Source organism: Lycium ferocissimum, chromosome 9 (assembly GCF_029784015.1).
Source record: "Lycium ferocissimum isolate CSIRO_LF1 chromosome 9, AGI_CSIRO_Lferr_CH_V1, whole genome shotgun sequence".
Classification (NCBI taxonomy): Eukaryota; Viridiplantae; Streptophyta; class Magnoliopsida; order Solanales; family Solanaceae; genus Lycium; species Lycium ferocissimum.
In genome coordinates, this window is record NC_081350.1 from 67,890,830 (window position 1) to 67,962,918 (window position 72,089).

At 38.2% G+C, this 72,089-nt stretch overlaps 1 protein-coding gene and 1 non-coding gene across 4 annotated transcripts; one reads left to right on the top strand and one right to left on the bottom strand.

The window, feature by feature from the left end:
- Positions 1-18,250: 18,250 nt before the first annotated feature.
- LOC132031511 (mitogen-activated protein kinase homolog NTF4) lies at positions 18,251-39,371 on the bottom strand. 3 transcript variants are annotated; one of them, XR_009408296.1, is made up of 8 exons: positions 38,929-39,371; positions 37,891-38,020; positions 37,264-37,401; positions 32,351-32,683; positions 31,665-31,845; positions 28,295-28,578; positions 25,266-28,135; positions 18,620-18,822 (listed from the first exon to the last, which is right to left on the bottom strand). XR_009408296.1 is itself a non-coding variant. In XM_059421506.1 (6 exons), the coding sequence occupies exons 1-6, from the start codon at positions 39,144-39,146 to the stop codon at positions 18,647-18,649; spliced, it is 1,176 nt and encodes a 391-aa protein (XP_059277489.1). In that variant the 5' UTR covers positions 39,147-39,367; the 3' UTR covers positions 18,251-18,646. The 3 variants fall into 3 exon arrangements, 1 of the variants encoding a protein (XP_059277489.1); XR_009408295.1 differs by having other exon boundaries at positions 25,266-28,578; XM_059421506.1 differs by lacking the exons at positions 25,266-28,135; positions 28,295-28,578 and having other exon boundaries at positions 18,251-18,822; positions 38,929-39,367.
- Positions 39,372-40,961: 1,590 nt separating this feature from the next.
- On the top strand, positions 40,962-41,068 carry LOC132032232 (small nucleolar RNA R71). The gene has a single exon (XR_009408379.1). It is a non-coding gene; the product is annotated as a small nucleolar RNA R71 (small nucleolar RNA).
- Positions 41,069-72,089: the final 31,021 nt, after the last annotated feature.

Here is a 72,089-nt window from a genome sequence, read left to right on the forward strand (position 1 = left end):
ATTCTCGAGCATCAATTGGCTCACTTTTGACTCGAGGGGACTGTTGACATGCTTCTCGAGGTGTCGAGACTGGATTCGGGCAACTTTGGAAAAAATATAGACTTGAAGTGAAAAAGGGTTGACCCGAGGTTGACTTTTGGGTAAACAGACCTTTTGCGGAATTCTATCAATTTCGAGAGGTCCGGATGGTTGTTTAGAACTGGTATGTATATTTGGTTCAGTTCCTAATACATTCGGGCGCATTTCGAGACTTGGATGGGAATTGGGAATTAAGGCATCGGTGGTTGACTCGGTCAACGAGACCTCCGTTGGGAATTCCGAGGCCACAGGCACGTTCGTAGTGTGTTTTGATGTGGGACTAGGTATCTGGAATGAGAGCAGATGGTCTCGGGAGTTAGTCAAAAAATCGGATCGAAAAGAAAAACTTAGGCCAAGTTCTAGTGCCTGGTGCCCGCTTTGGCGGCACCAGCACCGTAGCAGCGGCACCATTGGAGCGGTAGCCCTGCTGCTGCAGCGGTCCTAGCCATTTAGGCTTAACCGTTGATGCGGTCAGGTGGCCGCTGGGGCGGTCACAGTACTGCTATAGCGGGTGACGGGCAGTTAAATCCATTAAATGAGTCCTAAATGAGTCTTGGACCCTCATTATTTCATATCTCGATATTGGAGCTTCGGGATACTATTCTTGGAGTCAAATTGAGGAAATTTTTGGAGGTAAAACTTTGTCTAATCCTTTACTCCTCTTTAATCACAAACATCTTAGATTTTTCCCTTCCCTTTTCAATCCCTTAGAAATGAAATTTGAAGGAGGGTTTTGGGAGACTTTTCCCTAGGATTATAATTGATAAATTGATGATGTTGATGTTAAAATATGATGAATCTAAGCTTAGTAACCTCATATATTCCACTTTTAACGTTGAATTTCGGATTTGGAGAATTAGGGTTCATACCCAATTTGGGGGTTTTTACTTGAAATCAGATTTAAACAAGTTCTTGAGCTAATTCAACAATTAATGGTTTTTTTTTTTAATTCAAAGCAACCAGCATGAGACTGGTTGTGTTTTATTCATAAGAAAAATCTGTACAGAAGCAAAAAAAAAAAAAAGCAACAAAGGCCAAAAATGCCTCACAATAGACTAGAAACATTAATCTAAACACTAATAGTGACTTAATTACTGCTGTTAATCCAGTCTTGGTCTGATGCCATTTCAAATCTCCTCAAAGCTCTCACCAGGTGGTTATGGAATCATTATACCAACAGAAGAATCCTTCAAACATGGATTAGGCTGTGTTAGTCAATCTCAGTGTCAAGTGTAGTTTCTGAATACTTCTTTGTCTGTCCAGGGGTTTGTGAAAATCAGCTATCATACCATATTCTAGGCTACTAATGAAGTTCTTCCAATAGGCTGAACTGAAAGTTGACACCACACATTAGATAGAACTACACTAGCAACTAAGTTTACAGATATGAGCTGATGACAATAATTTCCAGCCTGATTGTGACGATGTTGTATGCATGATATCAGTAATCATGCATTTTCTACATCATTTATAGTTCAGTCTAGTTCTCTAACATGTTGTTTCTTGAATCTGAAGCTAGGCATATTATGTTTATCAGCATTTAGAATTCCTTTAGCCTCTGATGGAAGTTCCTGAAAATTTGCTACGTGGAAAGTACCTGCAAAATGAACAGCCATGTTAGTTAAAAAAAATCAGCCAATTTGTTGCCTTCTCTGAGTACATGGACAATCTGTATGGTTCCTTTATTTCTCCAATCCTGAATCAAATGCACCATCATACAAATCCTCCAAGGTATCTCCCATTCATCATTCAAAACTTTTGTATTCAAAACTTTTGTTATCAAGAGTGAGTCTATTTCCACTATCAGAGGAAACAAATGATTTGCAACATAATACTGTACCCCCTCAAGAATTGCTCTTGCCTCAGCAACAATACATGATGCTTCTGGTATAATGCTTGCCCAAGTATGCACTATGTTTCCTTCACTATTCCTGATACAAAATGCTGATGAACTTTAACCTGTGCTGCTCTTGTATGCCCTATCTGTATTGCACTTATACCAACCATTAGGAGGACAATTCCATGCTACTGCTTTGCTTGTTACTAGTGGTTTATACTTCTCCAAAAACTTAACCAAAAGAGGCCAACTGTGATGGATATCTAACCATGAGAACTTGAACTTTGCCAGCTGCCATAAATTCCTGTTGATATCAAACATCACCTTATTTCTTGACATTACCCCTCCATGAATAATAGTGTTCCTTCTTTTCCATATCTGCCACATTATGATTGCAGGAGCAGCCTGATAGATAAGTTTCAAATGAGCTCCATATTTTGCTATCCACCTTTTAGAAACTGTTTGATTAATCTGCACAAATGGTCCTTGTACTTCAACTGCTGAGGAAAAAATCTGCTAGATATCTGATGCAAACTCACCTGTTAGGAACACGTGAGTCATTGTCTCATGTTGGGGAAAGGTACAACATCTGCATATTGACACCATATTTATGCCAATTCTTGCCAAGACATCATCAACTGGAAGTTTGTAGTGCCAGACCCTTCATAGGAAGAAAGAAATCTTGTATGGTAAGCCCTTGGTCCACATCATTTTAAAACACCAGCTATCCTATTTCTTCTATCTAATAGCCTCTCAAACACTACTCACTGTGAATTTTCCTGTGCTTGTCAATAACTACCAAGCCTTGTCACTTGTCATCTCCTTTTCATTGATAATTAACTCAGACCTTATATGTTCAACAATATCTGCAGGTAGTGTGTGATGCAGCAGATCAAAGTTCCATGTTCCATGAGTCATAACTTCATTCACTTCTTCAATATCTTCATTGAGTTGAAAACCAGCAGGAATCAGCTTAATCAAAGGACCTATCCTAGTCCAGTTATTAAACCAGAAGCTAGATGAGCCATTTCTAGGATCCCACCAAATGGCATGTTCAATATCATCCCTGGCTTCTAGCATTTTCTTCCAGAGCTGAGATCCTCCCTTCCACCCTACCAGAGTTGGAATTTTCCTTTTGCAATATTTGTTCCACATAAATGTGGACCATCAAGTGCAGCTAGTCCTGAGCCTCCACCATAGCTTAGCAAAGAGTTCTTTTGAAACATCAAATAGAGATCTGAATCCCATTCCACCTTCATGTCTTGGATAGCACATATTTAACCAAGAGGACCAATGTCTATTCCTTTTATCTTCCTTGTTACTCCAATAAAACTTGGCAAATATCCTGTGTAGCTCTTGAATAGTATACCTTGTAGGGACCATTGCAGGCAACAAATACATTGGCATACTTTGAAGAACACTGTTGATGAGCACAACTTTACCTCCAAAAGACATCAACTTGACTTTCCAATTCTAGAGCTTGTCTTTCACCTTCTTTAACAGATCATTGTAATATGCTTTCTTCTTTCTGCTATGAAATATTGGGCATCCTAGATACTTGAATGGAAACTCACCTCTTGTAAAACCAGTGATTTGTGTCATTGTTACACCCCAGAAAATTTCGCGTTACTAAGGCTGTAGACGGCTTAATGTGATCTCAAGGAGGAGCAAACATTACAAGTATAAAGGATAAAATTCTACTGTATTAGCATGAGGATAGCATAAGTATGGTATTTGGAATTCGTACAGTATGATTGGAATGATACGTTAAAAGATATATAGCCCTCGTAATCGTAAGCTGAGGTGGGGTCCACATGTCGAGATTTTATAAAAGACATATGACAAATTATATGAATAATATATGTGAAGTTAATCACAACTCAAGAAGGATCCTTGAGCCAAATCCAAGTGGAAGCCCTCCAAAAAGATGTTTTTAAGTTACGTTTTCGGGTGATCTGACTTCGGGAGGCCATAACCCTATCATTAGTTGGGAATTTGGGAAAACTCCAAAAATTAAAGTTGTAGATAATTAAAATACCTTTCCAACCATAGGTCGTGGGCCTGCATGTGACATAGGGATAAAAAGTTATTAACATTTTAAGACAGTAAGGTAATGCTGGGCAGTGGGCTTGGCCCAACCCGACTCAAGGTCGGTGGGAACCGACCCAAGACCCATATATAAGGGCTAAAGTCATGAAAATTCATTCATTTATACATCAAGAAGTGAAAAAACTTTTAGAGAGGGAGAGAGGAGAGTTAGAGAGAGAAAGTGGAGAATCGATCAAGTTCGAGGCCCCGAATCCCGAGGCTCGTGAAGGATAAAGTGTAGTACGGGTTGTCGTCGTCATTTTAAGCTAAAATTTGAACTTGGGGGATGTTGGTTTCGTGGAGGCTGCTCATATAAGGTATTTGTAAGATGTTAATGATGTTCTTACCATGATCATTGATGGATTTGACGGGTTAGAATAGAGAAAATGACGCTGAAAATTCGGTTATAATTTTTGGATATCAAATGACTTGGGTGCTGTTTTGGTATGATTAAATGGATAGAATTAGTTGGATATTGATATAAAATGATTGTTGATATTGTTGTTGATGTTGTTGATAAGTTGGTGTTCTTGAATTTGGGAGAATAAAGTGAATGTAGATATCGTATACAAAGCGTATACTGGGCTGTTTTGGTGTATATCTTTGGGAGTTGATGTTTTGAGTTTAAAGAGGCTTATATGAGATTGTTGTTGTTGTTGTTGGTTACTGATTGCGTTGTTAAATTGAATTGGAATTAGAGGGAAACAAAGATTTCAGGGAAAATGCTGCCCGAATTTACGGAAGTTAATTACGAGCTTAGAGAAGTATATGAACCTCTTTCAAGTTGTCTACGGTTTCCTTTACCTTGATTGTATATTGGCCAGTGTTTGGAAGCATAAGTTAAGCTAATCACGTAAGCGACAAGGTATGTAAGGCAAACCTTCCTTCCTTTTGGCATGATTCTTGTTGTTATCCATTCTATATGTACTCCATATGATTCCATTCATAGACGAGTAAGGTCTAAATATTTCTTGTGATGGCTTATTGATATTGTACTCCTATTCTGTTCCGAACGGAACACCCATAAGGTGCCAAGTTGAGTTGTGTATATGGTTTTACTAACGATTTCGAGGAAATGAGTTTTATACTAAAGAAAACATAAAGTTTGATTTTCAAAACCATTCCGAATGGGGTGCGAGATTTTACTACTTCATTTCATTTACGATTTATGTTTACATTCCATAGTATCATCCCTTTGTATTGACATGATCATTTATTCTTTGGGTAAGGCAATAAGATGAAATTGAGTAGAATATAGGTAGTAAGATTTTCATAACAATTCTACCCTCAAACCTCGGAAGTATGTCCTCCCGAGTCTAGTGAGATACAAATTTGATAACTTCTTATGAAAAACTAAGGCTAATAACCGGATTGTGATGAATTGATTAGTGACTTATGATATGAATTGAAATTGATACTTGTGGATTGAGTTTGTGTTGACACGATTGTGATATTAAACCGGAAGCGGCAAACTGCCGAAGGCGGGGCCAGCATTATTAAGCCGAAGCAACGGCTGCCCGAAGGGGCCATCATTATTAAGCCGGAAGCGGCTGCCCGAAGGGGCCATCATTATTATGCCGGAAGCGGCCGTCCGAAGGGACTATTGTGATACTAGCCGGAAGCGGCTGTCCGAAGGGACCATTCTATTAACATGTCGGAAGCGGCATGTGTGTTGGATTGCATTATTTACTTAAAGATTGTTTTGAGACTTCGTGTACACATTTTTGTTTCTTCCAGCGAAGGCTGCAGGTATTGAGTTAGATTGTGATTTCTTCTCTCCTAAATCAAATTATGATTATGATTTGTTACCACCTTGCATACTCAGTACATTGTCCGTACTGACGTCCTTTTGCCTGGGGACGCCGCGTTCATGCCCGCTGGTGATTGACCCCGCATTGTTTGGCGTGTTAAGTGTATAGCTAGAATGCTTGGACGCCGGGATTGGCAAGTTCCACCTCATTCGGAGCCGTGCCTTTGAGTCATGTTTAGATATGCATAATTATGGGTATGTCGGGGCCCCCGACTCGACTCATAATATTCAGTTCACTTCTTAGAGACTTCTGCAAACAGTGTCCTGTGGTATATTTGTCGAGATGTCGACAAAGTGATGTCAATTGAGTCATTTGTGGATTTTAAAAGAGTATGTATTTTAGATGATTTCAATTGGTTTAAAGTACTTATTTGATTGAAATTTTTCATAATCGTCATAAAGATAATGATTTCTATTTAGAAAAGTTTCATGTTTTTAAAAGTTTTTGAAATGACAGGTTTTGATAGAGCGAATGTCTAAGGGTTCGCTCGACTCTGATGAGAGTCGGGTGCCCGTCATGCCCTACCATTGTTAGGGTGTGACATGTCATATCTTGAACTAGACTCATTGCACAGGTTTTATACATGTAAAAACAACTCTTATCTCTATTCATTCTTGTCCTGAGACAGTCTCATAATTTAGCAAAACTTCCATTACTAATTTCAATGAGTATCTGTCTGTTGAGGTAAAGATTATGGTGTCATCTGCATATGCCAGATGATTTAGATCTGCACTCCATTTAGGCATGCCAAAACCTCTATACATAGGATCATCAAACAAGCTGTTCAAGGCCCTTGTAAGAACTTCTGCAGACAGTATAAATAGTGATGGAGATAGAGGGTCACCTTGTTTGACCCCTCTTGTTGAATGAAAAAATCCATGTGGCTGACCATTGATCATCACAGAATACCAATTGTTAGTTATAAGTCTCCAAATCATATCCACAAAACCTTCTGAAAAGCCCATCTTGTGAAGAATTCTGATAAAAAACAACCAAGACACCCTATCATAGGCCTTTGCCATATCTAACTTGATGATTACATTTACTGGTTTTCCTCTCTTCCGTATATCTGTGACTATTTCCTGAGTTAGAAGAACATTCTCAATAATGCTTCTCTCCTGCACAAGACCAGATTGATTTAGTGAAACAAGCCTTGGCAAGATGCCCTCCAATATACCATGAACCACCCTTGATATTACTTTATTGATAAAGTTACTCAAGCTAATTGGTCTAATGTCTGCATAAGTCTGAACATCTTGCTTTTTTGGTAAAAGAACCAAATTTGTATGAGTGATGGATTTAGGAAGAGTGTGACCTTCATAAAAGGCTTTAACCACATTAAGCACATCTGGACCAACAATATGCCAACAAGCCTGGAAAAAAAATGCTTGTTAATCCATCAGAACCATAAGCACTATCCCCATTCAAAGCAAAAACTGCTTGTTTGACTTCATCAGCATTAGGAACAGCAACTAATAATTCATTATCTTCCTCAAAAACCAAGGAAGGAACATGGTTAAGTAAGCTAAAATCTGCAGCTTCTTGCTCCTGAGAAAACTGTTTTTTGAAAAATTCTTCAGCCTCCACTGCCACTTGAACAACATCTTCTATCCAAACTTCATTTGAATTCTGAATTCTTTTAATTTGCAACCTCTTCCTTCTACCATTTACCAGATTATGGAAAAATCTAGTATTTCTATCCCCTTCAGCAAACCAAGTAACATTAGCCTTACGCTCTCGTAATTCTTCTTCAAAATGCAAATGCTTCTTTAGTTCAGCATGTGCTTGTTGTAGTACCATTCTATTCAAAGGAGAAGGATCCCCTTCAAAAAGTTCTTCTTTGATCCTCACAATTTCTTCTCTAATAATCAGCTGCTTGAAAATATCTCCATAAACTTCTTTGCTCCATGCAGACAGAATCTTCTTTATATGCTTCAGTTTCTGTTTAAACAGCATAAAAGGATTGCCATCCAGATTACTTGACCAATTATCCCTAACTATGCTCAAGAAGCCTTGATGCTCAGTCCAAAACTTCAGAAATCTGAATGGTCTAATATATGCCTGACTTTGTTCTCCCAATGTAATGAACAAAGGAGCATGGTCAGAACCTGTCCTTGTGAGATGTTCAACTTCTACCTGTGCAAACCATTGCTGAAATTGTTGATTAATGAAAACTCTATCCAACCTCTCAAAGATGCAGTCTGAACCTCCTCTACCATTCCACCAAGTAAAATGACTGCCTTTGAAACCGGTTTCCATCAATTCACAGGAATTTAAACAGAAAGCAAAATCTTCATAGTCTTGAGGTTGGATTGGAATCCCACCTATCTTCTCATCTTCATGTAAAACTACATTAAAATCCCCTCCAACAAGCCATGGAAGATTAATAGAGTCTGCCACCTAATAAATGTCATCCCATAAGTGCAACCTCTCTGATTCATTACATTTAGCATAGACTAGAGTAATAACCAAAGATTTATTCTAATCAAGAAGCACTAATTTTAAAGATATTTGCTGAGTTGTATCTGACAAAACTTGCACATCTACATTGGCCTCAATAAAATACCAAATTTTGCCAGTACTATTTGCACCGGCAATATTCATTCCCAGTTTCCTCTTATAGACTTCAACATTCCTAGCCTATTGGAAAGGTTCCATCAGAGCTATAAAAGTGAATTTATGATGTCTATGCAACATTTGAAGCCTGTGAAATGCTTGCTGAGTTCTAACAGATCTTATATTCCATATAAAGGCTTTCATCATCATTTACAGATGGATTTTGCTGCACCCCTCTTTGGCATCACTCTGACTGAAACTTGTGCTTCCACTTGCTTTTTCCCTTTTTTTCCACCCTTTACTACAGATTTTGGGGACAAAGTTTTAACTCTTATTGGAGAATCTTGCATGCTCTCTTCCTTGTCTTCTATCAAAGCAATTGCATTGTCATCTGATAATTGACTCCTCTACTCATCTGATATATTGTGTGAAACCAGATCATGCAAATGCCTCATAGAAGAACCATTTTTCAGTCTTGAATCACTTGAACTACTGCCCTTGTCTTCCATACTTTGAGTATCTACCTTATCAATCTCAATAATTTGATCATCAGGAGGCTTTGAAGGATACCATTTTATCACCTCCTGATCATTTGGTTGAACTTCATCTACAACCTCAATGTCTGCTACACTAGGCTTCTGAGCCTGATTTTCTTCCCTTGGCAAAGTCAATCCTGATTCAGCATCTGCTTGAATAAAATCTTCTTCTATACCATCAACTTCTGCCTGCTGTTTCAATCCTTTATCAACAATCACTTCTCTTTCCTCCAATACACCTTGCAAATCTTCATCAACTCTGTCTCCCTATTTGGAAGAAGGAGACAATGACTGATGAATAGGACTCTTATTAAAGTTATCATCCTTCACTACTTCCTTGCTAACTTCCTCTGATGGAAACTCCTCCATATTGACAATAGGCTCAGTGATTTTCTCATCTGAAGCCTGGTCTTCCCCTTGGTTTTGAACATCAGATACATTGTCATTCACTTCACACCTTGCTAAACGCGCAACCTGATCCACCTCAACTATGTCATTTTCTACCAGCTCAGAGTTGACTTGATCCTGATTCTTGTCAAGTGGTTCTAGATCTTCATGTTAGCTCCAACCAGTGCCTTCAAACAAGGGGAAAGGGAGTATCGAACTTGGGAGCAGCAACATTTTTTTAAAGCAAACTCATACAAACAAACAGCCAAGTGCCATACTCTAAAGGGAGACATTGATACCAAAATAGCAACATCACATTAAGTGAGACTAGACAACCAGCAAGTATAAGACAAAATGAGGGAAAATTCAGCTTCATGACTAAAGGTAATGTACACAACTGCTTTAGAGGGAACACAGATGATGATCACTCAAAACCATGGACTTGTTAAGATAATCATAGAAAACAGAAGGAATAAACTGTAACACTTTAGGTATATCAAAACAGGTTCAAGATATTTCATAATCCAACACCAGCTGGTCTCTTTTCAGGCAGCCACTCAACCCAGGACTTCTCATAAAAGATAGGTCCCAGATTCCCAAGTTTAAACAGCCTATCCTCTTATTTGTTAAGGTTCAAAGACCAACTGTCCAGAGGAAAAAAAAGCTGATTATACTAGTTCAATCGAGGGCATTCATCTTATCCCAGTCAACTTCAAGATTTACTCACAAACAGGTCCAGAACAAGCACAGTATTTTCAGAGGAAAGAAAGAAAAGAAAACCTAGGAGGACCTCATAGATAGCCAAGGCTCATGACAAATTTTAAAACTTTTTAGAGTACATATTCAGAACTGGCATCCCTTAAAACTACTCCTCTTTATTAGCACACCACAGACTGATACATAAAGCAAGACTCTGAATTAATAGACAAGTGAACCTAGAAAGAAAAACTACTAAAGGGAGGGAAATCTCAATGGACAAGCCAACTAAACAGTCTGTCAACATCTTTGATTCTTGAAAAAAGTGTTCCTTCAACATATTTTAGACTAATCCAAGGTTTTTCCCAAAGAACAAAAGAGGAAGAAGAGAAAAGAAAGAAATAAATTGACAGCATGATCACAGTTTTGGCAAAATAAAGAGACCAAACACCACATAAAGGACAAGCCTAAACCAATAGACCCAATGGCAAGTCTCAGACATCAGTTGGATGAACAAGTTAGACAAAAGTGGACAGAAACAGATGACCAACAACAAAGTAAATGGCAAATCTAAGTGGACACTCAATCTTTCATAGGTAAGCTCAGCTCCATATAACACAACCATCAGCCTCCTCCTATTTTCTCTTTATGCATACAACTAATATTAAATAAACAAGACTCAGAAAACCAAAAACCAACAAACCTTTCAAACAAAAAGGATTTTCAGAAGAAAAAAAAACAAGGTAGGGATCACATAACACTCAGACTTGGCAAGTATTTGCAGTAGCTTATTTGGTTCTAGGTGTATCTTTCCCTCCCTGTTAGACATGATTAAACTGTTCTCCCCTACCTGAGGCCTTTGTGAGTCCCAAGATCATGAGAGAAGGTCCAAGAGATGGAAGTAAAAGTTTGTGCCCCTGAAAGGGAAACAGGATAGAGTGGGGTCATCACCTCCCCATCTCTTTTTCCTGAGTCTCCTTTCAGCAAAAAAGGATCCTGGGCCCCACTGGTCACTACCTCCAGTTCATGACCAGGATCACTTTTTCCTCTCCTAAAACCCTTTCCTTCCATCCTAATGTCCTTACCCTAATCATCCAGTGACAACACTAGAGGTCCTAAGCAGATTCACAACCATCCAACCCTGTCATAACTTCCCTTGAAAAACTCATGAAGCTATGGTCCAAGTCTAAAGACTCTTTATGACCAAAGTTAGTTGTAAGTACTGGGAACAAGCTTCTCATAAATACACACCAACCAATAGCAAACTAACTGATTCATGAGGACTATGTTCAGGTTTTAGAGATCTTTGTTACCAAATTCAAATGTAAATATTGGAAAAGACCCCCTTATAAACATATAGCACACAATAACAGGTTGATTAAATCATAAGACTATGTCCAGATTATATAAAAAAAATAAACCTTAGTTATCAAGTTAAGATATGATGTACTGGGAACAAGCACTTCATAGACACATAATAGATGGGAACAAACTAGTTTTCCCTGACAACTTCAAACTAAACCTAATATCATGGAAAAATCTTTGTTTTTGACCACATTATAGTTCAAAGGAAAGAGTACACATTTTCTTTTCATCAAGATCAAACCACACAAAGAAACAATCAACAGATTTCAACACGATCATTTTAGCCTCATTACCACTTTCTTTAAAGAAAACTCATTTCTTAACATGAAAGGGAAACTCAACCATATCCAGAGTAAAAAGAAAAGAGATCACACAAGGACCAGTTAAGCAAGACTTGTAACCAAATATCCCATCATCCTTCTTTTATACTTTCCTTACTTGTTAGCATAACTGGGTGGTAGGTCCTTAAAAGAAGAAACAAGGTTTTCCTCCAAACAGGACTCATAGGCAACTTCTACCCATGAGGGACCAGAGGACTCACACATACACACACACTCCTGACCAAACTACCAGCAGTCAAATCCTTCTTTTATGCCATTTATCAGAATAGACATATTTCATTTGCTAGGTGAGAGAAGACATAACAATTACCTCTTGATCAACCTGTTAGACTAAGTGATTTGCTCCTTTCTCTTTATTAAACATAGGCCATCTTAAAGCTGCCCTGAACCTAGCTTATTATAGCAACCTTGGAAAACCTTTTAGACTCAAACACATCACAACTACACACTCCCCATGTTCCAATCAGAGGTAATTTAACAAGTTCCCTTTTTTACCACAAACAGGAAAGCCAAACAAAAAGCAGAGCTAAGTGAAGTACCTTCGTCAAGTTAAAACCTTTCCCCCAGAATCACCCCCCCCCCCTCCTCCTCCCCTTTTTAAAAACCTTTGTTTCAATATACCTTATTGCAGCCCCAAATTGCCAAGTTTTATCAAATAGGTAAGAGTCTATGTGAGACAATAAGAATCAGGCCAAACAAGTTGCCAAGTGAAACAAGTGGGAATCCACAAAGAGCACACAGGACATTTACCAATTTTGGAATCAAAATACCATTAGAGAACAGACATGGTCTGGCCAGGTCCAACACATGACAACTTCAACTTTCAAACAAACCAAATTATTTAATAGAAGACAATGTGTTACCTAGACTGGGTCCACTTCTTCGTAGACTTTCAATCTTTCCAACAGGTATATGATCAGGTAAGACACCAACAACCAGGCTGAGGTTCAACATGATTAGCCTTTACTATTTCTTGACACATAACCACATCAAACAAGCAATAATTATGTTGGGTTCACACATAGATAAGCTTAACTTTCCAGTGACACTTGTGATCAAACGAGACAGACCATGATCAACTCGTTCAAGACATTAGACTCCCAACCAACATACAACCACATAGGACAAACTATGACCAGACTTGATTCAGCCCAACAAGCTTTCAACATAACAGGACCTCACTCTTCCCATGACACATGTGATCAAGCAAGACAAACTATGATCAACTATATTCAAGACATCAGACTCCCGACCAACATACCACCACATAGAACAAACAATGACCAGATTAGGTAACCTAACTCAGACAAACCTCTTGACCCTTCCCTTTATTAATCCCCAGACCAGGACCAAAACTCCCAATGACAAATAACAAGACACAAGGCAAATCAAGTCACTCAAAAGAGCTTGTGGCTTCAAACTAACCACATGAACCTAATTTCATTACATGAGGTACACAGGATTAGACCATTCATGACTTCAACAAACCCCTCTTGACCTTAATTCCTAACACATGAGTTATACTAAGCAATAGACTAGTATGAACCACAACCCAGACCCTTACATAGAACACTTAAAGATAGTTAGAAAGTCATGACAAGACAGGAAAGTCTAGAAGGAAATCCATATTAGATAAACTCTCTCAACTCAGACTATGGTCCCAAGCCACACTCAAAGGTCTTTAATCACAACTGAACAGCCAAAGGTATAAGTAGGGAAGCCACATGGGAATCTGAGTGAGGCAGATTCATTAGCTTAATGTTATAGCCTAGGTTAGGTGCTAGGAAAAGGAACAAACTAGTCATACAAAGCATGAAAAAAAATCCAGACTAAGAAGCTGAGTCCAAACAATCTAATCAGTTTGAAAACTATTCTATAACTCACATGAGACTCCCTAAGTGAATAAAAAGGCGGACAAGATCAAAAGGGAGCCACAATAAGTACATCAGGTTTGAGCTTTGTTTTTGTACCACAAGAAATTACATTAACCAAACACACTATGGACACAGACTGAAAAGAAAGGGAATGGGCCAAGCATATTGACTTAGACATCTATCCTGACCATACACACATACCTTAACTAGGTATAGTGCAAGCAGAACCAAGATATAAAGGATTACAAGCTAATACACTAACTCACACCCTATTATAGACCATACAATTATGCTACCTAAACATCACACCAAACAGGAACTGAGCATAAAGAGCAATAACTACTTAATCTTCATCATAAAATCTCACTTATTCCTATTAACTAAGCACCACATAAGCAGAATTCAAGCAAGAAAAAACAATGAACTAAAATGCTACCTTAAACAGAATCTCATTAACTAAACACCACATAAATGAGAAAACAATAAACTAAAATACTACCCTAACTAGAATCTTATGAACTAAGTACGACATAAATGAAAAAAAAAAAGCATTAAACTAAAAGTGTTTACCTTTTGTGAGTGCAACCGGGGCACAAGCGATGGATTGGGAAGCCCTTATGCTCCAACACCAAACTCAGACCACACGAACACCAACAACAATAGAAATACGAATTTTAGAACTAGGAAATTAAAAGAAAAAACTTAAGCTTAAAACGAAATTTTTAACTTTGGAACTCTTAAGACTAAAAATGGCAATTTTCAGTCTATATGTGGTTTCCAACTCCTCTTCTCGAATGAATGGGGGTTTCTATTTATACAAACCCCAGAATGGCTTTGAAAACTACCACTACCGATGTGGGACTTGCAAATTTATGCAAGTCTTACTCACAAACTCAAACATACGGTCCAAATCTATGGTATAACAATGAAATCAACGGCTTACAAGCCTCTACACCAACAATAATGACATAAAAATATACAAGGAAGGGGATTGTACCTTTAAGGGCTCGTTTGGCCCGATTTTGTGGAGAGAAGGACGAAGCATTAATGTCTTTGCCTTCTCTCTTCACGCCACCAGTCAGTCGAGATGGGACGGGACCACGAAAAGGGGTGGGGTAGGTGGTGAACAGGAGGCGGAGCTAGGGTTTTGCTCCGTAGTCGCCTCTCCTCTCTTTGTTTTTCACAACAGACACCTAGGGTCTTTTTTTGTGAACGGATGGGAGAAGTATAATACTCCCCCCCCCCCCCCCACCCCTTTTAACCCCTTAATGGACCGGGTCCTGGTCCTTATTGGACTGGGCCTGGTCCTTTATTGCTTAAAACGCTGGGCCTGTTATTTATATACACATATATTGTATATGCATAAAAGGTCGGGAAAAATAAACTAATAAATAAATAAAGAAAACTAATTAATAGTCCATTAGGACTTAAATAATTTAAAACATGACTCATAAATAAAATTGAAATCATTTTGCAGATACTGCTTTGAATTAATTAACCAGATAAAAGAAAAATTAATCAACTACGCAAATGCACACAGAATTAAGACTTAAAGGGTAAAATGATCAATTCTTTTAATTACTCAAAATACCTTGGACAGTAATATGGAATAAAATCACCTATTAATCTAATTTTCCTTGATTTGATTAATGAGACAAATAATTATCAAAAAGGGTTTTCCTGCCCCTTTTGGTTAATTTCAATAATAAAAGAAAATTCTTTGAATATTATTAATTTCCACAAAATTAAAATTACCCTGGAGACTTATTTATCAATTTAAAAAGGTGAAATATTATCCCAAATAATTTCATAAAAATTACCTGGACCCTTTAGGGTACGCAGCTGATTTTATTTATAGTCCAATGACTCCGAGCACTTAAAATAAATTATGGAAGGTCAAAAATTAGGTTTCAACATGGTTCCTGGGCCAGTATGTTCGACCTCACCTTTCCATACATTGCTTCATCCAATCTCATGAGGAAAAGATCGACTTTTTCTTCTTTTCTTTTGGTTTCTAGGGCCATCCCTAGATTGCACATACATTTTCCGCACTTGCAAGTCAGAATTTGTTCGTAATTTGCCAATTCCTCCCACAGCTTGGTTAGTTTTCCTTAGTAATCCACTATGGTCCTTCCCTTCTGCTTGCACTCCCCGAGTTCCGCCTTTAGTTGTTGCATCCGAGGGCCGTTGATAACGGCGAGCCGCTCTCGGATGTTGGTTTATAACTATTCTGATTCCTCTATATGTGAAATCGTTGAGGGAAGCGCTGGTTCTATGGTATTGCGAATCCACGACACCAACAATGAATTTATAGTCCACCAATCTTCCAAGTCTGGCCACTCTTCATCTGGCTTCTTGATCGTACCATCAACGAAGCCGAATTTCTTTCTTGCTCTTAGGGTTGTCCTCATGGATCTAGCCCATTCTTCGTAATTTTCACCCTTCAATTGGACTTTTGTCACACCAATTCCATGGTTATCATCGACGTAATGTCATAAGGAGAGATTGTTTTTCTTTGAGTTTTGTTTTCTTAATAGGCGATTCCTTTGCTTTTATCACCGGTTTCTCCGTCACTTGCCATTATTTTAGGATTTTTGTGTTCTTTCTAACGTGGCTCTAATACCATGTTAAAATCGAAACAGGGCCGAGAATTTAGAGATATAAGAATAATGGGAGAATTCTTTCTCGTCATTCATCATAATGACCTCCTTATATACAAGTAAGGTCCTCCTTTTCCTAGTCTAATAAGGTAACCCTATTCTAAAAGAACTGAACATCCTCTTTTACCATAATTGTAAATTTACCATAAATAACTATTACAATTATATTAGGATAGGATTCCTACCGACTTAGGGTTTTTACTGACACACCGACGTGACCGGACAAACTGGTCCGGTCACATTTGGTCTCAATACATTCACCAATTTTCATACAAGCCGAACTCATTTTCACGCCTTTCATTCTTCATCTCATCACTGAAATACCCCCAAAACTACTGTCACAACCTTTACATAAAAAGGGATGAAGCAGAGTTATTTCTCAGTCTTCCCACTACACATCGAGACACCTTCTTTCAAAACCCAAAGTCGTTGCACATAAAATATTCTCCATTTTTTATTGTCAAAGCTAGAGCGAAAATTTGTAGAACTTCAATACACATCGAACTTCGCTACCATTGTTTACCCCTAAATTTGTAATTCAGAGTAACAATTCAATTTGTTTAGTTGTTTAAGGACAAGCAGGTTAAGGTCGACCAAACAATGAAATAAATAACACTAAATTACTAAATGGAAAGCGATACACAATGATGAGAATAATGGAGGACAAAAAATATTTTTATATGCTTTAGTTGTGCATACTCGTTCATGTTGTTTCTGTACTTTATTATTATTATTATTATTATTATTATTATTATTATTATTATTATTATTATTATTATTATTATTATTGTTATTGGATATAATAACTACACAGGTTTAAAAGTGAGTATTTTTGGTAAATCTTCACACTGCTTTGTTGAGGACGGTTGATAATACTTACTGAGGATGTGTTGTCTACTCATACTATAATTGTTGTTCCCATGTGTGCAAATATGAGTTTGAGCTACTGCAAAGTTCGTGAGAAAGATTTGAAGATCTACCGGCGTTCCAGTGTTGAGTTGTCAGCTAGGTCATGATAGCTTATAGTCGTTTGTTTCTGTTTTGTATTCCAAATAGATGATCTATTATTCATACTAGAGTTGTATCTCTTATTCCTAGTAGCTCGTGACTAGGGAGACCGGTTCTTGGAGTGATTATATTAGCTTCCACAATACTTGGTGTATTCGTGTAGTATGGTTCGCCTAACGAGCAAGGTTAAATGCTATCACAGCCTGGTAACATTTGGATCGTGACAAGAACCACAAATGGGAGTGATGTTCTGATATTATTCAAATAAAAACAAGAGAAAAAAAAAATCATGTTCTGCGAGTGCAGCATCAAGGCCCGACGGTAGCTGTAGATGTCAAATGTGAGCTGATTGATTAGGGCATAAGATTGTAGCTAATCAGTGGTGGAATTCGTTGGGGCGGTAATTTTGAGTGGTATTTAGCAAATAGATAGAGAAGAGTGGAACATGTGAATAATATCTGTCAAACCATAAAAAGTCTAAGCATGTGAAGTGTCATTGCAATTAAGCATTGAGGATTTTTTTTAAGGTATCCTTACACAAATAGCCAGTCAGATTTAGTTTACTTTTATTAGCCGGTATACATAGATTATATGTTAACTACACACAATTATACACATAATATACCTCCACCAGCTATTTTTACTTTAAATGGTTGGTGGGCGACTATTTAGGTTAATTCTTCTTTTTTTAATTTCCCATCTAGTGTTCGGTATCCGTAATAGAACCCGACTAATCCACATTCACATCACGTAGGGTCCATTCGGAGTAAGCACTCTCTACCGAGAAAATTTCTATATCTAGAACTCAAAATCGAGACATCTGATTAAGGAAGAAACAGCTCTGCTGCACCACATCCTTTGGCGGTGATTGAGGTTCATAAAAGCATTGGTTTTTTTTTTTTTAATCGAGTAGAGGTGCTCAACTGGAAAAAAACTGAGCTGATTGAGGGACCGACTTTTAAAAGTAGATGCACGTATTAGGCTGTTTGCATAGAGTATAAAATAAAATAAAATAGAATAGAATAAAAGCAAAGCATGAAATTGATGGGCGTGTTGGCAAACAAGTAAGAATGTCAATGACAATAGAATTGCATCTGATACAGACATCAACAACATACCTAGTGAAATCCCATAAAGTGGGGTGCAGGGAGGGTAGAATGAACGCAGACCTAAACCCTACCTGAATTTGATACAGACATCGTCCACCTGAATTTCATTTTCAGTAAAAAAAAAAAAAAACAGAAACGATACAATCGATCCACCTTATCAAACAATTCTTCATACATAAATCAGTTTCATAACTAAGTGTTCGCATAAGAAACTCATCCATGTTCCCGGACAAAATGCACACATATATACACGAACATATAACACGGAGATGAGACCGACAACAATCTACCAGCGATTATTCACATGTGCTGGTATTCAGGATTAAATGCAATGGACTCCCTGTAAATCAGCTCCTTCATCTGTTCCTCCGTAAGGGCATGCTGTTCAAAGTCGAAGCTAAAAGGAGTCACACAAATGGGCTCGTCACTAATATCATGGAGCGATGTTAGGTAAGGATGTGCAAGTGCGTCTTCAACTGAAAAGAACGAAGTACAGAAAAAGGATCAGTATGTGGACCAATAAGTTATATAAGTATTCAACCTGTCGGATGCAAAAGGGCGATCTAATTGAAGCAGGGTAGCATTTTGTAAGCATGGAAAGAAAAGAATTACTATTAACCAATGAAAAGAGCTAAACATTGAATACTAGCAAAATGCCAAACTCCTGCATATCACTTGAAAGCAATACCGGTACATAAACTACAATTCATATCAGGCCGAGGAATCGACTCAGTATCCACTAAAGAAGTGGTAGTAGCACTTTTCCTAAGAACCTGTAGCATTTACACCCTATATATAGCCCAAATTCCAAAATGAAAAAGTATAATAACATCTTTCCCTTTCTTTATAATAACATCTTTCCCTTTCTTGTCCTGATCCGCATATTTTAATTTTCTCTTCATTTGGGGCGATGCCTCTCCATCTTTGGCAGGATACTTATCAGCGCCTAAATTATATGAAGTCTATTACGATCATCCAACACATTCTTCCACTTAATGTAACAGAATGGAACCTCAGAGGATGTAGTCTAGTAGGTGCAATAACGGGACGTATCTTGGTGCGATTCTAGCATTTGCCACATGATTTCGGAACAAGACTAATAAATGCTAAACACAGGTTAGCTTGTTTGGCCTGCAACACTGAACCTTTGGCTTTTTAAAGGTTATTGCTGCCCAATTAAATCACTAGTTTAGAAGCAGTTTCTTCTTTCTTCTGTTCAACAGGACAAATTTTCTAGCTAATTATTAACACATCATGATATCTACCATCTTCTGTTCAATAGCAATAACAAAAAGTAATTACTTGTAAATCGTTTAGCACGGGGCCGTAAGTAAGCCTTAATGACTGGAATGCAGATTCCACGCTTTAGATTTTTCTTTTATTTAATAGCACAAATAAGGTCCACCGGTTCAATTCACCATCTGCGCTTTAATAGTTCTTTAGTTTCCCTTTAAGTGAGTAGCAGGGGTGTCACTCTTTGCATCCAAGTTCTTCATGATAATAAATAGGTGCACTTAATAAACAACAAAAGATGCAACAAGACACATACCTGATACCACCAAGAAGCATGTTTTCCAATAGCCTAACTAGGACAAACATTTCCTCACAAACAGAAAACACTGTGCACAACTTTCATGTAAATACACAATATTCAAAGCGGGAGCTCCCTTTTCTCCATAAACAGTAAAAAGATTTACAGAGTGAGTTTCCTACGAAAACGTATAGGAGAAAAGGATGGCCATGAATTGTGGCAGATAGCCTTCCACAAAAATATTTCTTTCATTCGTTTGGTCGTGATAGGTACCAAAGGGCCTTTTTACATTCACTTTGTAATAGAAAGAGTTCATTCCTTCGAAGTTCTGCTTTCTTTCCACTTGTACATACTTCTGCTTTGTCGTGCTTCATTTAGTATATTGCATCGGCTTCTTTACTTCTATTATTTCTTTTTCCGGACTGATTGGGTTTGCCTTTCTTTCTTTGAGCCGAGGGTCTACCAGAAATAGCCACTCTACCTCCCATGGTAGGGGTAAGGTCTGCGTACACTCTACCCTTCCCAGACCCCACTTGTGGGATTACACTGGGTATGTTGTTGTTTCAGGGATCATCTAATTTCATTTTTCCCCTTCCAAGCCATGTGGGAACCATTCTTTGAGTTGTCCAAATATTGAACTTGAAGGTGAATATACTTGTTTGGAAAGAGAGAAATCAGAGATGCCTTGAAGATAAACATAGTGACATACAGAAGCTAAAGATGAATGGTTTAGCTCTTTACTATTTGTGGTGTAAGCAGGAATGTCTAGTTGAAACAGAAGATATCTTTGATGTTTTGGACAATATGTAACTAGTAATATAGGAAGGCGCTTTTTTGCTATAATCTGTAATAGTTTGGTTGGGGGACTATACTTTTATGGTATAGTATACCTGTGGATATATAGAATGTTATCATTGTCAAAAAAAATACACTTGTTTGGACATCATTGATGGGTTTACTTTGGAAGATATCTTCCTTATGAACTTTTTTGCTCTTGATGGTATTAGTGGGTTGGAATTCGAGAAGTGCAAATCCAAAGAAGAGAGTTATTTGATTTTTGACATAGATGCTATTTGTCTGGGCTTAAATGAAATAACTCCCTCTTTGGTTGATGTGAAGGTCTCTAATGAGGAGCTACCTTGTTTAGATGGAATTGAGGGTCCTAATGCTATTCCCAAGGACGATTTGGCTATAAATGAGAAGGGAAGTAAACTTATTAAGCTAGCTTTGGTATTAATTTCTTTACTTACCATATTTCTAGGTTTGAGGATGCATTTTGGCTAGGATTTGTTAATGCTTCAAGAAAAATGATAAAGAATGATCAATTTGAAGCTTGACACGAATTTTATAAGCTTAAATGTGATAGTTCTTATTTTGGTGAACTAACTTACTTTCTTGGATTCTTTGTGAAGGTTCATCATTAAGGGCCTGTTTGGAAAGCCACCCAGGTAATTGGAATTGGGTGTAATTACACAGTTTGGCCTGTTTGTTTGATCAAGTAATTACCCGTTAGGTGGGAATTGAGTGTAATTGAAAGGGTGTAATTACACTCTCCAATTCTTGTTGGGGGGGGGGGGGGGGGGGGGGGGGGGGGGGGGGGGGGGGGGGTTGTGGAGAATTGGGTGTAATTACGGGATTACTTTTTAGTTTGTTTATTTTTTATTTCTATCATTTTAATTTCTTTTTTATTTCTATTATTTTAGTTTCTTTTTTATTTTTATTTTTTAATTATTTTTATTTTTTAAAATATATTTTTCTTTTTATTATGTGCTTTCACATTGCATGTTGTTTATTTTTCACTTACATTTGATGGATTTTTTGTGTCAAAACATTTGAGTAATGTTATGGCATTATATTTATAATTTTTTTTTTTTTTGTCAAACATCCAATCCATGACGTTCTCACAAAAAAGGTGTTCTATTAAGTTTTATAATTAATTAAAACTAAATATTATTAATTTGAAAAATATATATCAATTATTTTTTACAATATTAGTTACAAATATATGATTATTAATTAATATAATTTCAAGAAACAATGTGTTATTAAATAACCAATTCAATATCATTTATAAAGGCAAATATTTTTTAAATATTAATTTTAAATTTTTTATAATTAATTTTATTTTTAAATTAAACTAACTGTGTAATTACACTTGTGCAACCAAACAACACGCTTGTAATTACACTGTAATTATGTTATGACAAACAAACAGGTCGTTGTAATTACACTACTGTGTAATTACTAGGCTGTGCAATTACTACCCTAGTAATTACACCAATTCCAATTACCAGGTGGCTTTCCAAACAGGCCCTAAAGGAACTGCAAGGAAGGAAGAGTAAAGTCACCAACTTGGCATACAAGTGGGTTAAATGTTACCATACTTTTTTCAAGCTAAGATCGGCTTGTTTGAAATTTATGGGATTTCCAAAGCCATGGAGGTAAATCGCTTACCTTCAACTATAATGTTGCTCTTTGGAGCTATTTTGGGAACAATGTTCTTAAAAGTAGGTGATGGTAGAAAGATTAGATTTTGGCACGACTAGTGGCTTGGCTACACCCCTGTCATGAACAGATACCGAATTTCAGTCACATCAGGGTTAGTTCATTCCATTTAGGAGAAACCTCAGTGATTGGGAAATTGATGAATAAGCCCAACCCTCTCCTCCCTCCCACTGATCTCTCAAGCTGATTCCATCATCTGGAAAAAGTCTCACAATGGAATCATCTCTGTGAAAAGCTGTTATGCAGGAGTATTTGGAAAGAGAGAAACTGCAGATGTTTTGATGGAATATCAACTTCCATAAGTAGCATTAAGGCTAGATGTTTAGTTACTCTTTTCAGTTGGCACTTTTTCTCCCCTGTAAACAGTGTGGATAATCTTTTGGATTTTGTTAGCTCCCTAACTCTAGCACAGTAGGGTCTTAGGGGATATCTTTTTGGGATCTTTTGACTAGTTTACAGATTTTTGCTCAGCTAGCTTCATGTTAATTCTTGTTTGAAGCAGCTCTATGCTTAGTTGTAACCTCTGCATCTTCTTGATGCCATTCTAATACATTTTAATTACTTCACCAAAAAAAAAAAAAGAAAAGCTGTTATGCAGCCTTGACTAACCCCTCCCTGACCATGTCTCCTTCGAAGATTTTATGGAAGAATCTTGCTCCATACAAAATCAAATGTTTATCTTGGATCGTAGCTCATGAAAGATGCCTCACCATTGTTGATCTTCAAATGAGACGCAGCATTCTTTGTAACAGATGCTATCCAGTGAAATCAAAAGCACGCCTAAGCACTTTGCCGCTCCGCGTGACCTCAAGCGAGGCGTACGTGTAGGAGGGTCCTTTACAATTCCTTTTTTATATTATAAGTTAGTCTGTCACAGTTTCCTAGACCATATTTATTGCAAATTGTCAGGGAAATATTTTAAGATTAATTGAGGAAGCGAATCAGACCCAAAACATTAAAAAAGAGAAGATCGATGGAAGTATAAGAAGGCCAAAGGAGTTGAAGCACTGCAACAGAAAAAGATACAATCAACCAAACCTGGGACAACTGCAGCGGAACAAGCCTTTATTACAGGTCTTCTTCTTTCTCTCTTATCCTTTTTGTATTCGATCATTTTAATAAGAGATATAGACAACAAAGATCTCCATTAAGAAAGTGTATTTGACTGAGTTGACGTTTTTCTATTTTTCCTTTCAGCTGAAGTGGATAAACTGGTAAAGTTGAAAATAAACGGGTTTGGTGCTGAAATTCTATATTTAGCCCTCTTTGTAGAAGTAAACGGAACACTTGTCCTTATTTCATGATTCACAGTGTCAACTTTTATAACTATCACTATATATGTAACACCTATAAAGAGACTAAGAGAGGATAATAATAAAGATACAAATGGTGGACTAAACAATTTCCTAGAAGTCATGGCCATAGCGATGGAGCCTAGCGATGTTCACCTTTATGTTCTTGTTGTATATCATTGTAATAATTATAAGTGCATGTAAAATGCCTTACACATTATGTTTTGTTTTATTTCAGAATTAAAATGGCAAGGACCTGTCTACCTTATATTCTTGTTGTATATTATTATTTAAAACTTATTTGCATGCAAAATGCATTATATAAAATCATTTTTTAATTTTATTTCAGAACTAAAAATGACAGAGGACTGTCCAGCTTTATGTTCTTATTGTGTATTAGTATTTAAAAATTATACTCCAATTGCTTGCAAGATGCATTATATATATATATATATATATAATCAGAATTAGAAATGGCAGAGGAGTGGTGCAAAAGCAATCGAAGGGATCCTGGCGTATTTACAGTGTTATCAAAAGCGAAAAGCGCAAAAAAGCTCTAAGGTCAGCTGGGCCTTTAAGCACAAAGCGCAAATAAAGCGTGCGCTTCAATGAAAAAAAGCGCAATGGTACAATAATACAAATATATATATGTTTAGTCCAAGATTAATAATAATAAGCATGAATAGCAAATATATGGACAAAGAAATTGTAAAAATATTGCGATAAAGTGAAATATCTTAATCACTAGCCTCATCAAGAGAGGCTCATTGGCAAGGAAAAGTATGTCTTAGAGCCTTGATGATGACACTGAAGCGCACATAAAGCGAGCTGAAGCGCTCAACATGGTTTGAGCCTCGCTTTAGGGCTTAAGCGAGCTTAGAGCGCGCCTTTGATAACACTGGCGTATTATTTAAAGTTATAATTGCTTGCAAGATGCATTACATATTTTTTTTAATTTGCAGAATTAGAAATGGCAGAGGACTTGTCCATAGGCAATCAAAGGGATCCTGACACCAAAAATATAACAATTTGAAGGATCCTAAAGACACTACAAGAGTCACATGTAGTAATACATACAACAAGAATATACGGTAAACATGGCCTCAGCCATTTTAATTCTGAAATAAAACAAAAATAATATAAGGCATTTTGCATGCAATTGTAATTGTTGAATAATGATATACAGCAAGAATATAAAGGTGAACACCACTGGGGTGCACCACTATGGTCATGACTTCTAAGAAATTGTTTAGTTCACCATTTGTATGTTTGTTATTATCTTCTCTTATTCTCTTTACAAGTGTTACATATATAGTGATAGTTGACACCATGAATCATGAAATACTTCTACAAAATTTATACAAAGAGGACTATATATACCAAACCCGTTTATTTTCAACTTTACCAATGTATCCACCTTACCCGAAAGGAAAAATAGCAAAAAACCAAATCAGGGGAAAAAAAATTAACTCAGTCAAATACACATTTTTTAATGGAGAACTTTTTTTTCCATATATCTTATTAAAAAGATCGAATAAAAAAACGACTATAGGAGAGAGAGGCATACAAAAAGGATAACAGAGAAGAAGACCTGTGATAAAGGCTTATTCCGCTGCAGTTGTCCCTGGTTTATTTGAATTTGTCTTTTTCTGTTGCATTGCTTCAGCTCCTCTTGCCTTCTTATAATTCCGTCGATCTTCTCTTTTTTATTCTTTTGGGAACTCTGATTTGCTCCCTTAATTAATTTTTCCATATTTCCCTGGATATTTGCCATAAATATGGTCTAGGAAATTGTGACAGACTAACCTATAATTTAAAAAAAGAATTGTAAAGGGCCCTCTGATACGTGCGCCTCGCTTGAGGTCACGCGGAGCGGTGAAGTGCTTGTGTGCCTCGCTTTTGATTTCAGTGGTTAAGACTTAAGATGATGATTTGATGAAATTATACTTCATTATAAGCAATATAGATTTACCATTTATGTGTCTATTATGTTCTCTAAATATTATACACACACATATATATAGTCTTCATAGTGCGCTTTATTCAGTGAAGCCCCTGCTTTAATTGTGCTTTGCACTTTAAGCTCCAACAGCGCTTTAGCGCTTTTCGCTTTTGACAACATTGATGCTATCTTTGTGAAGAGGAGGCGGAATAACTCAATCGCCTCTTCTTAGATTGCAAGTTTACCCAACAGATTTGACATCTCTTTTTAATCATTTTGGGCTTGAAATGGTGTGTGCCAAAAAACAACGTGGACTCACAATTCCTGCGGTTATTTGGTGGGTCATATAGCGAGAGAGGAATGCTAGAGCTTTTGAATACAAGAAGGGCAACATTATTAATCTTAAGCTTAAGTGTATATCCTTGCTTAGTTTTTGGTTCAGAAAAGCTCTGACTTATGTTTTAGAGCCAAAGGCGATTGTTGACTTTCTTTTTTGGATAAAGAGGCGATTGTTGACTTTCTTAGATTTTTATACACATTGTAAAGTTCTCTTTTGGATGTATTTTTCATCAGCACTTCCTTAATGTTGGTGTTTTGCTATATATCCAAAAAAAACCTTACTTAAACGATAAAAAAAGTTCTTTAATGTTGTTATTTGATGCCATTCTTATATTGCGATGTTAAGTTTGAAACCCAAGGATGTTTTTAGATTGACATCTGTTTTTATCCCGGGGAAACGAACTTGTGCGTAAGAGTTGTAAGCAACTTGGTTGATTCTTTTTTTGAAATTTAACTTGGTTGATTCTCTTACCTTATATTTATGAAGGTACATTTGAATTGTGGTTTGAGAGATAAATTGGTCCACCTTGTTAAGGAAACTAACATTGATCTACGAGCTTTAATATTTAGATTTGTTAGTTTCTTTGATTCATTTTATGATTGTTTTCTTCATTTGAGCCAAGATTGTTTTCTTCATTTGAGCGAAGTACTTGATATCTTAGTTGAATGGTTGATTCTTGTAGATATTAGCTACATTTCAATGGTGTCCTCTTTGATACATCTTCAAATGATATCGGGATTAAGATGGTACATGAACCATTTTATGTGGATTCTTTATCTTGCACAATTTGGGTTCTTGATTTATGAGTTGGATTGATCTACTTTGTTGATAATACCAATTTGGGCATATTAGTTTCATTTAATAGGCATATTGGTTACAGCATCTTGTATATATTTTATTCTCTTATGGCACGTGAAAGAGTATTACTTGGATGAAAGATCTTTATTGATTGTTTTGATGCTTGTCTTTATCACAAGAGTGTGCTTTTGGAGAAAATGTGGGAAAGTCTAGGATTAAAAGAATGCATGGTCATTTCATTGTTTCATTTTTACCATGTACATTTTTTACTTTTGATGGTTTCGTGATGTACTTATTTCCGTCCAAGTTTTGCAAGGTTCGAATTCGTGAATTATTTTTTCTTTTTTTTTTTTGATAACCTATAAGATAATAATAATTAAAGGAGCTACAAATTCGAGGAGGGAGAATGACAACTTCCAAGATTTTCATCTTGGATATGGAAGCTCACGGGGATTTTGAAGATCAAGCCAAGAAGACTTGAAGGTCCACAATAGGCTAAAGTGGATTTCAAATGAAAGGTTTGTAAGAAACGACCAAATTGCATGTCTAGCCGGCATTATTTGCATTGTAGCGATAGTCTACTTACGTAAGGGCTATTTTTATGATAAATAGCTAGCTACTATAAATAGTAGAGTTTAGTTCCTTAGACTTTGACAAATGATGAATTGATGAATGCTTGTGAGCCTTAGGTTATCTTGTAGTTAGTAGAATGGGTAGAAAACCTGTGTTGCCTACCCTGACCTTGCCCTTAGGTTTGCAAGAGGAATCAATCCTCTTGAGGATCCAAATAGAATAGGTGCTTGTTCTTGATCGTTTAATCGAAGGTGATTAGATTTTATCCATCTCATTGTTATCTATTTTGTTTAACTTGTGTTTAGCTTCTATCTTTACTTCCTTTCTTTATTTTCAATTCTGTGTTCTTGAGGTCGAAAGTTATCACATTCTTTCCTTTTTGTCTTCCCTAATTTGTTTGGTAATCTTCCCTTTTTTTTTTCTTTTTTTTTTTTTTTTTTGAAGATACACCAAAGGTGTACTTTCAGTAGTAATTACAAGTAGTAGTTACAGAAAGCAAAACCTACCACCTATAGCCCTATAAACAATCTAGAATACTAGTTATATCCTCTGACTCTTAGGGGAATTCATGACTACACCAAAAATACAAAAACACTAGACAATTCATCTTCAATTTCTGGAAGGTGATACTTTTATCTTTAAAGCATCTTTGATTCCTCTCCTTCCATATTGTCCACCAGATGCAAACTGGAACAATCTTCCATCTCCCTCTATGGCCTGACAAATTACCATCTCTGTTCCAGCATGCCACAACTTCAACTGTATTCCTTGGCATAGTCCAATTAAGCCCTCTCAAATTGATGAAGAACTGACAAAGTTGTTCAGTCACTTTACAATGAAGGAAAAGATGATTTCTTGTTTCAGCTTCAGTTTCACCAAAAAAAAAAAAAAAAAACACCTGGAGCAAAGTTGTAAACCCCTTTTCATCACATTATCTTGTGTTAAAACAGCTTGTTTGGCCACTAACCATGTAAAACATGCCACTTTGTATGGAATTTTAACTTTCCGAATCATCTTCCATGGCCAGAAACCAAGTTGAGGACTGATGCATTTATAGGCAGATTTGACTGAGAATCTTCCTTGCTTATCCTTCAACCAAACTAAACTGTCCACCTCATTGGAGTAATCCTTGAACTGTTCAAGGGTGTTGTAAAATCCTATCAACCTTTCCACTTAACAATCATTGAGCATTCTCCTAAAGCTGAGGTTCCATCCTCGAATATCTCTAACTTCCAGGATTGTTGCCTTCTGCTGTTGATTTAGAATGTAAATATCAGGGAACAAACTCTTCAGGGATTGTTGACCTGGTGATGTTGGGCCAAAAATGCATATATTTACCCATTATTGTCTCACATTTTAATACTTCAAATCATCTTTTGAGTATTAATTATATTATTTTGTGCTTAATATTATATTTAACTGTGTAGGAATAAAGCGGTGTGAAGATGAAGAGAGTTGGAGCAAAATTGAATAAAATGTGAGAAAAATAAAGGAAAAAAAAAAAAAAGAGGAGACGAGTGGCAAACATAATTATTACGTAATGATTAGTGCAAATGTGCAATTGAATTTTGAAGTAGTAGTACTGGCAGCCAGAAACGAAGACCAACAACTTGAGACAAAGAAATTGGACGTGAGGCGGTGTTTTACTGCATTACACAGTGTGAAGGAAAGGGATTTTCGGAATTAAAAGTCTTCCCAATTTGTTTTGGACTCAGTTATTTTATATGGGTTTTTTTCTACACCTATAAATAAATTATTAGACAAGGTTTTTACACAACTTTAAAAAAACTTGAAACCCTTAGTTCAGACTTTTGACCTAGAGAGAGCTTGGAGCTGCCGTGGAGGCTGTAGTTACAGGGTTTTATCTTCTCTTCTCTGTAATACTTATTTTGACATTTTTATTCGGATGATTTGTTGTTTTTCTTCCATGTCTATGTGGAGCTAAACTCTTTAGTTCTAGGATTTTGACACAAACATGAAAGTTGATGTTTGATTATCGTTTCTATCTATTAAATTTCCATATTTTTGGGTTGCTTATTTATTCTTGTGCTTAATTGTTAATTACTTGATCACTAATTAGACATTATCTGTGGCGTGTGAATTGAACTAGAGATAGGGAATTTGCATGCGTAATAAGAATAACTAGAGCTTGTTCGATTAATCATTTCGCTAACAAGGATAGGGATATACCCTTTAGCCTTGCTTAGTTGAATACGGAGAAGTAAATGCGTTCTTGTTACCTCTGACGACTATAGGAATATAGGCGTTATAGTAGCATCTACAGGCTTGTGAGCAACTCGGAAGATACTCATAAAGTCAACATCAACCCGTCAACTAGTAACCCATAGATAGAACGATTTGAAGACTCAACTGGATTGTTAGTGGTCATAGCCTTATATCTATCTCTTCTCCGATAAAAATCTGCTCTTTCATGGTTGAAGCTCATTATTTGTTTTATTTTATTTTTAGTTAGTTAACAATTATATCTTGAGATTTTACTTCTTGCGTAGATGATTAGTATCGTTTAATTTAGTAAACAGTTAATCATAAGTCTCTGTAGGTACGATATCTAGACTTAAAAATCCTATATTAATTGTACGACCGCGTATACTACTATACTTGCGTGTGCGTTTGGGAGCAACACCTACCCAGACATCATTCCAGAAAGATGTCTTCCCACCATTGCCTACTTTTATCTTTGAATTGTGCCATAGTCTAGGCCACTGGTTCCTGATAGTTCTCCACAGCCCAACACCATATGGATTCTTTACTTCCTTTGTTATCCACTGATTTTCCATCCTATATCTGGTCATAATCGTTTCTTTCCATAAGGATTGTTCCTCTGAAGCAAATCTCCATAACCATTTCTGCAGAAGGCTCTGATTCTGTAACCTCAAGTTCTTAATTCCCAATCCACCCCGCTGATTGCTAGTGATAACTGTACACCAATTTACGAGGTGATGCTTCTTTGTCTCGCAGTTTCCTTGCCATAAGAAATTCCTTCTCAAGGTGTCCAGCTTCTTTATGACCTCAACTGGCATGGGGAATAAAGGCATCATGTAGATTGGCAAGGCAACTAGTACACTGTTGATCAAAGTTACTCTACCTCCGAGTGAGAGATACTGACTCTTCCAGTCTACCAATTTCTTCTCACATTTCTCCAAGACTGCATTCCAAATATTCATGGATTTACTCTTTGGCCCCAGTGGCATGCCAAGGTATGTAGTGGGTAAAACTCCTACTTTTCCTCCCAGAATGTTGGCCAGCCTATTGATACCTGGAACTTCATTGACTGGATACACAAAACTACTCTCCCAATTGATGTGGAGCCCAGAAATAGCTTCAAAAAGGATAAAGATAACTCTTAGCTGCTTCAGTTGATCACTCTCTGCATCACAAAAAACTAGTGTATCATCAGCGTATAAAAGGTGGGAAATTTAGGGACCTTGAATGTCACCAGCATTGACCTTGAAATCCCTGATCTTGTTGTTTATTTGAGCTGTTTTCAACATGTCACAGAGTCCTCCCATTGCCAAAATAAAGAGAAAAGGGGATAAAGGATCCCCTTGTCTCAATCCTCTCTCAGAAGAGAAAAAACCAGAAGGTGAACTATTGATCAAGACGGAGAACTTGACTGTACTGGCACAAAACTTTATCCACTTGATCCACCTGCGACCAAAGCCCATGTTCTCCAAAGTTTTCCACAGATAATCCCAATTAAGAGGATCATAAGCCTTTTCTACGTCTAGCTTGCATAGAATCCCAGGAACCTTGGAGATCTTGCTCACATCCACACATTCATTTGCTATCAAAATAGCATCCATGATTTCTATATTTAGAAACTACATAATCTATATATTCTCCTTTTACCCTTGAGAACATGACATGAATATTTGGAGATCCCACAGATCCTTGGTACAATGAATATTTTTTATGTTTTATGTGTATTTAACGTATGTGTCAAAATCCTTTCTTTCTTAAAATCCACGTCCACTCAAACTATATCGAACAATTTGGGATAAAGGGAGTAGCATCCAAACTAAGTCCATCAAGGAATGGATACAGTAACTCCTTTGCCATGATGCAGATAATATATCAAGAGAATGGAGCACATACCCTATTCACTAACATGGTAAATACTAACTACGAGGATGATGTGCATGTCAAAGCAACGTGTGTTAGTGAGAGATACTGGCAAGTGAATGCCCTTTTTCTTACTATGTACGATCTCTTGCAAGAAAACATGTGGATCTTGTACACATTAAGGAAATAGTGCAAGATGCAGATAGACAAATGATTAATGCAGCTAGGAGAGAAACTTGTCTCAAACTTCGCACCTGTTATTCTCGTTCTCGGATCAAATGTCAACATTTTCTCGACAAGATCAATAGCAGCTGGGTTTACATGTGGGAACTTTTCAGTAAATGACTGTCGACGGTAAAGAGGAAGTTGTCGGATGTATCGTTTTGCATTCTCATTTAAAAACTCCATTTCAGCCTCTGAAGGAGTACCAATCAACTGCAAGAAGTTTCGGGCACCAGAATATTTAAGTAAAAGTAATCATATTTATGAATTTGAGCATGAAGTAAGATACTAAGAGAGATTTGGGGTCATTACTATGAAAAACTATATATTTATATTACAAAAAAAAATAATCATGCATTGATCACTTTGTTAATAACTGGAGAGGAAAGAGAGTGGCAGGTTAATATGTTCTCCTTTTTAAGATAAAATACTACATATGTGCATAACACTCGCTGAGAAGAAAACATAGTCGATTACATGTAATTCTTGATGTCTAGAGACACAGCTGTTCAAAAATAAAACTACATTCTGTCTATGCCTTCTCCTTCTGGTTTCCTAGATCTACAACTTTATGTTTCTTTTCGCTTTTAGATGGATTTCGACAAAACAGCTAGTGCCAAAAAGGTGAAACAGGAAAAACGAGATAAACGAACAAAAACTTAGTAAACTCGTTTCTTTAGTGTAAGGGGGGAAGGGGTAGATAGTGAACAATAGATACCTCCATAATAAGACGCAGCTGGTGTACATGATCTCTGCCAGGGAATAGGGGTTTTCTGTCCATCAGTTCCATGAAGATGCAACCTACTGACCATACATCAATTGCTGCGGTATAGTCAGATGAATTTAACAACAGCTCAGGTGGACGATACCATCTTGTCACAACATATTCGGTCATAAAGTCAGTTTCAGAAGTGACACGAGCTAGCCCAAAATCACATATCTTTAAATCACAGTTGGCATTCAAGAGAAGATTGCTAGGCTTTAAGTCTCTGTGCAAAACATTTGCAGAATGTATGTATTTCAACCCACGGAGGATCTGATACAAGAAATACTGCACCCAAATGTAGAAGTATTTAGTTTTAGTCAGACAAATTTTGACACGATAATGCATTATAATCTAACTAGCACAATATACACTTATTAACATTAGGGGTGTTCATGAAAAACCAAAAAATCAAATCAAATCAAATCGAAAATCAAACCAAGCCGACATATTATTTTACTTGGTTGGTTTGATTTCCAACCGATAATATTAGGTTTGGTTCTGTAGTTTTAAAAAAATCCGAACCAAATTTCTTTTGTATAAGTTGTATAGACATATTCGTGGTGTTTGTTTAAGTTTTCTATTCTTCTATATTAAAGTTGTGAAGTGGAAGAGAAAATAAGAGAGAACTCTGCTTGATCATTCCCTCAAGCTAATGGGGTTTAAATAACTATTTTTACATGTTCTACAAGGAAAGGAAAACAACACCTAATTACAATAGGAGTAAATTAGGGCTACAAACTATATTTACATATACTCTAGAATATTCACAAAGATCGCAACACTACCCCACAAGCTGGTGTATACAATTATATGTACCAAGCTTGCTACATATATAACGTGTTTTAGAACTGGCTAGGGACTTGGTGAATATGTCTGCGAGCTGATCATTTGATCGCATGAACTCTGTGATGTTGTCTCCTCAGAGTGGAACACTGGATTCGATAAAATGTGAAGTCCAACCTCATTATCTTTCAAAAGTTCCATTTCTTGAATCATTCCAAATCTCAACTCCTCAGTAGGTGATTGATCCATATGAGCTCACATGTCGCCATGCCATAGCTCGATATTATGCTTCTGCGCTCTATCTAGCAACCACATTTTGTTTCTTACTTTTCCAAGACACTAAATTTCCCCCAGCTAGAACACAATATCCAGAAGTGGATCGTCTGTCAAAGGGTGACCATGCCCAATCTGCATCCGTATCCAATAATTTTCTCATGTCCACGGTCTTCGTAAACAAGTCCTTTACAAGGAGCAGACTTTATCTATCGAAGAATAAGTATAGCTACAATCGAATGACCGTCACAAGCAGAATCCATGAACTGACTTACTAAACTAACTTGGAAGGTAATGTCGGGTCGAGTCACAGTGAGATAATACCATTTTCCTACCAGCCTCCTATATCTTCCAGGATCACTAAGAGGCTCCCCCGGCCTGGTAGGAGCTTAACATTTGGATCTATTGTAGTATCAATAGCTTACAACAGGTCATTCCTATCTCCTCAAGTATACAAGTGCACAGAAATTTGAAAAGAAGCATCGTTTAAGAAGTAACCATAGAAACGAACGAAACCACTATTTCTTTTATTTACTAGATTTTTGATAGCTGGGAAATACAATTTCTTATTATTTCGCAGTGAAATATCCGCATGGTAAAGACAATATCTCTCTATGAGGGGAAGGCTGAAACTCATCAATAGTTTGTTGGATAGCACATCCCTACATACCTGATGTCCCTTACTCCAATCGCCAACAAAATAGCTAAGCAGTTGGACAAGATCAGGAGAACCTACTATTGGAAGGAGGCAGCAAAGAACATAAATATAATCTAACAAAATGGTCAAAGGTCATGATGCCAAAAAAGCTAGAAAAGTCACAGCGATAGGGATCTTTCCATTCAAAACAAATACATGCTGATGAAATGGATGTGGAGATACAACTAGGAGGAGAATTCGTTACGGAAAGAGGTGGACAGGACTCAACATGGCCTCCCAAACCGCTAATGTACCAAGTTGTCCAGGAATCCACATAGAGTTGGTCCACAAGATAAGAAAATTCTAGAGTGAATTTTCCAGAATTCCTATTTCAAATAGGGCAATGGCAACCACATAAAGTTTTGGAAAGACAACGGGTAAAAAGTTCCATCCTACTGTTGATTTTCCAGGCCTCTATTAGAAGCTCATGATCAGGACTCCACCAACTCTCAGAATCGGCAAGACAGTTGTCGGAACATTCATTTCAGGAAGAACATGCAAGACTGGGAACTACAACAACTTCTTAATTTGCTTGCCAAATTGGAACGTTTCTTAGTCTACGAAAAATTCAGATGATAATTTAAGTCTAGGGATGGCCTTTACACTGTGAAAGAAGGCTACTCTCATATGTGATCCATCAATGATATCATTGATAGATGGGCTTGAAATATATTTGGAAGACTAATTACCTGTTTCAATTGAATAGTCCTGAATGAAGCATGTCTAACCAAGATAATCTCAGCAGAAGAAGCATTCAGGTGGTCAATAGACGTTTCATGTGCCCACAGCAGTCAGAAACCAACAAACATCTCTTTCTTCACTGCCCAATTACAACAGATATATGGTGAATGTTCCTTTCCATCTTTGGTTTAAGTTGGGTGATGCCACAGAACATCAAGGATGCCTATGAAAGCTGGTCTTCATGGAAAGTTGATAAATCCATCAAGAAAGTTCGACAAATGATCTCTGCATGTTTTTGTGGTGTGTTCTGACAGAAAGGAAACACTTCTGACAGCAAGGAAACACAGAGGTTTGGTGAAGTATCAACTCCTGATGTCCTTTATGGCTGTATAGTTGGCATATTTTGGAACCTGTAAATTGCCCTATTTACTTTTTGGACTTTATCAGCTCCTTATCTTTAGACCATCTTCTTTTGTATGTAGGGTTGTCTCTGTCTTTATGTACTTCCTCTTTGTACTACTTGCATCTTCTTAATGTCTTAAATGAAATTCCCTTACTTTTCTTTTGAGAATGGTAACAGTGAAATTCCCTTACTTCATAGGAAAAAATTAATACAAGAGTATCCAACATACTGTCATCAGCAGTAAAGTAAAAATGGTCTTGGAAATGACTGCAAAAAGTTAGGAATTCCTGTAATGTTTTTGTATTTTAGCTCCATTAGTAGATATGTCTACCCTAGAACTTGAAGCTTTGAATGAATACTTCTAACTCATTTTTTTATTTTATTGATTATTTAATATGTTTTTTGATACCAAAAACGAAACCCTCATATAAAGGTATAAACAAAGACTAGAAAGTTTCAGATAAAAATATAATTATCTAAATTGAGCAGCCAGTAATCTATGAGGAGATTCTCAAGAGCCTTATAGATCATTTAAATTCCTTTTAGATCATTTAAAAGGAAGGGGGATTGGGGATTGGGCATAAAAAATGTGAAATCCCAGAATCAAAGTTTGATGGTGAAATGGTTATGGAGATTTGCTAGTGATGAAGAATCTTTATGGAAAGAGGTGATCAAAGAAAAGTAAACATAGAAGGTAAATGGACAACCAAGACTGTGGAGGGTCCTTATGGGGTCAGTCTGTGGAAGTCAATCAGGAACCTGTGGCCTAAACTCATGAACAAGGTAAGCTTTAAAGTTGGAAATGGCATGAAGATATCTTTTTGGGAGGATAAATGGCTAGGTCAAGGAGCTCTGAAACAACTCTTTCCAGATCTGCATATTTTATCTCAGCTGCAACATGCAACAATTGGGGAGATATGGAGCAGCCAAGGATGGAATTTGATCTTTAGAAGATGCTTGAATGATTGGGAAATAGATAGGCTGACAGAATTCCTCAAAACTCTAGAGCTATTCACAGGAACCACAACTTCTGAGGATAGCATCAAGTGGCAAGGAAATAATCAAGGAAAATTCTCAGTCAGATCAGCCTACAAAGAATTCAACCTTTTCAACAATCAGATCAGGTGTTGGTCTTGGAAGATGCTATGGAAAGTCAAAGTTCCCTATAAAGTATCTTGTTTTACATGGCTACTAGCTAGAGGAAAAGCACTCACACTGGACAATCTTTGTAAGAGAGGTCATCATCTATGCTCCAGTTGTTCCAGTTGTTTTCTATGTGGTGAGGAACCTGAGACAATTAATCATCTATTCTTGCACTGTAAACTCACTGAACAACTATGGAGGATGTTCCTCAATTATAGGGGGGTTCTCTGGACCATGCCAAGTAAGATAGTTGATGTGCTAGCATGCTCGAACAGAGAAGGCAGTATTGCAATTCAGGAAATCAGATGGAAGATTATTCCAGCTTGCATTTGGTGGACAATTTGGGAAGAGAGAAACCAAAGATGTTTTGAAGACAAAGCCAACCATTTCCAGAAAGATTAAAATGAAGTGTTTAGGGCTGTTCTACTTTTGGTGTAAAGGCATAGGTTTAGAAGATAATGAATCAATCTCTGATGTATTAGAATCCTTGTGCGATGACACAGGATCAGATGCTTACCCTTTTGTAATCTGTAATTAGGGGGACTACACAGTTTTGTGTAGTCTCTATATATATAAATATACAAATATGTTACCTTCTCAGGAAAAAAAAAAAATTGTCAAGCTTCACTAGCTCAAACATGATGTTAGTTGCACGCCAGTCAAAACAATTCTTCCAAGGAGACAAAACAAGATGTGTGGTTTAAATAACAAAAATGGCGAAAATGATCCGAAACATGAGAATTATATTTTTCATCCACTCTTTTTTTAACCAGAAAAAAGGAGGAAAAAAGAAGAAAAGAAACAAGCTTTGAGAAACATATTGGGTACTCAGACTTTAGTGTTTCTAAATAGCTGTCTGAAGAAAATAAATGTTCTAACTAGAACCTGGCAGTGCTCCTCAGATAAACCCTGATTCGAGCGAATAATTTGATGGAGATCAGTATCCATAAGCTCATACGCAATATAAACATCATTAAAGGCTTCTCTCTGTGGTGGTGGAATTATATCTCTAATCGCAACAATCTGCAATGACAGATATCACATTAGCCAATGGCAAAAACTGGTATACTCATTTTCCTTTCTAAATAGCCTCCTCAAATATCTTGAACACATCTATATCCAAATAGATGCAATTTAAAGAGAGAAAAATACAATTCGTCCTGAATATATTAGATGAAATCAATTCCATGCTTACATACGTGAACACCGTCAGACATGTTAAGGTACCATGGCATTAAGCAAAGAACAAAATTATATATCTTACCATTTCAGAGAAGAAACAAATTATCTATGCCCATTCTCTCCGCAATAGGTCAATGTAATATTCTGTTATTAATGTAATATTCTGTTATTATTAATTAAGTTAATACATTGAGTTAACTAAATTCGAGCAAGTGATTACATTCAAGACCTAATCTTTCTAATTTCCAGATTCATCTGAAAAATAAGCTAGTACAGTTAAACTTACTCAGTTCAAAAGAATTTTCAAAATGACAGAAATGACTCACTGACGTTTTCATGATCCATATGCCGAAGAAGCTTGATCTCTCTCAAAGTCCTCTTGGCATCAATCTTGTTATCAAAAGCATTAGCAATTTTCTTTATCGCTACATGCTCATTTGTCTCCGAGTTCAAAGCAGAACTACACACATTCAATCATTCAAAAAAAGTCAAAATTCTTAATCAACAAAAATATCCAAGAAAACCCAAAAAAGTACCTTACAAGTACAAAATTAAGAAATAGCCGAGAAAGGAAAGGGTATTTCAAATTGGTAGAAAGTAACCAAAAGGGTATAATGGAAAAAAAATCACCAAACAAACAAAAGTTAAAAACTTTAATCAACAAAGCAACCAAAAAGATGACTAGAAAAAAAAAAAAAAAAAAAAAAAAGGTATATGCAAAAATTAACCAAAAGGGTATAAAGAAAACTTGGATATTTTCAAAAATATACAGTTTTTGAAAATATTTACACGACGTAGCCTAATATACAACATTATACAATATTATACAACATTATACCTGGGGGGAAAGCATTATATATAATGTATCAACCTTGTATAAAGTGTATATAATAATAGTGTATAAAAGGTAGTTATCCACAAATATGCTGAAAATGGGGTGTTTATACACAAAGTATGGGCTACATAGCGTGATAATATTTTCAAAAATAGACATAGATCGTAATTTTCCCAAGAAAAAACTCATCAAGCCAACAAAAAATCAAAATCTCTAATCAACCAAAAAAAAAATTAGGAAAAAAAAAAAAAAAAAAAGGTATCATATATGCAGAAAATAACCAGCATAACAACAAACTCACCAAACAAACAAAAGTCAAAATCTTTAATCAAAAAGGCATCAAAGGGATCCAAAACAATTAGTATTGGGAAAAAAGAAACAAAAGGGTATATGCAAAAAATAACCAAAAGGGCATAAGAAAAAACTCACTAAACAAACAAAAGGCAAAATCTGTAATGTACAAAGCATCAAAGCAACCAAAAAAATGATTATAAAAAAAGAAAAAAATTAGGTAAGCAAAGAAAAGAACTCACCAAACAATACCATAAGCACCTTTACCAATAGGCATAATAGGAGGTTTATACTTAGCAGTTACTTCAAATACGTTACCAAATATATTATATTGAATAAACCTCCCACCGTGACTCAACGTCGCCGGGATATTCTCTGTTCCCCCCACCGCATGCGGCGGCGCAGGTGGTGGTGTTGCATCAGACATCATCGTATCTCGTTGCTGCCCTGAACCATCCATATCTCTTTTGTCAGAAAACTCAAGAATCAATAATTTGGAAAGAAGGGTTATTAGTACTTTTGTTATTTGTTTTGTATGTATGTATGTATATGTGAATTTTTGTGTGTGTGTGTGTGTGTGTGTGTGTGTGTTGGTAAAGTGGAGTTGATGGAAGTCAAAACAGATCTCAATCAAAGATGACCATGAGATGGAAATGGAATTACACCTATTTTATCTTTTTTATTTTGTGTTCTTTTTTACTTGCATTTACCTTTCTTCTTGTTTTTTTCTCTAACTCCCACATGTTTAATTTGTTTTCTTTTTTATTTTCTTCGATATACTGAGCTATTTTTCTGCTGTTAAAGAACCTAAAATATTCATCCATTCATTTCTTAATTAGTTTCAAGTAGCCACGTCCTAGTGGTCCAAAGCATGAATCATCTGCCAGCTTCAAAAGATTCACCAGCATTGCTAATATTATGCTAACGAGAAACCAAATTTCTAACGGCAAATTCAAGGCAATACACATAACAGAACGGCAAACAAAATGCTTTTTAACGACAATAAACTCGAGCATCTATTGTCAAACTATCAAAGGGAGGAAACAAGTAACTTTAAGAGTCTGCGAGTCTCCTTTTTTTTTTCGCCCCATAAAAATGTTTTTTTTTTTTTTTAGTATTATCTAACAAAATTCTTTTATTGATTTAAAGCAAAACAACAAACTAAAAGCTATTACAAAATTCTTAGACGTCGATCCAATATAAATTGCTAAATATGACATAAAAATTAAAAACTGCAACAAATCTGCAAAGTATCCACAAAGTCTTCATTCAGTGTGATTTTTCTGTCCTGATTCTCAAATATGGAATTTGAGATTTGTCAGTGTTGATCAATCTCCTACCTGCTGCTGGTAACTCTCCAAAAGTCCTTGCCTTATCATACCCGTGCTTTCCTAAGCCATGTTAGCCAAACAGTCTGCTAATTGGTTTCCTTCTCTGAAAATATGTTGAATCTGAGCTTGACAGGCAATCAAATCCTGTTGTATGTCTTCAACCATGTCAATCAATTCCAAAGGTGGTTTCTTATGCCTCTGAATAATTTGTTGCAATACTTTAGAAAGAGTTTCTATACTCCAAAGAGTTGATTAGTTCTGCAATATTGAAGAGCTCTTTTGATTGCAACAACTTCTGCCTCTCCGTGTTTGTTGTCATCTGGATTTCCTCTACCTATGCATATTGAGATCTCCCTGCTGATTTATGATACAATAAGCATATGAGCTTCTACCTAGACTCCCTTTTCTAGCTCCATCTGTATTACGTTTCACTGTTGCTACTGATGGTAGTTTCCACAAAACCCTAGCATATAACAACTTAGCCTTATACGATGACAAATATTGTAACATATTATGACATTCTACATGTAAGTTGTATAGCCAAGGAAATCTGATCCTACATAGCTGGTACAAAGCGTGTTGAACCTGATATTGTAGCCTGTTGAATATGATCGTCTCATTTACAACACACTTTTAACGCTCGAGTGTGACATAGAGTTTTTTCACTTGTTCACCATCTCTCTAGATACCCTTGCATTTAAAATGTATCACAAAATTTAGCAGGAGGACTGAGTAGCGTCCACCTCGATGACACTTGTTTTTTTGGGAATAGTAGCTCTGCTTACCTCACCTTGCTATTTCTGGTTATTTGATGTGACATTGTCGAGCAGTGTCTTAAGCTTATAAAAAATTTCTACATACACTACCCTCCACAAGCAAAGTCGAGAAGCATCTTAATCTCATTGTGTAAGCTCTTCACAAAGTGTGCTAAGATCTAATTACACCGCCTATGATAAGGGCACTCTTTGACTAATCGCTTGAATCACTCCCAGGCTTCATGAAATGTCTCCCCTTGCTCTTGCTCAAATCGCAAAATTTTACTCCTGAGAGACTTAATCTTCTAACGGAAAGGACTTTATCAAGAATTTCTGAGCAAGACCGTCTCATGTATAGATGGAATTCGCAGGCTCGTTCTTCAACCATGATTTCGCTTCTCCCAACAAGGAAAATGGAAACAAAGTCAGCCTGATTAGTCTAGAGTCACTCCTGTGGAATTGTAAGAGTTTGTGACCTCTAAAAATTAATTTATGTGCTGTTGTGGTCTTCATGTAGGTTATCCAGAAACTGGCTCCGAGATTGGACTAGTCGCACCATGTTTAGTTTCAGCTCAAAGTGTTCGGTGATAATAGGTTTAGCAATGGCTTGGCTCATGTTTTCTACCCTTGGCATAGCCACCTCTATCACCATCTTGTTTGTCTCTTGTGTCGTCTTGGGAAGTTCCTGAGATAACACACTAAACAAACAAATGATAAAATGGAAAAAGAAAAGTAAAAATAAAACTATTTAATCTACAAAAAAAGTAAGTCTCGAAGTCCGACCGATTCACAATAGACACGCAAGCGCACATGGTCGACAAGTAATATGTAGATAATTATATCATCTCCCCCAATGAGGACTTAATCATTAACTTTCAAATCAGATTGAGTACCAAGACCAACTTTATCAAATTATTATCTTTTAAAGTAAAAACGTAAATGCAAGCAAACATAAATATGATGATTGCGGATTCAGAAGAGAGATATATCCTAGAGCTACGGGTAATTTATCCAAACCAGTTGCGTATCACTTTAGTTATTCATTGAAAATCTAGTTTACTAGCCATAAGGTTGATTTTACTCCGGAGTTCATTCCTTATAAACCGAGCCTATTCAAACTACTAAAACGCATGTGTTCTCATGGTTATCTCAAGTAATAAGAACACAGTTGCATCTCTGGTATTTGACTAAGAAAGACAAACTAAGTATAGGTCTACAACTAGCTAGTCACTTGCTAGCTATAAGTTAATCAGAACCCCTAATTAGTGTCAGGTCAATCGTTAGTTCACTGAACAAGCCCTACCTTATCCTATAATGAAAAATAGACCTCCCCTTTCGGGTGCACAGAATAAATTCGTAGATAGTATTCAATTGGTGATCAATAAATCAAATAATTAAGCGTAGGATAACATAAGTAAACTAATTAATCCAATATAAATTAGTGATAATCAAACATATTCGAACATAAAGCTTCAACAAACAACATTCGTGGATAATCCCGTAACCCTAGAATAATACGAAACTAGCTACTCATGCTTGTGGCCACTACACAATTCATAATTGTTCAACTATAAAAATAGAAGAAAGAAAAGATAAATTGTGTGAATCTCTGCTCCACGTTGCTCTAACTATCCTTGCATTGTTCTCCTCTCAAGAGTTTGAATCTCCCATAAAAATGTGTAGAAGGTGTATTTATAGTGTTAGGATTTGATCTTTGATCGAATTACTTCGTATAGTCCAAATCTAACTCGCATTGTAGTAAAATATGCCTGCACAGGGTATCATACCCATGCACCGTACTAAGCATAAACTTCAGAGAGTGAAATTCTACAGGTTTTGCAAATACTTACATTGGTACGGTACTCAGTGTACCTACCCTATGTTCTTTCGTACCCTACCAAATCTCACGATACGTCATTGTTTTTTCAGCTTATTTTCATGCGTTCTTGGCCCTCAAATGCTTACCTTGATCTAAATACTTGTGAATGACTTCTAATTAGAATTCATAGTCATTTTTCCATCTCTTTTTGTATCAAATTGTCGTCTTTCTATCAAATCATATCCTACACAGGAAACACACATATTAAGCATAAAGTGGTCAAAATGAACTTAAAACACAAGAAAAGGGTATCAAATAAGAGGCGTAATGTATCTAAAAGTCATGGATATTCAGGCTTTGACCAACAAATTTGTAAGATTGGATGTTTTTTAACCTAGCAAGGTTCTAAATTATGTTGTCATCAATCGTCCTTGATTGAGTAGAATAAGGCTTACTAGTATGCGGGTCAACATTTGTGTGAGCTTAAAGACATTGTATGATGCTACTAAGGTCACTATTGATGATAATGAGGGTTTTTTTTGGGCTCTAAGGTCGGATATGTGTCTCTAATGTTGGTGATTTGAGAAAATTGATACTTTATGAAGCTCACTGTTCATGGTATTCTGTCCATCTAGAGGCTACAAAGATGTACAGTGAGCTGAAACAATATTATTGGTGGCATAGATGAGAAGAACATAGCTGGCCATGTTTCATGGTGTTTGAAGTACTAAAAGGTTATATATGAGCATTAGAAATCGGACATGACACCAGTTCACCCTATATTTCATGTATCTACGTTGTGAAGGTACATTGGGGACAACTCTCATGTGTTGAAGTTAGATATGGTTCAACTTGATCAGAACTTGATCTATGAGGAAGAGTTGTTGGTTATTTTAGATAGCCAGATTCAAAAGCTAAGGTAAAAAAAGATAGCTTCTGTGAGCATTGGAGGTAATTTCAATAGAGGAAACGGATTGAGAGACTGAGTCATACATGCAGAGTAGATATCCACAACTATTTAATGGCTCAGGCACAATTTTAAACTTGTTTGAGGATGCGTATTTGTTTAAGAGGGGGGATGCAACATCCCGACCCCTTTTGAGTATTTAAATCTTATTCCCATATTAGAGACTTCTCATAAGTCTATATAGGGTTTTGGAAATTTTAGAGATGGTTCGGTTTGAGACTTGGGGGGCTCGGGTGAGTTTTGGGTAAGGAAATCACATTTGGATAGTGTAACTTGTTTTTGGTGTAGCTACAATGCTTCGTGATTGTGCAGGTTTGGGTCACTGGGCATCGTGGTCGTGTGGGAGGAGGTCTCATTCATAATGGAGGCCTAGTTAGGTTGATCTTTGCGGTAGTGAGGGCTGCTATCGCTATCGCAAAGAAGCGCAATTGGAGCACAAATTCCATATTCAGGATTTTGATCTATTTCCCCATTTTGGGTATTGGGATCTCAAACTAGTACAATCCAAAGGTGGATTTTCACCTTAAAGTTTGGGTAAGTGATTTTAACTTCGTTTGGATTATATATTGTGAGTACCCTTGAATTTAACACCTAAAGCATGGAATTAAAGAGTAGAAATTTGGGATTTTGCCCTAGGTTTAAGAGAGTGAAATTTGGGGTTTCAAACATCAATTTGAACTCGTATTGTATCATATATGGACTCATAGGTTATGGGTACCATATATACATAGTTTGTTTTTGGGTTTAACCATGCGAATTGGCGTTAACTTTTTAGTGGTGACTTTGACTTTGTCCTGGCTTAAAAATATGAAATTAGTATTGATGGATTCGTCTAATTCATACAATATTATTTTGAACGGATCGAGCTCGTGTGGTTGCTTTGGAACGAGGAAAGGTAGTTCGTGAAGTTTATGGAAACTTCAAGCCGAGGTAAGTTATGGATTTCGCCTCAATGAGAGAATTTTCCCAAATTGATATTGTTTGTCAAATACTATGTATATAAGGGTACCATATATGTGAAGTGATGAGAACATATGCAGATATCAGGTATAGGAATGTTGGGTATAGGTGGATATTGATATACATGCTTTACGTGCTTTTGTTGTGATTACTTTGAGCATTCTATTATGCTGGCATAATGTTATAGGCAACATGATCATGCTAGTCTAACATTATGAGCTATGTACATGTTTAATTACATATTTAACTACATAATCATGCATTGTAGACATGTCTACTTATTTGCATATATTATGCATATCTTGACATGTGGTTTGATCTAATAAGTCAGATGGGACCATATATGTATCAAGATTATATAGTTTAGTACTCTAGTTATGGTGTGCAGATAAGAACCATCCCTCATAAGTCATTGTATAACCCAAGTCTCTCGGATTGTTTGCCCGCATATTTTTTAGCATTGGGAGTGCTAGTAAAAGATACTGTGTGCACTGGAGCCCTGGATTGAGTAAAGGTTGATTACTCGTGCATTTTTACATATCGTTTATGATTACCTCTACACAAATCATTACGCTGTTTTGTGCTTAATTTCAATTAAGATAATATTATAACTGCACATGTTGTTTAAGTAATTATTTTCTGACCAAACCTTTCCACTAGCTTGGGGGGGGGGGGGGGAATGAGGATACTTACTCGATACAAGTTGTTGTACTCATGCTACACTTTCTATGAAGATTTTGATCCTTATATTATGAAGCTCAGGAACGGGTGTAGGAGTTGAATGGATACTTTGTGGTGAGCTTCTTAGACTAGTTCGCACTACTATGGACTCTCATCTATCTTTATTAATTGTAACAACCCATTTGGTCGTTTTGAGCTTTTGACTCTTTTTCCCCAAAATACCATTCCTGTAGCTTTATCATGGTATTTTATGACTTGCGGGAATGGGTGACACAATTCTCGAGGCAATCGAGTGAGTATCAAATTAGATTTAGCAAATCTGGAAGTTCTTAAGTTAAGAAAATGAGAAAGTTTGACCATAGTCAACATCGGGGGTAAATGGGTCCGTATCGAAGTTTCCTCGATTTCATTAAGTTTGGAATGAGATTTAGGACTTAGTCGAATAGTTGGTTCAGATCCCGAGAGGCTCTGGCGCATTTTGGACCTTGGTTGGAAACTAGTTAAGTTTAAGGTTTAGAGTTGACCATGGGCAACATCGGGTCAAGAAGACCCCGTTTCGATGTTTTGAGCGCGCAAGCAGGTTCATAACGTGTTTTATGACTAAAATCCATATTTGGTTTGTGTCCGAGAGGTTCCGAATGAGTTTTGGGTGTTAAATCGAGGGGGGTATTTTTGAGTTGCTCGTTTCTGGTGCTAGGCATCCTTCTTCGCGATCGCGTAGCTTGGCGAGGCTGGCTATGGCTATCACGTGGTGGTCTTTACGGTCACGTAGGGTTGGGCCAGTCGGGGTCGCTGGTCTTCGCATTCACGGGTTTCGACTCAGATCGCGGAGGGAAAAATTAGGCCTGGTCACGAGAGACTCATGGCAATCGCGATAGTTTGCTCGCGATCGCCATGAAGGGCCGGGCAGAACAGTGAAATAAATCTCCGATTTCGATAACATTTCTCCATTTTCATATTTCAAATTCTAGAGCTCGGTTTGAGGTGATTTCAAAGGAATTTGGCTCGTTTAAGCTGGGGATAAGATTCTAATCCTAAATTTGATGTTATCTCTTAATTCCTCTTTTTAATTAGTGATTTAAGCCATGATTTTGGGATGGGAAATTAGGGTTTTTGGCCCTAAAGTTGAAATTAAGCTTTTCTTTGATTTGAGATCCAATTAGTAGTTGGTTTTAGATGATTTTATGGTTTATACTAATTAAGTCATGGGTAAACTGTCTTTCTAATAAAATTCCTGTTTTGCCCTTGGGGGCTCGGGTTCGATTTTTTGGGTGACTTTTGGGACCTGAGATATAAGTTTAGCAATATAGGCGTCTACGGACTGTATACTCATGTAGATTACGTAATTGATAGATTGATATCGATCTGAGGCTTTGAGGAAAGGAAAGGCGATCTCTTGAGGTTCGTGGCACATTGCTCGACATTCGGGTATGTTAAGATTTTTGACTTCACTTGGGGGAAATTTTTGCTAAGTAAAGATTAAAAATTGATTAATAAAGGGGTAAGGGTGTAACAGGGGGTCTTATACCCATGATGTGACAGGCATTGTATGAGTACCACTGTTATATGATATGTAGTGATGTACTCCGTAGATATGGGTCGTTACCTAAGAATGCCAAAGCATATGGGCATTGGTTGTTATGTGCTACTTTCTTATACTTGATTGTTGACTATGTTTGATATTCCAAAAACCACGTACACTCATTATAAACATCTTTGGTAAACATATTGAAATTGTTGGCTATTAATTCTGATTTGTTGATGAACTTACCTGAACATATTGCTATCAGGTCTGAACTGTTGACGAACTTACTTGAATTGTTGGCTATGAAGTCCGGGTGTCGAGATGTTCATTCTCTTATGTGTTGTATCATGCATATGATTATGATTTGATCTGATTGCAAGCTTGCAACATGTTGCATTAGTATTTGGCCTCTTAAGGTCGGGAGCATGATTTGGCCTCTTAAGGTCTGTACCCGATGTGATCTGGGAGATCTGATATTCCTGGTGGTATATGGACTTACGCGGTCCCCCATGGGTCACATCTTCCCTACATTTTCAGAAGCTCTGTGTTTTTACAGAGCATACTGCATTGCATTGCATTTCATTAATCTTTGCTTAATTGTTTACTTGATGGACTCCTTATTTGATTATCTGTTTCCTTGAGTGCGTGGCTTAACTGGACTTTATATTTTGTACGTGGTAATTGGTTCGGTTATGAGATAAAGTATCTGGTAAGGTATAAAACGGGACTCTTCTATGTACTTCGTCACTACTTCTTTCGTCATCGGTCTATGAGATATGTTGAGTACACAAGCTTTCCGTACTCAAACTAGACTTGCTGCACTTTTAGTGGTGCAGATTCGACCCCGAGTACTAGTGGACATCACAGAGCGGAGTGAGTATGAGCAGATTCTATCTAGGAGACCGTGGTGAGTTGCCTGGCTGTCCCGTAACACTCTTTCTTCGTCTATCCTTTATCATTCTGTCTTTCCTTTCTGTATTCAGACAATGTAATAGTTGATTCAAACTTGTACTTTCTTATTTAGAGGCACTTGTACTTATGACACCAATCTTGAGTGGATATTTGGTTTTTTTTTCTCTCTATATTTTCGATTATAAAGACTTAGTATTATGGATATTCAGCTTTTCTCTTATTTACTTTATTGTATAGGAATTGGTTAGGTTGGCTTACCTATCGGTTGAAAATAGGTGCCATCACGACTTTATGATTTTTGGGTTGTGACATTAATATTCTACATTCCAGACATATCTATTTATGAGACTATTGTATTTACTCTATATTAGTCTCTCATGACTTGTAGCACTAGTCTTTGGTATTTTTGGGTCTTTCTGCAATATTTTTGCTTAAATTATTTCTTTAGGAAAATTTGCTATTTGCAAAATTAAATTATGTCTTTTAGATAGCAAAAGTAGAAGTTGTATGCAATTAGGTTTGCCTAATTTTTTGGGGTTAGGTGCCATTACGGCCTTGTCAAATTGCGTCGTGATAGACAAGGTTTCGAAGGGTGCGACTTCTAGCCAGTAATTGGTGGAAATGATGTAATGCAACTTAAGGGTTGAGTTTGTGTTTGTAATACAGGTTACCTGTAAAGACTCATAGTTGAGGAGGCACAAAGATAACGATATTCAATATATCCTTGGGCTACAAAGGTGTGGCATGACTTTAGAGATTCTTGTGGTGGAGTAAGATGAAGAGGGACATCGTAGATCATTTAACTCGTTGCTGAATTGTTAACAAGTTAAGTATGAGCACCAGAAACTCAGAGGTTTAACTCAGAGTATGACTATACCCAAGTGGAAGTGGGAAAGGATTATTATAGACATCGTGGTAAGCTCACTGTGTAGTTTGAGAAAGTTTGGTGCAAATTGGGTGATTGTTCAGAGCTTAACTAGGTTTGTACACATACAGTCCAGACTATAACTCTTTTGAGAAACTTCATATATTTACATCCGAGAGATAGAACGGTTGCATGGGGTGCACACCCTTTTATATCATTTCCTACGAGGGAACATAGTTTACAACTCACTTTTGGCAGTCTGTGTAAAAGGCCATGGGTACACAAGTTGAGTTTAGCTACACTTTTCACCTACACATTTTCAGTTAGCCTGAGCAAACTATTTAGATCCTTAAGGACATGTTGAGATCATGTTACTTTAGCGGAGTTTTCTTATAACAAAAATCACCAGTCTAGTATTTAGATCACCCCACATAAATCTTTTATAGGAGCTAGTGTCATTCTCCAATTGTTTAACATTCCGTACTCCAGAACCAAAGTATAGAACCATGAAATCAGAAGAGCGGAATTTGGCTAATCGTTAGAGGACAGAGGGAGCTCGCTCTAGATAGAGGCAGGAGCTCACTATAGACCTGTCTCAGCCCTCGTTTTGGAGCTGGCTGTTACACCTCGTAGTTTGCACGTTGAGTTCCGTAGGTGTCAACTGCTTAATTGTGAACATTGGAATGATATGCGCCTATTTTATGGTTATAAGGGTTTACGATCATGTATGAAAAGTATTGGAAGGATTGGAGGTCAAATGGGCAGAAGATGAAAATTGGGCGAACTGGGGAGAATTGCCCTTCACGTTCGCCAGATGGCCTCGCGTTCGCGGTGGCCATGGAAATTCCAGACCATCGCATTCGCGAGAGGACCTCGCGTTCGCGAAGGACAATTATTAAGTCGGTTCCACCGACTTTGACTCCCTATATAAAGGGTAAAACCCCTCTTTTTCACCAGGTGTTTCTAAAAAAAAAACTCAGAAAATAGATGAGGGTGTGAGGATGTCATAAATTGAGTGATTTTAAAGTGGCGGAATATTAGTTTAGGATCGGATAGAGCGTAGTTGTGATTTGTAGTATTGTTTTGCAGTGGATTCGGTTTGGATTTTAGGCGAACACTGAAGATATTATTGTCCTAGTAAGAATAAGGTATGAATCTCTCCCTATTGATATTACTTTAGGTTTATTTACGGAGATAGAGCGATGAAATGGTCGTATAATAAAGTAGTTGGTTGAGAAATCGGATGAACATCATATGGGACGTTTTATGGAGTATTTTAGTATCGATGATGATGTTGTGATATTAGTGTTGTTGTTGTTGTTGTTGTTGGTTGTTGGTATTGTGATTTCGGGCTAGGGATATAAACAGGGGAGATGGTGCCCGAATTTCGACAGATTCTAAATAGATTTCATTTGAAGGCTTAAGTATATAAAGATAAGCCTAACAATGGTATAAATATTCTTGAATGTAGATTATGAGCTTGGAGGGATAAGTGTAAGTAGTTAAGAAGGCCAAAAGGTATGTTAAGGATTTCCCTTTCTTTCTTATTTAGCATGATCATATAATACAAGCGAACAACGAGTAAACGAGCTTTCATATTGCTCTACTCTTAAAAGCACTAGGAGTACTTCGATCTTGATATTCCCGTACCCTCTTATGATTGTCCCTTCGTTCGCGGGTCCGAGCAAAGGTATCATGGTTATGTTAGTTCACATTTATGCATTGCATTCATTTACATATATGCATATTAACCCGTGACCAGAAGGCGTTATATACGCGTATATTATATGTATGTGGGGTATGGGGAATTTACAGCTAACTTCTGGAAATCTTTCCAAAATGGATTGGGGACTCAGGTGAGTCTTAGTACCGCTTTTCATCCGCAGACCGATGGGCAAGGTAGCGTACTATACAAACACTTGAGGACATGCTGAAAGCTTGTGTGATTGACTTTCGAGATAGCTGGGATGATCATTTACCTCATATCGAGTTTGCATATAATAATAGTTATCATTCCAGTATCCAGATGGCTCCTTATGAGGCTTTATATGGGCGGAGATGTAGATCACCTATAAGGTGGTTTAAGGTTGGGGAGAATCAATTATTAGGCCTAGATTTAAAGCTGCAAGCAGTCGACAAAGTGAAAGTGATTCAAGAAAGGTTACTAGCGGCGCAGAGTCGATAGAAATCCTATGCAGATAACCGGCGTCGCAAACTAGAGTTCGAGGTAGGATATTGGGTTTTGAAGGTTTCACCCTATGAAGGAGTGATGAGATTTGGCAGAAGGGTAAATTAAGCCCTCGATACATTTGGCCATATAGAATTATTCGTACAGTGGGTAAGGTAGCATATGAGCTAGAGCTACCTTCTGATCTGGAGTCTGTACATCCGGTATTCCATGTGTCCATGCTCCGTAAATGCATAGGAGACCCCTTGAGAGTTGTGCCAGTAGATGATATCCAGGTGACTGAGCAATTATCGTATAAGGAGATCCCTGTGGCTATATTAGATAGACAAGTCCGTCGGTTACGAACTAAGGATATGGCTTCTGTTAAAGTACTCTAGAGAAATAATAATGTCGAGGAGATGACTGGGGAGGTGGAAGAGGAGATGAATACTAAGTATCCACACCCAGGAGGCCCAGTTTGAGACATCATAACCTCCAGGTATTGGATTTACTTACAGCTATTATAATTGGTCGTGTGGGGCCATATTGTCGTATATATTGGCATGTGGCCCTGTGTGGCATTATTTTGGGTTCCTGTGCAAGATGGTAGTGGTATAATTACAGGGGAAACTCTGGCAAAATTTCTGTAGAATTCCTAAAAATTTAACATTCGAGGACGAATGTTTCGGGGGGGGAAGGATGTTACACCTCGTAGTTTGGACGTTGAGTTCTATAGGTGTCAACTGCTTAACTGTGAACACTGGAATAATATGCGCCTATTTTATGGTTATAAGGCTTTACGATTATGTATGAGAAGTATTGGAAGGATTAGAGGTCAAATGGGCGGAAGATGAAAATTGGGCGAACTGGGCAGAATTGCCCTTCGCGTTCGCGAGATGGCCTCACATTTGCGGTGGCCATGTAAATTCCAGACCATCGTGTTCGCGAGAGGACCTCGCATTCGTGAAGGACAATTATTAAGTCGGTTCCACCGACTTTGACCCCCTATATAGAGGGTAAAACACTTCTTTTTCACCAGATATTTGCCAAAAAAACTCAAAAAATAGATGAGGGTGTGAGGATATCATAAATTGAGTGATTTTCAAGTGGCGGAATATTAGTTTAGGCTTGGATAGCGCGTAGTTGTGATTTGTAGTATTGTTTTGCGGTGGATTCGGTTTGGATTCTAGGCGAACACTGAAGATATTGCTGTCCTAGTAAGAATAAGGTATGAATCTCTCCCTATTGATATTACTTTAGGTTTATTTACGGAGATAGAGCGATGAAATGGTCGTATAATAAAGTAGTTGGTTGAAAAATCGGATGAACATCATATGGGACGTTTTATGGAGTATTTTAGTATCGATGATGATGTTGTGATATTAGTGTTGTGTTGTTGTTGTTGTTGTTGGTTGTTGGTATTGTGATTTCGGGCTAGGGATATAAACAGGGGAGATGCTGCCCGAATTTCAGCAAATTCTAAATAGATTTCATTTGAAGGCTTAAGATAAATATATAAAGATAAGCCTAACAATGGTATAAATATTCTTGAATGTAGATTATGAGCTTAGAGAGATAAGCGTAAGTAGTTAAGAAGGCCAAAAGGTATGTTAAGGCTTTCCCTTTCTTTCTTATTTGGCATGATCCTATGATACAAGTGAACAACGAATAAACGATCTTTCATATTGCTCTACTCTTAGAAGCACTAGGAGTACTTCAGTCTTTGATATTCCTGTACCCCTCTTATGATTGTCCCTTCTGTTCATGGGTCCTGAGTTGTGTATCATGGTTATGTTAGTTCACATTTATGCATTGCATTCGTTTACATATATGCATATTGACCCGTGACCAGAAGGTATTATATACGCGTATATTATATGTATGTGGGATATGGGGAAAGGGCGAGGTGTTATATACGCATTACCACCTAATCATCTAGTGCACATTGATGATGATTATGATGCCCGAAGGGGCCATTACGCTATTATGCCCGAAGGGGTCATTACGCTATTACACCCGACGGGGCCATTATGCTATTATGCCCGAAGGGGCCTATATGATATATGGATTGGGCCGTACGTTCCTCGGCACTGTTATATGGGACATGGATCGGGCTGTACGTTCCTCGGCACTATGACCTATGCATATCATACGCCCGCAGAGGCATTTTCAGTAAGCAGAGATGTCACGACCCAACCCCGTAGGCCGTGACTAGTGCCCGATCTGGGCACCCAAACACACCTATCAAACGTTATCACAAATTATATCAAACGCATCCAAGTATATAACAGAAGCCGACAAGGCTGTGTTTCAAATTTATATAATTTTCAGAAAAATTTCTAAGAGAGTTTCCTTTGTTTTATGGACTATCCAAAATAACCCTGTGCACAGAAAATACCAACAAGGGCCACACAGGGCCAACAAAACAACATACATACATATGTGGGCCGACAAGGCCGCCACGGCGAATGGAATCGCCCAAACACAACATATACAAACACAACTGTACGGAAGTAGGCACAACCCACAAACATGTCCACGGACCTCTAAACGACAAGACGGAATCATATGACGGGACGGGCCCCGCCGTACCCATGAACAAATATATACAAATGTAACGGACGAATATATACCAAAAATATAAGCTCCGAATGAGAGGACTACCAAATAGCGAAGAGGGTGTCTAAATAGGTGGATCACCAAACCGTGCGTCCGTACCGCGGCATGAAACGCGACCCCGAAGAAAGGGGTCGCACGAAATATGTACCGAGTATGCAAAGCGTAAAATGTAGTATACAAACCGAGTCGAAATCGAAATAGGGATCTGAAAAAGTAAATGCATTTCCAAAATATCAAAATGTTACTTCAAAACATAAATCATGCATAGGCATGTGAAATATGGTCGCCCGCCGTCGATGGCGCCATAACACAAAGATAACACCGTAAAGTTTCAAATCTCCGTATCCCCGTCACATATCATACACGCATATCACCATACACAAGATATCACCAAATATAGTGGAACCCGCCCTCGAGCGAGAACTCGGTGAACCATAACACAAGCATAACACCGAGTATAATCAAAACGCGCACGACAACAGAACCGGCGAACGATATCATAGTAGGCACGAGCGGAGTAGTGAGTAATCATATGCATAAAATCATTGTCATAAATCCAAAGATAAGTAAAATAGTCATATTTGAAATCAGAATAATAATTATAACATTCTTTTTCAAAAGTTGTCAAAATTTCATAAGGGAACGTCGCGGGACCCACAGACGGGTGTAGACCCGAACTGGGCCCGCCTATGAAAAACATACTCATTCTATATCATACAAACTCCTACGAAAATTTCAAAGCAATCCGAGCTTTTCTGAGAAAGTTATGGGCGTTTGTAGTTTTAGAATCGTTAAAGAATAAATTCTTTAAAAAAAAATCAGCTTTCACATAACCTTTGCAACTTATGAATTCCAAGGATATAAGGATCAATGTTATGGCATATTAGCACAAGAATACCAAGGAAACAAATGCGAATCATAGACAAGCTCGGATTGCGAGAATAGAGTTTCCTAGAGGCTCGTATCATAGCCTATTTTAACTAAGGCATGCCAAAAGAAAAGGTTACTTTACATACCTCAAACGCTCTCCAATATAATCCGAACTCAAGCTAAATCCAACCTACGATTCGGGCTGCCCAATGTCTACAAACAAGCCATAAAATGCCAAACATTAGCTAATGACTTTTTGGCCTTAAATTCCAAATTTGCCCTTAATTCTACAGAAATTTGGGCAAAGATTTTCCGTAAATAGGCCACCCCGAGAATTTAACTCGGCCATATCAATCAACAACAACAACCAACCTAGCAATATTAAAAACTAATCCGGAAGGCAATACAACAATAATAGCTCTCTTTTCCATCAATCAACAACTTTCATAAATTCAATTCGACGACTTACCTTCAAGCCAACATCGACGCTTATACATTCAAATATTAACCCGAACCCATACCAACCATATCTAAAGACATTCTAAGCAATTCATACAACATTTCAAACAATCCAAATTTTTCTCCAATTTGGCCGAATTCAGCCCCTAACCCGAGAGCCTCACTTAAACCATTCCTCATTTTCAAATCATGATTTGTATCCACAATTCACATTCTAACAATGCTATTATCATCAATATACAAATTACATTAAATGTACAAAAATCTCCAAATCAGTCCGCAACAATCACAATATCAATTTGAGCCATTAAACATTCATTTCCAACATAGAATTCATAACGACGACGACTAAAACATTAAGCGAGATCGATTCGTTCATTGTCATATAATATGACCCATTTCGACCAACACTACACATATACATATATGGATGATTCTCCATCGTTCTTCACCTTGCTATGATCATAATAAACTAACTAGGCATTAATTCATAATTTCAACACAACACAACAACCACCCATTTGCACGGCTCAAACACCACACACACAACTCACTTCCAACATTCCATATTTTATGATTTTCCTCCATTATAAGATACTACAACAAGCATACAACCTTTATAACATACAAAACATAATCAAATCTTACCTTTTCTCTTCAACTTCCCAATAGCTTAGGGTTTCCAAGGATGAAAAATAATGGGTTGATCGCTCCAATGACACCTCCACGCTACTTAGGGACCTCAATATAGTGGGTTTACATCAACAAAATAATTTTAGAAGGACAAGAAATGGAAGGTGATTTCAGCTCCTCTTGGCCGAGAGCTTTGGTGGAGGGAGTCTTCAACTTCTTGATATTTTCTAAGTGTTAAGAATGAGGCAATTGAACTAGTGGTCATCTTTTATCATTATATGAAGTGTACAATTCCCTTGGCCCACATTAATGAGTTGTTTTAATTAAAAGATGACACAAAATTGGTGTGGGCCAACACCCACTATACACGGCCAACCATGGAAATTGTGGATGATTTTCAACTTCCAATTTTATCACTTTTGGTCTCAAATTTTCCTAATTGTTCCATACCAACAAATTCATGCACAACTTATATCTCAAAATAAAATCGAAGGTAAAAAATCCCGACCTTGCATCCCGGAACAGTTTTGTCCTCAACTTATCATAATTAATCCAAATTGTTCCAATGTACAAAAATACGGGTTCTAACATCCTCCCCCCTTTAAGAACATTCGTCCTCGAATGTTAGATTTACCTTACGGGTCATACAAACAATTTGGGGGAGTTTCTTTCTCAACTTTCTCAACAATACATTCATTGATCATTAACTCATTTATCAAACAACATAGTCAAGTAGAGCATTTGGATTACCTGTAGGCTCTGAAAATAAATGAGGATACTTCTTCTTCATCTGCTCCTCAGCTTCCCAGGTCACTTCCTCTCGGTTATTATTCCGCCACAGCACTTTAACAGAAGCCATATCTTTGTTCCGCAACCTTTTTACCTGACGATCCAATATGGCTATAGGCTGCTCCTCATAAGATAACTCCTCTGTGACCTGAATATCATCTACAAGAAAAACTTTGGAGGGGTCACCAATACATTTACGAAGCATGAAAACATGAAATACGGGGTGTACCGCTCCCAAATCACTGCGTATCTAACTCATAGGCAACCTTGCCTATTGTGCGAACAATGCGGTAAGGTCCAATATATCTTGGATCGAACTTCCCTTTCTTGCCGAATCTCATAACACCTTTCATAGGTGACACCTTCAGGAAAACCCAATCGCCAATCTGAAACTCCAAAGGTCGACGGCGATTATCTGCATATGATTTCTGTCGACTCTGGGCTGCCAATAATCTCTCTCGAATAAGTTTCACCTTATCCACACTGCCTGCTGGACCACATCTGGGCCAATCAACTCAGTCTCCCCAACATCAAACCAACCGATCGGTGACCTACACTTTCTGCCATACAATGCCTCGTACGGTGCCATCTGAATACTGGAGTGGTAGCTGTTATTATAGGCAAATTCAACAAGCGGCAAATGGTCATCCCAGCTACCTCTGAAATCAATAACACAGGCCCGCAACATATCTTCCAATGTCTGAATAGTGCGCTCGGCCTGTCCGTCGGACTGGGATGGAATCGACCGAGGCTCACCTGCGTCCCCAATCCTGCCTGAAACGATCTCCAGAAATTACCTGTGAACTGGGCAGCTCTGTCGGTGATAATAGATAAGGGAACTCCGTGAAGTCGCACAATCTCTCTGATATAAAGCCTGGCATAATCCTCCGAGTAGGTGGTGGGACGGAAGAAAATGGGCTGATTTTGTCACCGATCAACAATACCCAAATGGAATCATACCTCCGTGGAGTGCGAGGTAAACCGTAATAAAATCCATATTAATGATCTCCCACTTCCACGTCGGTATCTCCATCTCCGCAATAGCCCACCGGGCTTTCGATGCTCAATCTTAACCCGCCGGATTCGGACACCGAGCGACGAACTCGCTATATCTCTTTTCATACCATCCCACCAATATAAGCATCCGAGATCATGGTACATCTTTGTCGACCCGGGTGAACGAGAATATCGAGCATAATGTGCCCTCGCCCATAACCTGTCGCCGCGGCCACACGCAACGTCGGTACACACAATCTACCTGTGAAATAACACTCCATCGGTGAAATCTCAAACGGAGTCTTCTCCGTGCCGGGCCGCATCACGTACCGTACTGAATAGGATCCTCATACCGATGCCGCTTAATATCTTCGTAATAGAGGACTCGCAATACCTCGAACGAAACCCCAACATCTCGAGAATCGCCAAACGAACCCCAAGATCGGCCAACCGATGAATATCACGAACCATTTCTTTCCTCTCTGATGGCACGTCAGCTAGGCTGCCCATAGACTTGCGACTAAGTGCATCTGCCACAACATTAGCTTTCCCCGGATGGTAGAGAATATCGACATCATAATCTTTTAACAACTCTAACCACCTCCTCTGTCGCAAGTTCGCCCTCATCGCTTTAAAGATGTCTTGGAGGCTCTTATGATCTCGTATAAATATCAACGTGAACCCCATATAAATAGTGTCTCCACATCTTCAAGGCATGAATAACCGCGGCCAGCTCCAAATCGTGAGTAGGATAATTCTTTTCATGTTTTCTGAGCCGCCGAGAAGCATAAGCTATCACCCTGCCGTGTGCGCTGCATCAACACACACCCCAAACCAATACCAGAGGCATCACAATAAATCACATACCCATCTGGACCCTCGGGAAGAGTCAGGACCGGAGCTGTAGTCAACTTCTCTTTCAGCAACTGGAAGCTACGCTCGCAAGCATCTGACCACTGGAACTTAGCTCCCTTCTGAGTCAGCCTTGTCAAAGGCACTGAAATCGAAGCAAATTTCTCTACAAATCTCCTGTAATAACCGACCAATCCCAGAAAGCTACGCACCTCAGTCGGCGTCGTAGGTCGAGGCCAATTCTTTACGGCCTCAATCTTCTGGGTATCCACCCGGACGCCATCAGCCCCAATAATATGTCCCAGAAATGCCACTGAAGATAACCAGAATTCACATTTAGAAAATTTAGCATATAATTTCTGGTGCCGAAGTGTGCCAAGTACCGTCCTCAAATGGTCTGCATGCTCTGCTTCTGACCGAGAATAAACCAGAATGTCATCGATAAACACAATCACGAACATATCCAAGAACGGTCTGAATACCCGATTCATCAGGTCCATAAATACTGCTGGGGCATTTGTCAGCCCAAAAGACATCACTCTGAATTCATAGTGCCCATATCGGGTCCTGAACTTGTCTTGGGAATATCACCTCTCGTACCCGTACCGATGATAGCGACCGCGGGGAGGGGTCTATCTTCGAGAAGCACCTGGCACCCTGCAACTGATCAAACAAATCATCAATCCTGGGGAGGGGATATTTATTCTTGATGGTTACCTTATTCACCGCCGGTAATCAATGCACATCCGCAGAGATCCATCCTTCTTTCTCACAAATAATACCGGCGCTCCCCAGGGTGATGTACTGGGCCTAATGAAACCCTTCTCCAATAAATCTCTCAGCTGCTCCTTTAATTCTTTCAATTCTGCAGGTGCCATTCTGTACGGAGGAATAGAGATAGGCTGAGTATCTGGCAACAAATCAATAGCAAACTCTATCTCCCGCTCGGGAGGAAGACACGGAAGCTCATACGGGAAAACATCTAAGAACTCATTAACCATGGGACCGACCGAAGAGTCGGTGCCTGCGCTCTAAATCATGAACACGGACCGGATGATAAATATACCCCTTCGATCATTTTCCTAGCCTTGAGGTATGAAATAAACTTACCCTCGGCGATCTTTGTATTACACCGCCCACTCTATGACCGACTCCTCCGGAAACCGGAAATGGACTATCTTCTTTTGACGGAAGTCGACATGCGTAGCATAACAAGAAGCTAGCCAATCCATACCCATAATCACGTCGAACTCGGTGGTCATATCTAACTCTACCAAATCGGCCTTAGTACGGCGGCCACGGATAATAACCGAACAATCTCTAGGAAATGAGACGACTAGCTATAACAGAATCCCCTACGGTGTAGCTACCTCAAAAGGCTCTATCGACTCGATTCTATCCCAATTTTACTAGCAACAAGGGGAGAAATATACGATAATGTAGAGCCGGGATCAATCATGCATACACGTCTCGAGTTCAGAAAACTAGGGTAATATACTCCATTTATGGCGACGACATTAGAAGAAATTGGCGACGCCTCTCTCGGTCCCATGTCGGCTGGCTAATGCGTAGATGCGGTTCGAAGGACCGCTAGAATCGGGGAACTCCACCACGACCCCTGCCTCGGCCCGCGATGCGGTGTACCTCGCCCCGCCGGGCGCATAGCTACTTTCCGAGGATGAAGATGAACCACTTTCAAATCAATACTAATACATCAAACCTTCCTTAATGTTCTAAGAATCATAACGACACAACGAACTGCCTGTACCACCCCTAACTCGGACGACTTCTCTCATCGATGGCCCCGACGGCCGCAAGTAAAGCACGCACCCGTGGCACAACCAGCACTCTCGATATATATATATATATACACACACGGTAGGAACACGGAGGTATTTCGGGAGGCCTCATTTGACCAAGTTTGGAATTTCGTTCTCGTCCATGCCACGACGACACACGAAAACCTGGAGCTCGACGCCACCCCCGAATAACCTGCGCCCGTAATTCTCGGATCTCATTTCTTCTCCTTGCCAAGACAAACATGAAAATTATACGGGGGTGTGCCCCGTCTTCCCACAAGAATTTGGGAGGATACATGCTCTCTTTTCTCTCGAGAAGCCTCTCTTCTTTTTTTCTCTCAATTTCTTTTGATTTTTCTTGAAATATACAGAGATGTCTTGCGTATATAATTGCCGAAAGTCCCGGCAAATTAATTAACCCGGATGATCCGGCCTCTTGGAAAAAATGGGCCTCGACCCCTGCGTCATCATATTCTAGAATCCCGAAACAAATTTTCAAAATTCCAATTTTGCCCTTAGGCGTTTCCGTCCTCCATAATTGCCACACGGGCGTGAAAAATTCAAACATAGCCTCTTTTCTATAAATCGGCAATATCCATTTTCCGGTCGGAAAAGCGGGCTGCTAGCACCAAGCATCTATCAACGAAAGCACCGATCCCGGTAATCCCGTTAAACACTATATTTCGGTGCATTCGGTCGGTCATGCTAGCAACATATGCGCGGGCGCATATGTCTCGGGGCTGTCGACTCGGAATCAAACTCTAAGTTGTACTCCAATCGGTGCATACGCATCTCGCACCGATATTAGGCGACGCCTCACCGGTGTCGGTTGGCTAATGCATATATGCAGGACCGCTAGAGACGAGAATCGGTCTACTCGGCCCGGCTCGCCTCACCTCCGGAGGCGAAGGAATGGCCGGAAAAGCCTGGGTAAACTCGCCCCATACGCCGGGAGGGGCACCCTCACCTCGGACAAAGCATCCACGACTCATACGGTTCGCCTAGCTGCACATCGCGCAATCCCGGTATGACGCCATCTCAACCGACTCGTCTCTCGGTAGCACTAATCAACCGCAGGCACGCCGCATCCGTCGGATGAACTCATAAGGTCCTCGCGGGCTTTGACCCGAAGAACTCGTGGCCCACAAAGTAGGAAATCACGGCCCCGTGACCGGCCGCGCGCTCGTCCGCACGATCCTCCCCGCTCCTCCTCGCCCGGGACTCGCCCGCTACTAACCGAGTCAACAAGCGAACCGCTCACGCAGGTCCCATCATCCGCCCCGGCCGGCGCCGGAGGCAGGTGCATCGGTGCCGCGGAGCCGGGGTGGAGCCGCCCCCGTGCCGACTCGTGGGTCGCTCCAAATCCCTCCGATATCGGCGCATAGCGATAACTAGCCGTCGGAGGCACAATCTCCGGCTCAATCCGAGCACGAGCCCTAGTAGTCATCCGGGTTCGGCCGGTCTCACCGCCGCCGTGCAGACTTGCCCTTCCGCGCCGTGGCCTTCCCTCGAGGCATCCCCGAAAACGAGAACATTTCGTCAGAAAAAGAGTCATCCTGCTAACACAGCTCTAACGCACGATCTAAGATCAGAAGGAAAGATAACATCCTAAATGTCCTGTAGCCTCCTGTTTATAGATGTGGTGCACAACACACCGATAAACAAGACTTTACTAGACACGATCTGTGGACACTCCGAGGACAAACCGCTCTGATACCACTTCTGTCACGACCCAACCCCGTAGGCCGTGACTAGTTCCCGATCTGGGCACCCAAACACACCTATCAAACGTTATCACAAATTATATCAAACGCATCCAAGTATATAACAGAAGCCGACAAGGCTGTGTTTCAAATTTATATAATTTCCAGAAAAATTTCGGCAGAGTTTCCTTTGTTTTATGGACTATCCAAAATAACCCTGTGCACAGAAAATACCAACAAGGCCACACAGGGCCAACAAAACAACATATATACATATGTGGGCCGACAAGGCTGCCACGGCGAATGGAATCGCCCAAACACAACATATACAAACACAACCGTACGGAAGTAGGCACAACCCACAAACATGTCCACAGACCTCTAAACAGACAGACAGAATCATATGACGGGACAGGGCCCCGCCGTACCCATGAACAAATATATACAAATGCAACGGACGAATATATACCAAAAATATAAGCTCCGAATGAGAGGGTACTCCAAATAGCGAAGAGGGTGTCCTAAACGGGTGGATCACCAACCGTGCGTCGTACTGCGGGCATGAAACGCGGCCCCCGAAGAAAGCGGGGTCGGTACGAAATATGTCCGAGTATGCAAAGCGAGAAAATGTAGTATACAAATCGAGTCGAAATCGAAATAGGGATACGGAGAAAGTAAATGCATTTTCAAAATATCAAAATGTTACTTCAAAATATAAATCATGTATAGGGCACAGGAAATATGGTCGCCCGCCTGTCGATGGCGCCATAACACAGCATAACACCAGAAAGTTTCAAATCTCCGTATCCCCGTCACATATCATACACAACATATCACCATACACAGCATATCACCAAATATAGTGGAACCCGGCCCTCGAGCGAGGAGCTCGGTGAACCATAAGCACAGCATAACACCGGAGTATAATCAAAACGCGCACGACAACAGAACCGGCGAACGATATCATAGTAGGCACGAGCGGAGTAGTGAGTAATCATATGCATAAAATCATTGTCATAAATCCAAAGATAAGTAAAATAGTCATATTTGAAATCAGAATAATAATTATAACATTCTTTTTCAAAAGTTGTCAAAATTTCATAAGGGAACGTCGCGGGACCCACAGACGGGTGTAGACCCGAACTGGGCCCGCCTATGAAAAACATACTCATTCTATATCATACAAACTCCTACGAAAATTTCAAAGCAATCCGAGCTTTTCTGAGAAAGTTATGGGCGTTTGTAGTTTTAGAATCGTTAAAGAATAAATTCTTTAAAAAAAAAAATCAGCTTTCACATAACCTTTGCAACTTATGAATTCCAAGGATATAAGGATCAATGTTATGGCATATTAGCACAAGAATACCAAGGAAACAAATGCGAATCATAGACAAGCTCGGATTGCGAGAATAGAGTTTCCTAGAGGCTCGTATCATAGCCTATTTTAACTAAGGCATGCCAAAAGAAAAGGTTACTTTACATACCTCAAACGCTCTCCAATATAATCCGAACTCAAGCTAAATCCAACCTACGATTCGGGCTGCCCAATGTCTACAAACAAGCCATAAAATGCCAAACATTAGCTAATGACTTTTCGGCCTTAAATTCCAAATTTGCCCTTAATTCTACAGAAATTTGGGCAGCATTTCCCCTGTAAATAGGCCACCCCGAGAATTTAACTCGGCCATATCAATCAACAACAACAACCAACCTAGCAATATTAAAAACTAATCCGGAAGGCAATACAACAATAATAGCTCTCTTTTCCATCAATCAACAACTTTCATAAATTCAATTCGACGACTTACCTTCAAGCCAACATCGACGCTTATACATTCAAATATTAACCCGAACCCATACCAACAATATTTCAAGACATTCTAAGCAATTCATACAACATTTCCAACAATCCAAATTTTTCTCCAATTCAGCCGAAACAGCCCCAACCCGAGAGCCTCACTTAAACCATTCTTCATTTTCAAATCATGATTTGCATCCACAATTCACATTCTAACAATGCTATTATCATCAATATACAAATTACATTAAATGTACAAAAATCTCCAAATCAGTCCGCAACAATCACAATATCAATTTGAGCCATTAAACATTCATTTCCAACATAGAATTCATAACGACGACGACTAAAACATTAAGCGAGATCGATTCGTTCATTGTCATATAATATGACCCATTTCGACCAACACTACACATATACATATATGGATGATTCTCCATCGTTCTTCACCTTGCTATGATCATAATAAACTAACTAGGCATTAATTCATAATTTCAGCACAACACAACAACCACCCATTTGCACGGCTCAAACACCACACACACAACTCACTTTCAACATTCCATATTTTATGATTTTCCTCCATTATAAGATACTAAAACAAGCATACAACCTTTATAACATACAAAACATAATCAAATCTTACATTTTCTCTTCAACTTCCCAATAGCTTAGGGTTTCCAAGGATGAAAAATAATGGGTTGATCGCTCCAATGACACCTCCACGCTACTTAGGGACCTCAATATAGTGGGTTTACATCAACAAAATAATTTTAGAAGGAGAGAGAAGATAAGAAATGGAAGGTGATTTCAGCTCCTCTTGGCCGAGAGCTTTGGTGGAGGGAGTCTTCAACTTCTTGATATTTTCTAAGTGTTAACAATGAGGCAATTGAACTAGTGGTCATCTTTTATCATTATATGAAGTGTAAAATTCCCTTGGCCCACATTAATGAGTTGTTCCAATTAAAAGATGACACAAAATTGGTGTGGGCCAACACCTACTATACACGACCAACCATGGAAATTGTGGATGATTTTCAACTTCCAATTTTATCACTTTTGGTCCCAAATTTTCCTAATTGTTCCATACCAACAAATTCATGCACAACTTATATCTCAAAATAAAATCGAAGGTCAAAAATCCCGACCTTGCATCCCGGAACAGTTTTGTCCTTAACTTATCATAATTAATCCAAATTGTTCCAATGTACAAAAATACGGGTTCTAACAAGAGATATACAGACATGTTCAGATAATCAAACTTACAGATGCATTCAGTCAGTCAGTTTAGCTTACGAGTTTCAGATTTTCTTCATGACTCCTATGTGTATGTTACTCTTATGCCTTACATACTCGGTACATTATCCGTACTGACTCCCCTATTGTTCGGGGGGCTGCGTTCATGCCCGCAGGTACAGATAGACAGAGAGGCGATCCAGCTCAGTAGAGCCTCTTCCCAGCTACCGTCTATTTTGGTATATGTACACGCACACGGTGAGGCCCTGTCCCGTCCTTTCTGACTTGGTCCTCCAGTCGAGGTTTGTAGACAGATGTGTACAGTTGACAAGATGTAGCCTTGTCGGCTCCCATCCTTTTGTGGTACAGCATATGTGGTAGCCTTGTTGGCTTGCACTATTATTTTCTGTATATATACATATATGCTTATATGCACAGATGATTGATAGTCCTTGAAGTTGTCCTGATATGAGTTAGCATGGTTCAGCTATGAGTCTTATGGACCACTCACTTGTCCAGTAAGGTACAGGTATGGGAGTAGCGGTGTTTGGTCAGTAATGGCCAGGCACTCGTCACGACTCAGCGGATGGGTCGTAGCAAGCCAGTGCCTCTCGAAGTCCCGTCCTATAAATTTAACATTTAACTCGAAATTTCATTTATCAGATATTCCAACTTCGTAAAAAACCCTTGAAGGACAATTTTTCTCTCCTCTCAACCCCCCACATCAAGGTAATAACATCTCTGTGATTCCTAATCAATCCTAGCACTAAATACATGATTCATAAACAAAAACATATGATTTTCCAAGCTAATCCTTATCAACGGATTCAAGCTAGGGTTTTGGGTGTTCTTCGTCAGAGAAGCAAACTAGTTCATTGGATTGGAGCGTTTACATGTATGTAGGAATTCTATCTACGTGTGGGAGCATTGTTGTTCTTCCCCACGCCATGTTAATTCATGAAATTACTATTTTTCTCCTTAAAGTTAGAGAATTATGCCCCAGTTCATGAAAACCTCACATACATGTTAATTACATGTATATATTGTCAATCTCAATCATGTTTTAAATAATTGAATTCAGGTATATCATTACGATTGCCATGAAACACATCCGTAATCCTTGTATGCTCGTGTTATCTTTTCAATGAGCTTCCGGATACCAGTTATGAACTAAGAATGTCATGTTTTCATGTCTCGGGTATATATATATATATATATATATATATATATATATATATATATATATATATATATATATAGAGAGAGAGAGAGAGAGAGAGAGAGAGAGAGAGAGAGAGAGAGAGAGATTTTCATGTAAAACTATTTACAAACCAGGTTTATGAAATCAATGAGCGTTTAAGCTAACTATGTTTATGTTCAGTATTTTTGGGTGTAGCATAGTTTTACCGAGCAGGCTCAGATGTCTGAAACTAAGTATGTCAACGTAGGGTAAGGATCGCTCCCCCCCCCCCCCAATTAGGACGATACCTTCAAATTATTGATTAGATCCTTTTATGTCAGTTTGTGTCATATACCCTAGAAAGGTATGAGATTGTTTTGGGGCAGGCCTGAGACTACACTCCGTCTACCCACGTGGAGATTCCAGTTTGTAGGTTATATTAAGGCTCTCCTACTTAAAATATTTTACCAGTTTACAACTTGACCATGCAGATCTTTGTCATGTCCAGGTTTCAGTTACAGTTATAATTTTACACTATTCAGTTACAATTACACCTTTATAATATTTAGTTACAATTTACAACTTACAGTACATATTTAATTTACAGTTACAGCTTCAGTTTACGATTGTAGTTTAATTTTCGAGTTACTTCATGTATCCATGTTATTGATTTGGGCTGCCCATTTCCCGGGCACCCCTCCTCGGCACTGTTATATGGGATATGGATCGGGCTGTACGTTCCTCGGCACTATGACTTATGCATATCATACGCCCGCAGAGGCATTTTCAGTAAGCAGAGATATACAGATATGTTCAGATAATCAGACTTACAGATGCATTCAGTCAATCAGTTTAGCTTATGAGTTTCAGATTTTCTTCATAACTCCTATGTGTATGTTACTCTTATTCCTTACATACTCGATAGACAGAGAGGCGATCCAGCTCAGTAAAGCCTCTTCCCAGCTGTTGTTGGTGCGCTCCACTCGATCCAGAGCTGCTGTCTGTTTTGGTATGTTATATTTAGATGTATATGTACACGGGTACGGTGAGGCCCTGTCCCGTCCTTTCTACAGTTTGGTACTCCAAGTAGAGGTTTGTAGACAGATGTGTACAGTTGACAAGATGTAGCCATGTCGGCTCCCATCCTTTTGTGGTACAGCATATATTGTAGCCTTGTTGGCTTGCACTATTATTTTCTGTATATATACATATATGCTTATATGCACAGATGATTGATAGTCCTTACAGTTGTGCTGATATGAGTTAGCATGGTTCAGCTATGAGTCTTATGGACCACTCACTTGTCCAGTAAGGTACAAGTATAAGAGTAGCGGTGTTTGGTCAGTAATGGCCAGGCACTAGTCATGACTCAGCGGATGGGTCGTAGCAAGCCAGTGCCTCTCGAAGTCCCATCCTATAAATTTAACATTTAACTCGAAATTTCATTTATCAGATATTCTAACTTCGTAAAAAACCCTTGAAGGACAATTTTTCTCTCCTCTCAACCCCCCACATCAAGGTAAGAACATCTCTGCGATTCCTAATCAATCCTAGCACTAAATACATGATTCATAAACAAAAACATATGATTTTCTAAGGTAATCCTTCTCAACGGATTCAAGCTAGGGTTTTGGGTGTTCTTCGTCAGAGAAGCAAACTAGTTCATTGGATTGGAGCGTTTACATGTATGTAGAACTTCTATCTACATGTGGGAGCATTGTTGTTCTTCCCCACGCCATGTTAATTCATGAAATTACTATTTTTCTCCTTAAAGTTAGAGAATTATGCCCTAGTTCATGAAAAGCTCACATACATGTTAATTACATGTATGTATTGTCAATCTCAATCATGTTTTAGATAATTGAATTCATGTATATCATTATGATTGCCATGAAGCCTGTCTGTAATCCTTGTATGCTCGTGTTATCTTTTCCATGAGCTTCTAGATACCAATTATGTTATATATATATATATATATATATATATATATATATATATATATATATATATATATATATACGTATTTTCATGTAAAACTATTTACAAACTAGGTTTATGAAATCAATGAGCGTTTAAGCTAACTATGTTTATGTTCGAGTATTTTGGGAGTAGCATAGTTTTACCGAGCAGCTCGGATATCGAAACTATGTATGTCAACGTAGGGTAAGGATTGTTCCACCCAGTTAGGATGGTACCTTCAAACTATTGATTGGATCCTTTTATGTCAGTTTGTGTCATATACCCTAGCAAGGTATGAGATTGTTTTGGGGCGGGCTTGAGACTAGACTCCGCCTACCCACGTGGAGATTCCAGTCTATAGGTTATATTAAGGCTCTCCCACTTAAAATATTTTACCAGTTTACAACTTGACAATGCAGATCTTTGTCATGTCCAGGTTTCAGTTACAGTTATAATTTTACACTATTCAGTTACAGTTACACCTTTATAATATTTAGTTACAATTTACAACTTACAGTACATATTTAATTTACAATTACAGCTTCAGTTTACAATTATAGTTTCATTTTCGAGTTACTTCATGTATCCATGTTATTGATTTGGGCTGCCCATTTCCCGAGCACCCCACTTATATTTATTTTATTCAGTTGCTTTATATACAAGTACAATTCCAGTGTACGTACGTCCTCTTTGCCTGGGACCTACATTTCACGATGCATGTGTTGATTTTCAGGACGACGGATCTGCTTGCGAGGACTCCACCATATCAGCTAGTTGGTGAGCCCGACTTACTCTGGGGCATTATCATTTATTTTTCAGTAGTCATGTTATGTCAGACAGTCAGGTATGTTAGGGGCCTTGTCCCAACAACGCTTTTTAGTATTTTCAGACTCATGTCAGTGGTTTCATAGACTAGTCAGTATGTCATGTTCAATATTCAATTACATTTAGTCTTGTGGGCTACGCAACTATGTTTTCAAACTATTTTCCACACTTATATTTAAAACACTATTTTCAATATTATTATGATGACTTATGATTCATCCAGACTATTCATATTTCAAATTATATTCCGCATCAGTACATGTCCCCATGTTGATTCAGCCAGTCATGTGGTTCGCTCGGTCACATGCAGTCAGGCATCAAGTGTCGTGTTACGTCCAGGCCCAAGTTCAGGGCGTGACAAAGCTTAGTATCAGAGCCCTAGGTTCAGGTGTCTTTGGGAGTCTATGAAACTGTGTCCAATGGGGTCACTTTTATATGTGTGTGTGCGCCATACATGTAAACAGTTGACCACCAAGGCATTTAAGATTGTCTCATTTCTTTCTACTTTAGATCGTGCCATGAAGTTTAGAGTAGTAAGTAACCTTTTCTTCCTATCAAATTACATACGTATCGAATGCACAAGTGGCAAACAGGGAGTTCATGGTCTAAGTGAGGATGATTACCTATTGGGATGTAATTGTGAAGTGTTTGATAGTATCGAATGATGCTTGAGATGATATTGAAAGTGGAATGAAGTGCATGTCGCCCTAGAAGGGGCAATTGTGTTATGGATGTGGAAGTCGGATAGGAACAATGTACTTAAGAAGGGAAATGTCATGACTTCATAGAATTATGTTGGAAGAGATTTAAGGATAGGAAGGGGGATGAGGAACTGCAGAAAGAGAAAGATAGAGAAATCAGCAAAAGAGCTAAGTTTGCAGGAAACTTTAATCATGGAGGATTTCAAGAAGGTGGATGTAGACAGTTTTTTAACAGGAGGTCATCAGGACCCACTTTATCTACAGCCTGTACACCAGTCCTGAGGTCCAAAAATGATCATAAAGGTCTGTTAAGCCAAAAACAAAGTTTCAGACCATAATTTAGTTATCCTTGGTCAACCCCTGGTGAAACACTCTCTAGAAATTGACCTAGCCGCCAACCAAAATCTATCAACCTGTAACGCTGCCGCCGGCCACTATAGCTAATTTGACTGATGGACAAACCCCTACTGGAGTTGAGTCACCATTAACAACGAACCCACCACCCTTAATTTGTTCAGATCCTTCCACTTCTAACCCTTTAATTTCTATTACAGAACCTATGACCTATAAATCTTCTAGTGTTAATTATGCCGATCTTTTAAAACATGTTGAAGCAATTACACAAATGGTTCCACCAAACTAGTTGTGTACATTAACAGTGAACCTCATGCGACTTGGAAATCATCAAAAGTAAAGAAATTGATTATTCAAGAGAAGTTACAATTTGCAGTAATAGGGAATTTTTCGTATGACATAATAGATATCAAGGAGTTGAGAACAACTGTTTCGGATCAATTTTCAATTAAAGAATCGTGTACAATTGGTTTAATTGAGGATAGTCACGTCCTGATTAGATTATCATTATTTGAAGATTATGTGCTCTACACCAGGATACTACATTAAAGTCCACTCGAGATGTCGTCAAATGAGGCCATTGATACGGAACCCTTGATTCAAGCCTGATAAAGAAACATCCATAGCTGTTGCATGGATTAGTTTCCTAGAGTTGCCTCCTAATTTATTTACAAGAGAAGCTGTTTTTTCTTTAGCTTCAGTAGTTGGGAAACCTTTTACAATAGATCTGGCTACAACAAACAGACAAGACCTAGTTGTACCCAAGTATAGCTGAACATCAAAAAAGAATACATATACCTGAAGAGGATGATGTAACTGGAAAAATACAGTCTAAATGGATCAATATTCAGTATGATTAACACTGCAAGCTACAAGGCCATGCAAAGTTGAATGTAGAGCATTGAGCCTAGAACTGGAGAAGCAATACAAGAAAGAATTCATGAACGGTAGTGAAGAAGAGAGAGTTGCTACTCAGATAGGGACTGCTGCTAAGAAAAAGAAAACATTAAGCAGTGGGAAGATTGTAGAAAATGTACAAGCTAAACAAGAATGGATGCAAAGAAGAAGGAATAAGTACATCAAGGATAAAAGTGGAGTAATATTGGGAGAGGTAAGTGACACCAACATTTAAGAGGAGGGCAATGGGGTGGAGACACATAATGCTTTTTCCATACTGGATGTGGAGAACAATGCTAATGATATGGAGGATGGTAATAGATGCACATCTGCAAAAGGAAAAGAAGTCCATGTCAGTGAAAATCATAAAACAAAAGAAAGTCACTCAAGGCAAAATATAGTGGTGAGTTCATCTAGCAAGCAAATTGATAAGGAAGAAATAACAAGTAAAATAAAGGAGATCAGGCCAGTCAAAGGCAACGTACATAAAGCTAACAGTTCAACAAAGGAAATAAGTAGCAGTTCAGCAAAAGGAAGGGTTAGTAGTCCAACAATGGTTCACCCAGAAGAGGAGGAAGACACATAAAAAAGTAACAGTCCATCAAAAGAAAGAGTTAACGGTCCAGCAAAAGTTCAAAGAGTTGTGATTAGTCCAAGAAAAAGTAAGAGTCTATCAAAACACATAGATCATACTCCAAGAAAAAGTAAGAGTCCATCAAAACACACAAATCATACTCCAGCAAAAGGTCAATCAGATGAAGGAGTGGAGAAAATAATCATGAACGATGTGGAACAAGAAGCTTAGAAGGAAAAAAAATCATGCAATATCAATATGCTGCAATAAACAATTGAAAGGGCAAAAGGAGAACCAGAACATGAGGAGGTGATGTGTTCACTTCAGCAAAAACTCCCAAATCAGCATCATCAGGAGATAGATTGTTACACCTCGTACTTTTGTACGTTAAGTATCTTCGTGAGTTGGTTGTTATATATTTGGAGAGCGGTACTATCTTTGGGGTTTTATAAGATTAGATGTGTTCATCTTGAGTATACAAGAGTTTAAGTTCATGCTTAGTATGTGTTGGGAGGATTAGAGGTTAAACGAATCAAGGAGAATACATTTCGAAAAAATTAGGGTTTTATGGTCAGATGTACGGGCCGTATATAAAATATGGACCATATATCTGGTTGAGCCCCACCTTAAAATGATAATAGTGGGGTTGATCCACTGTTGGCTTTTTACGGTCTAATTATACGGACTGTATAATTTTTACGAGTAATGACCCGTTTGGTCGTTTAGGCATTGTACCTTTTTTACCCCTGTTGACCCTTTCTCCATCGTCGTTGGGGTGTTTTTGACTTATGGGGAGGGGTGGAACAGGCCTAGAGGTAATCGGGGAGATTTATGATGATTTTTGTGAAACAGAGCCTTAAAGTGAAAAACATTTGACCAATTGTTGACTTTTGGGTAAATGAACCTTTTTCAGGAATCCGTTGATTTCGAGGGGTCCAGATAGTTGATTATGACTTGGTGGAATGACTATCAAGATGTGGAAGCATTCTGTCCATATCCCGTATGTACGATATGAGAAAGTTGGCCAGTGCATTGTATTACATTGCACGTGCATTCATATTACATCCATTAACATCTCTGATTCTGGTTGTTGTATTTATTGTATTGCACGGTGCGTTTCAGTATTGATTCTTTGGTTGATTATTGACTTGAGTTTTCATATGCCTAATTAATACGT

Excerpts from the sequence above, each read along its gene's own strand:
- LOC132031511 (XM_059421506.1), bottom strand. The coding sequence starts at position 39,146 with ATGGATGGTTCAGGGCAGCAACGAGATACGATGATGTCTGATGCAACA. Across the intron at positions 38,021-38,928 it reads GGTGCTTATGGTATTGTTTG|TTCTGCTTTGAACTCGGAGA; the intron begins GTGAGTTCTTTT and ends GAATGTGTGTAG. Across the intron at positions 18,823-31,664 it reads TCCGAGAACGAGAATAACAG|TTGAAGACGCACTTGCACAT; the intron begins GTGCGAAGTTTG and ends CGTTCTTTTCAG.